This window comes from Astyanax mexicanus, chromosome 11, assembly GCF_023375975.1.
Source record: "Astyanax mexicanus isolate ESR-SI-001 chromosome 11, AstMex3_surface, whole genome shotgun sequence".
In the NCBI taxonomy this organism is placed as follows: Eukaryota; Metazoa; Chordata; class Actinopteri; order Characiformes; family Acestrorhamphidae; genus Astyanax; species Astyanax mexicanus.
This window is the reverse complement of record NC_064418.1, coordinates 46,348,041-46,420,129: the sequence shown is the minus strand read 5'-3', so window position 1 is coordinate 46,420,129 and position 72,089 is coordinate 46,348,041. Positions and strand designations below refer to the sequence as shown.

The 72,089-nt window shown below is 39.1% G+C and overlaps 2 protein-coding genes across 3 annotated transcripts; both read left to right on the top strand.

Moving 5' to 3' along the window:
• The first annotated feature begins 22,074 nt into the window (after positions 1 to 22,074).
• Positions 22,075 to 29,816, top strand: nup35 (nucleoporin 35). Its single transcript, XM_022680053.2, has 9 exons — positions 22,075 to 22,131; positions 23,658 to 23,825; positions 24,430 to 24,557; positions 24,643 to 24,697; positions 24,836 to 24,977; positions 25,390 to 25,459; positions 25,705 to 25,833; positions 26,489 to 26,647; positions 28,080 to 29,816. Exons 1-9 carry the CDS (start codon positions 22,110 to 22,112, stop codon positions 28,155 to 28,157), a joined length of 951 nt encoding a protein of 316 aa, XP_022535774.1. The 5' UTR covers positions 22,075 to 22,109; the 3' UTR covers positions 28,158 to 29,816.
• A 1,394-nt stretch (positions 29,817 to 31,210) lies between these two features.
• Positions 31,211 to 41,327, top strand: LOC111194868 (E3 ubiquitin/ISG15 ligase TRIM25-like). 2 transcript variants are annotated; one of them, XM_049484798.1, is made up of 8 exons: positions 31,211 to 31,988; positions 34,054 to 34,149; positions 34,440 to 34,673; positions 37,676 to 37,829; positions 38,133 to 38,293; positions 38,816 to 38,851; positions 39,076 to 39,150; positions 41,005 to 41,327. In XM_049484798.1, the coding sequence occupies exons 1-8, from the start codon at positions 31,404 to 31,406 to the stop codon at positions 41,056 to 41,058; spliced, it is 1,395 nt and encodes a 464-aa protein (XP_049340755.1). In that variant the 5' UTR covers positions 31,211 to 31,403; the 3' UTR covers positions 41,059 to 41,327. The 2 variants fall into 2 exon arrangements, with proteins under 2 accessions (XP_049340755.1, XP_049340754.1); XM_049484797.1 differs by having other exon boundaries at positions 31,213 to 31,988; positions 41,002 to 41,327.
• Positions 41,328 to 72,089: the final 30,762 nt, after the last annotated feature.

The following is a 72,089-nucleotide window of genomic DNA, read 5'->3' as shown; positions in this document are numbered from 1 at the left end:
ACTATAGAACTGTGGACCTATAGGACTACACAAAATTGGGACTGTAGGACTGTAGACCTGTATTACTGTGAGACTACAAAACTGTAGACCTATAGTACCACATAACTGTAGAACTGTAGGACTGTAGACCTGTATGACTGTGAGACTACAAAACTGTAGACCTATAGTACCACATAACTGTAGAACTGTAGGACTGTAGACCTGTAGGACTGGGAGACTGTAGAACTGTAGACCTATGAGACTATATAACTGTAGACCTATAGGACTATATAACTGTAGAACTGTAGGAGTGTGGACCTGTAGGACTGGGAGACTATAGAACTGTAGACCTATAGGACTATATAACTGTAGAACTGTAGGATTGTAGACCTGTATGACTGTGAGACTACAGAACTGTAGACCTATAGGACCACATAACTGTAGAACTGTAGACCTGTAGGACTGGCAGACTATAGAACTGTAGACCTATAAGACTATATAACTGTAGAACTGTAGGATCGTAGACCTGTAGGACTGGGAGACCATAGAACTGTAGACATATAGGACTACATAACTGTAGATCTATAGGACTACACAAATGTAGGACTGTAAGAGTATAGAACTGTAGACCTATAGGACCTATAGACCTATAGGACCTGAATGACTGTGAGACTATAAAACTCTAGACATATATGACTACACAACTGTAGGCCTGTAAGACTGTAGACCTGCAGGATTGTAGACTATAGAACTGTAGACCTATAGGAATACACAACTGTAGGCCTGTAGGACCATAGGACTGTGAGACCAAAGAACTGTAGACCTAATGGACTACACATATGTAGGACTGTGGTATTGTAGAAATGTAAGACTGGAGAAATATAGGACTGTGTGATTATAGAACTGTAGGACTGTGTAGGATGTTTAGCACCGATTCTGCATTTTGTCCATAATATACATTTATATGAAAAAAAAGTTAAATCAGGCAAAAGAGGAACACACTCTGGTTGGATCATCATTCATATGGTTCGCATGAAAGAGTTAACTGCATTTTCCTAAAAACACCCCGACCGCCTTCATTAATAACCAGCTCTTATCAGTACGTGAGTACCAGAAGTGCCCCAGGGAACAAATATCTGACGGCTGGGGCCAGACAACAGTCCCTCCCTCCCCCAATATACCCCCATAATTAACCCCACCCACACTCTCAAACCTCATTATCGTATCACTTTCTATGAATCTCAAATTTATCATGGTTTACTGTTAGAAAACATCATAGAAATCTGAATACCTTTATAAGTTACTGATATAAATGGTATAACTGATTTATAACTGATTTATAAGTGCTTTTATAAGTGCTTTACAACATAAAACAATATTAATAAAAAAATAAAAATGACAATACAGAGAAAAATGACAAGACAAAGAAAAAAAGTATATAAACAAATGTCACATTTATTTAAAAAAGCTAAATAAAAAAAACAATAACAGTAGTAATAAAAACAAAAACAATTATTAATACATTATGAATTAGAAGAAATGCAAAAATAAGTGGTTGTGTTCCAGTTCCTCTCTGGTTCTGTATGAAGTTGGTTCTCCAGCGTTGGCACAGAAACACCCTCTATCACACACTCTGATGTCTGGCACACACTCAGCAGATTATCTGCATGTCTTTCCACACTGCTGAATATAAATCTCTCACACACACACACACACATGCACACACACATGCAAAGTGCCTGCTTTGGTTCTGAGCAGAATGGGCAGCGATCCCTAAGATAAACAGTCCTACAGAAGTGGATCTACAATAAAACACAAACACAGTCATACCCTCAATTTCTGAATAGTGCTGCTCCTCAATAGGAGAAAAGAACTGCAGAAAGCAAACACAGCAAAAAAGCCACCAATAGGATACTTCGCCATCAGGAAACTGCCAGTGGTGAAATAGCACGGCTATAAATACACCAAAAGTAGAAAAACAGATGTGGCCCGCAAGCATGAAACATATGGTCCATGAGGTTGTTTGAACTGTAATGAACAATAATGAAAAAATTAAATTAAAATGCTTCTCTGGTGAGCTTTTGTTTACATGCCTCCCCTGTCTCTTTGTTGTGCTCTGCGTTACTTTAGTTTCTGCCCGTTCTCATTTTCCCACCTGTTCTTGGGCTCCTTATCTCCTTATAAGGCCATTTTTTACAGCCATGTCTCAATTCACTATCTGGTGCAGCGATAATGTATTGGACCACGACACTGATGACACTGGTACGATCCTGCAGGAGGAGTGGTGAGTTTATTTATATTATTTTTTAATCCTTTCTTCTTGGGTTTACCTGCTTTGATATCAACTGTTCTGCAATTGGTTTCAACAACCCTCTGAGCTGGAGAGCTACTAGTCTGTAGCACTCCATCCCATTACACTTCATTTTCCAAAACAAATTTTTTTTTGTGGCCCGCCACATAATAATGGCTTGGAAAATATCTGTCCCGCAGCCAAACTTAACTACTAACCTCCACTTACCTAACAGTAGGTAAATTTTACAGCCAAAATTCAGTCCAGAACAGTAACTCCAAAACAGAGGGAGGGGTTTAAGTTATTATTACAGGTCAGCTCAAGTTGCTGGCGGTTGGCAAACCCGTGGTTCAGGGTGTTAAAGCCAACCACGTCCCTGAAGCTCTTCACAGCGCTCCCTCTGAAACCTGAACTCTGCTTAAGTGCTTCACATGGAGCTGTGAGAGTGCGGTGGAGTTTCTGCAGCCGAGGTGACGACGCCGCGCTTTAATCGAGGGTCTGGAGCTCTCTGAGCGAGAGCGCAGTGAAGGAGAAGTGATGACCTTCTGAAATCAGATTTGGAGGGAAAGTGGAGCTTCGGCTCTTCAAGGCCTCATCTCCAGGATTATTAAACCTGAGAGGGAGGTGGAGGTGGAGAACAGGAGCTGCAGTGTGTTACACTGTTTCACACAGAACCCAAACAAACTGATGCTCTTTTAAACACAATATTATGGTGGAACATTGCAAAATATTGACGCATATATTGTTATCCAATTTAGTGATTTCCTCACCTCACACACCTGGTACACCATGCAAGCTAACCTCCTAGCAACACATCTCCTAGCAACCAACTCCTTATCACAGAAACCACCCAGCAACACCTAAGCTGCTACTTAGCAACACCTTAACACCATAACAACCACTTAACATTACCATAGCAAACACCTAGCAACAAGGAGTACAGTTTTTTTCGAGTACTATAAGGCACACCGGATTATAAGGCACACTATCAATAAACGTCTATTTTCTGTTCTATTTTTTTAATACATAAGGCGCACCAGATTAAGGTGCATTATGTGACACTAGTATGGAACAGGGGTGTGGCCATGTTTTCCTTCTAATTCAGCTAAGCTAAGTAAACAAAACTGTAGATGCTAATCTACACAGATTTCATTTCTGAAAACGTTTTATTTGGGTGAGTAAAGCGCTTCTGTTTATTTACAGTAACATTAGATTTCCAAATTTCCACAAAGGCTGGGTGCAGCAGCATTAGCATTAGCAGGTTACCACTAGAGCTAGCCGCAGTTAGCAGCTAATGCCCTAAGACATCGCTACACTGAGGAATTCTGAGTGTTCTAGTAAGCCAGGGTGATATTAGCTAGCGGTTCGTGACTTATAGCTAATTTTAACACATTAACACATGCAGGCTACAGTTTGATATACTCACCTCTGAATGGCGAAAGAGCTAGCACTTAGCATGGTTAGCGGGTAATGCTAATGCTGCTCCAGCAGTGCTAGCTGGGGTTAGCAACAGGCTACAGTCTTATATACTCACATCTAAACGGTGAAAGACGTAGTGCTTAGCGTGGTTAGCGGCTAATGCTAATGATGCTGGAGAACTAAACTGAAGCTCTTGTATAACGCTGTACTTTAGTGTCTTTAATGCTCCTTAATACCTGACTGGTAGAATTCATATTTCATGCGCACAAGATTATAAGGCGCACTTTTGATTTTTGGGAAAATTAAAGAATTTTAAGTGCACCTTATAGTGCGAGAAATACAGTTCTGAATGATTGTAGAAAGTACTGACTGATTTTAAAGTGTATTGAGCTATGTAAGGGGTACTGGGCTACTGAGTTATTTCAGAGGTATTGAATGCTGAATGATTTTAAGGGGTACTAATCTATTTTAGGAGTAATAAGAAATAAGCTGTTTAGTGATTCTCTCATTCAGAGGACGTCTGAGATCTTCTGAAAGTTGTCTAGTTTTTTATGAAGGTGACGGAGAAACACAGCCTTTATTTTTCTAAGAAATTATGGCTCTGTTTTTTTGTGAAAGTGAAGGGAATTATATCTTGGCCAGACGCGTTGCTTTAAATCAGTCTGGGATCCAAACCCACAGAGCGAAGCGGGTCCAATCCCACTCGGCCCTGCGTATCTCCTGCATCTCCTCGCGGATCCATTTATCTCTTATTCCGCTCCACAGCCCGGCGCTGACCGCCCCCAGCCCAGAGCACGCGGCTCTAAAAGCCTCCTGACCGCCGAGAGCAGCTCGAACAGCCTGTCCCCAGAAACACGCGCCGCATTTACAGCCTTACGTAACACACTTTTAACACTGCACTCAGAGAGCAATGCATTTTTAATGGCTGCAGAAAAAACACAGAGAATTAGGAGTTTAATCTGAAGCTCTTCATCCTCGGCGAATCACAGAGCGGAATAAAGCACTGTGAAAAGCGTCTCCTCGCGCTGGAGAAAGAGGATTAAGATGTTCAGAGAGAATAGGAGTGTTTGTAAAAGCTTATTATACAGTTTATATCATAGAAGATTGAATTTCCTTGCTTGTTAGTAAGTGCATGTGCTATAATTTACTGAGATGTAATGTGCTAAAAAGCTAAATTGCTATGTAATGTTGTTGTTTTTTTTTTACATCAACATTTATCTGCCGTGGAAATATTCAAAAAATTGTAACATACTCTTAAGGCACTTTTGTTGAGATCTATAGGTGATCCGTCAGTCATGTACTGCACAGCTAGATTTAGGGTATGTCAGTGTCTTCGCTATCGTAACGACAGGAAAAGTACACCTTGCACAGCTGGAAACATGCAAAAGGCATACACTAATTCTCTTAATTAATCATGAGTATGTTTTGAGTGTAATGTGCACTAAACCAATCAGCATGTCACTCATAATCCCCCTTAAGAGCCAGGTGTGCTCTGACTTTTGCGGATTGCTATTTTAGGGGTGCAGCTACCTAGAAATGTACAATGCTTTGCATAGCTGCCAACAGGAATGCACTATGGGTTTGTGCACTGCTCCGTGTTTATGTGTGTGTAACAAGCATGGGTGGACGTGTGTTGGGGATGTGGCAGATGACAATTCACTGCCAAGATAGCAATAAACGTCTGACTGTTTACATCTGTCGAGGTTGTATTCAGTCAGTGGTGCACCTGTGTTTTCCTTTGCCAAGATTACATTACATTACATTACATTACCACACATTTGGCAGACGCTTTTGTCCAAAGCGACTTACAATAGAGAAAAAGATACAATACACCATACATTTAACTGAACACACAAACTCATTTCGGGACTACCATGCACATAAGCGTAGATATATTCACATGTGCCTTTGCTATTTATACGGAGTAGACGTAATGTGTGAAAATAGACTGTTGATGGGGTGTAAGCTAGCAATAAGCATCGTGACATACCTTGTGCAGAGTGGAAGATCAGGGAAGCAGGTACAGGTGTGTTTATCACTGCAGGACTGGACTGAAAGGAGGTGGAGAGTTAGGGATCAAGCATATTCACTGTGATCTGCTTTAATGACTCTAATCATCACACTGTTATATCAGAGTATTGATGAGCTGTAACTACAGAGCAGGACGAGGTCATCAATCAATACAATTAAACAGCCGTTATGTTGTTTTATAACATCAGCATCATCAATCAAATCAGCCTTCAGCCTGTTACTAACAGTTACTTACTTATAAAACCATATTTCTTTACAATAAACCCAAAAAAACATAACGTAGTTGATCAGTGAGAGTATCTACCTGTAATTAACTCTATATAACTGTAGAATAAACCCAAATAAACATGGTCAGTCAGTGTCTACCCACCATAATCTTTATATGACAAAAGAATAAACCAAAAGAATTATAAAGTCAGTGGTCAGTGAGAGTGTCTACCTGTAATTAACTCTATGTAACATTAGAATACTAAACCCAAATAAACATTAATAAAGTCAGTGTCTACCCATAATACACACTACATAACATTAGCATAAATCCAAATAGGCATAAAGTCAGTGATCAGTGAGAGTCTACCTGTAATTAACTTTATATAACATTAGAATAAACCCAAATAAACAAAGTCAGTGATCAGTGAGAGTGTCTACCTGTAAAACTCTGTAAAACTGGAATAAACAAAACATATTTAAGGATAATAAACACTAAATAAACGTGTTTAAGCCTCTTTAATGGTCAGACAGGATTTCAGTATCTACTCTGCTGTTAATTATGATCTGTAAATTGATCTGGACGTCCAATCAGCTCTCAGTGTCCACGGCTGAGCCGCCGGTGTGAGTGTGGAGCTGGAGCTGACCTTGTGAGGATGTGGAGTAATGTGTTGGTGTTCTGCTCGAGTGGAGGCTGAAATGACGCTTATAAAAATGCGGATTGTGTACGGATTGCTCGTAACCTTGGCAACATTCCGGCTGGAAGAGCTCTGAGATATAAAGTGTAAATTGGCCGGTAAGTGTTTTTGGCTCCTTACGGCCGTGTCCACTCCAGCCTTCAGCCCAGACATGCCGAGACCACCAGCACTGCTACTGCATTAACACTGACGGAGTTAAAGCCATAGTTTAACAAACTCCCACAATCTTACACAAACATACTTAATAAGCCTTAATTAATATCAATGTTTATTTATAGATAAACAACCACACAGTAAGCCACACACCATCAGAATAGTTCATTATTTTTGAGTGCATACAAAATAATTAATCATAGATGCTTAATAATGAACAGTAGATACTAAAATCTCATAGGAAACAATTAACAATTCATAGGAGATACATAGAAGAGAGCGACATCTACCCACCCAGAGAAAGTATGGTCAATTTTGTGCTCTCTCAGACTGTAGATGCTGATGGCAAGGTGCATGACCGGGATTCAAACTAATGACCTCCTGATTAAGGGCAGTGCCTTAGTCCACTGGACCACTTGGAGCCCCAATACTGACTCATTTATAGTAGACACTGAATAATTCATAGTGGATACTGTTTAATGACTGGTAGATACTGAATAAATCATATACTGTATTATTCATATATTGTAAAATTCATAGTAGATACTAAAACTCTGTATGATGATTATTGAATTTGGGTAAATCTGCAGTGTTTAGTTTCTCTGTATGATGATTGTTGAGTCTGGGTGAATCTGCAGTGTTTAGTTTGCTCTGTATGATGATTGTTGAGTCTGGGTGAACCTGCAGTGTTCAGTGTCTCTGTGTGATGATTGTTAAGTCTTGGTGAATCTGCAGTGTTTAATTTCTCTGTATGGTGATTGTTGAGTCTGGGTGAATATGCAGCGTTTAGTTTGCTCTGTATGATGACTGTTGAGTCTGGGTGAATCTGCAGTGTTTAGTTTCTCTGTATGATGATTGTTGAGTTTGGGTGAATATGCAGTGTTTGGTTTCTCTGTATGATGACTGTTGAGTCTGGGTGAATCTGCAGCATTTGGTTTCTCTGTATGATGATTGTTTAGTCTGGGTGAATATGCAGTGTTTGGTTACTCTGTATGAGGATTGTTGAGTCTGGGTGAATGTGCAGTGTTCAGTGTCTCTGTGTGAGGATTGTTGAGTCTGGGTGAATCTGCAGTGTTTGGTTTCTCTGTATGATGATTGTTGAGTGTGGGTGAATCTGCAGTGTTTGGTTACTCTGTATGATGATTGTTGAGTCTGGGTGAATCTGCAGTGTTTGGTTTCTCTGTATGATGATTGTTGAGTCTGGGTGAATCTGCAGTGTTTGGTTACTCTGTATGATGATTGTTGAGTCTGGGTGAATCTGCAGTGTTTGGTTTCTCTGTATGATGATTGTTGAGTCTGGGTGAATCTGCAGTGTTTAGTTTCTCTGTATGATGATTGTTGAGTCTGGGTGAATATGCAGGGTTTAGTTGCACTGTATGATGATTGTTGAGTCTGGGTGAATCTGCAGTGTTTAGTTTGCCCTGTATGATGATTGTTGAGTCTGGGAGAATCTGCAGTGTTTGGTTATTCTGTATGATGATTGTTGAGTCTGGGAGAATCTGCAGTGTTTGGTTATTCTGTATGATGATTGTTGAGTCTGGGTGAATCTGCAGTGTTTGGGCTCTTTCTCCACGGGGCTGCTGCAGTGCTGCAGAGAGAAAGCTCTGGATGGTAATAAGCTGAAGCTCTGGACACTAACAAGATGTGTTCTACGTGTTCTGCTGAACTCCTGCTGGACTCCTGCTGGGTCAGACCCATTCCAGAGTTCTGCAGACTGAAACACTGAAGCAGAATTGTTAAAACGTCCTCTAAACATCATCAGCTTCATCACTTTATGCATTGTGTTATGACTAGGCCTTCAATTACCCTTAAATTAAATGCAATTAACACATTGCAATGTTATAAACTTTACCTGTATAACAGCTTTTTCAATAAAATGGAAGTTAAGTTAATTAGCCTTATTATCTGCTAGCCGTGTATTTCCAGTGCTAACTGGTGTTAGCCCTAGCTTCCACTACCTGTTATCCATATTACATTACCATTTAGCTACAGTAGCCTCAGATACAGATACAGTACTATTTGGTGTGCATGATTACTTGCTACCTACATTATTATTTAATTTTAATTACTAATTAATGGCTATACTCTTCAATTCCTCATTCCATTACTCATATTTTCAGTGCTAATTGGTGTACATACGCCTACACTATTTGTTGTCATATTTGTTACATTAGCCTTGTTAGCTTCAGTGCTACTTAGTGGAATATAAGCTTCCATTAGCATTTAGCTACAATAGCCTCAAAGATACAATGCTAATTGGTGAGCATACTTTCCCATCACTTGTACAATACATTATCTAACTGTTGTGCATAGGCCTCCACTATTTGTTATCGTATTTGTTACATTAACCTTGTTAGCTTCAGTGCTACTTAGTGGAATATAAGCCATTCCATTACCATTTAGCTGCAATAGCCTCGAAGATGCAGTGCTAATTGGTGAGCATACTTTCTCATCATTTATACGTTACATTATCTAATTGGTGTTCAAAAGCTTCCACTGGCTGTTAGCAATAGTATCATCATAACTGCAGCGCCAACTAATGTGCATAAGTGTATATATAACTTGTAATCTACATTTTTCCTCATACCTCAAGTGCTAGTGGACAGCACTTATTGGCTTGTATTAGCTTCCATAAGCTTATTTGCTAGTTACATTAGTCTCATATTGTCAATGCTAACTGGTGTGTATAAGCTTCCATTACTCATTAGCAACATTAGCCTTGTAACTGCACTGCTAGTGTTTGAACATAAGCATCTATGACTTGTTAGCTTCGTTTTCCAGGGTATATAAAATATAACATCTCCATTCCTATTTAATGTACATAAACTTGCACTTCTTGTTAGCATTTTTTGCCTCACAGCTCCAGTACTCTAATTGGTGTGCATTAGCCTCAACCTCGCTATAGATACATTAGCCTCAAAGCTCTATTTCTAGATGCTGTGGTATAAGCTTATATTGCTTTCAGTCAAATTAGGCTCACAGCTCCAATGCTAATTAGCGTCTATAAGCTTCCACTACTTGTAACAACCCTATAGCTTCAAAGCTCTAAATGCTAATTTGCTAAATGGTGGGGTATAAACGTCCAGTACTGTTTTAGCTTCAGTGTAAAACTAAAGTTTTAAACTTTGAGCACGAAGCACACTTTGACTGATCGACTACATTAGGGCACAGGAAGTGGGGGGGATTGATTTTCTCCTGAAGAATCGCTTTAATCTGCCCCTGTCTTGGGCCGGTCCTGTGTTCGGGTCTAGAGGAGGACTCTGGAGGACTGGGCTTTGAGGAGACTACACAGAGCCATCCGTCAGCCCTGCGGCGTGTTGAAGGTGATCTCAGATTGTGGAATGGATCATAAGAGCAGGGTTCTGAGCAGCTGTCAGAACCGGACTGCATTGATCGGTCCGGCGCAGAGATTTCTCCCTCTGTTTAGCTGTGAGCTTCTCCTGCTCGCCGGTACCGAGCCAGTTGTTCTGTTGAAGGTCAGAGAGTGAAATCCCCTGGAGGCCTTCTTCAGCTTTCTTCAGTAGTGTCAGGTAGTGTTCTCAAAATTGCCTTTAAAGCAAAGCAAAGGACATTAAAATAAAATTAATATTAATTAGATATTAAATAAATACTGCTTTTTTATCATTTGAGACATGTCTGGGTTTCACCTCAGCACACGTTTTTTGTGAATAAAAGATCATGCACCAGTACCAATCCTTGGGTCATTTGGGGTAGGAGTTCAATAAATTACTTTTTTCTAGCCAGAAAAGTTATTATACTCATAAAAAGGGAAGTAATGCAATAAGCAAATGCCTCACATTACAAAACGAACCAATCACATGACCCCACACACAGCACTGGGAGAGGATACCTTCCACACCTGGAACGGTCCTTACAAAAGTCTATTTGAAGGAAACCCAAAGCCACGGAAGGACCCAGGATCGGTACTCTGGACTGCTACCAGGATCAAAAGCAGCTTTTAAACTCATAGAGAATGCACACTCAGGTCCAGGAACAAACATACAAGGTGTGGCTTGTGACTAGGGCTGGATATTGTTTTAACAACATATTTTTTTTTTTCGCTACTTTTTTTGGTTTTCTGATACCTTTTTCTAAATTGTAACCAAAAAATACAAAAAGTGATAATTTTTTTACACAACGTATTTATAAACAGCCGACATAAGTAATCTCATTCTTATACTGCATTATTAGAAACCCCATCTTTTTGGATCTTGTTGGAACAAACGGTAGGAAAAATTTAATTCAATTATATTAAAGGCGTCAGTCACCTAAAAATGAATTATATTTATTATTCCTTTTTTAATGCTGCTAGTTTCCTGTATTTTTGATGGGGGCAGTAAAAATAGTGTAGTGTGGTTTGAGTCAGGCAGACTATAGCTTTTTACTGTATTATAATATCTCAGAAAAGAGAGAGAGAGAGAGAGAGAAAGCACAAGTGAGAGGGAGACACAAAGCGAGTTAGCAAGAGACAGCATGAGAGTGAGCGAGTGAGCACCTGAGCAGTGGTGTGTCGACAATTTGAATAATCACCGTGAACATGCTCACTGTGTTTTTACCTCTATGTATGCCCTCTCCGCGTTTGGCGAGTTGATGTGATTTTTATGCAAAGTACCCAGAACAGACAGTAGGTTTTTTTTTGACCTTCCGGTACTCGGTAGTACTGAGACATTTTGTTTGGTGCCTTTTTGGTATTGAATTTTGATACCCAGCCCTATTTTAAGCAGCTTGACTTGAGAGCCCTGCATCACTTTGTACCACCAGTTTGTAGAGTCAGTGTGAGTGCTTGCTTTACTGCTCTGCTTTATGGAGGTTCTGCTTCACTGCTGAAAGCAACCAGAATGGGGAATTATCTCGGGTGTTTACCCTTAAAAACGCATCAGTTCTGATTGGTCAGCCCCGGCGGCGTTCGGCTCATTTCCTCGAGCTTAATGTGACTCCTGATAAAACAGCGCACTTCTGTAGAACTGCGTTCAGACCATTTTAATTACGACAGGCCTGAAACGCCGGCTTTCTGAGGGGAGATTAAAGCGTAGACCCGCCGCTCTCGGTTTGATGCTCGGAGCTGTCAGCCAGCGTTAACTGAACGAGGAATTGTGCAGGTTCAGGTGTTTACGTTGGTTCTAACTGGATGGAGATACGGTGTAATGCCTTTTATACTGGCCTGTAATTGAGGTCAGGCACTGCTGTTGTTGGATACACTCGCTGTATGTCAGGCAGAGAGAGCGACGGCATGAGAGAGCTGAAACTGCGCATAGTAATAAGCCAATTATCCCAGCGCAGCCTTTTCCAGTAGATAGTGAACTGTGCGGGAGAAGAGGCTGGTGATAAAGCTCATTGCTCACAGTGCTGAGACTGAGGATTTTTAACTGTACCGGATTGTATATATTACTGCCTGTCCTGCAATGGAGTTTCAGAGTTTTCTGCTGTACTACTCCTGACTGTCCCACTGAGGGGCTGAACTCAGGGCTAATCACAGAGCAGGGATGGAGGGAGGACAAACTGAGGGGCTTCAGACCAACAGATTACTAATAATCCATGTACATTAGCAAGTCAAACAAGTCAAACACTTCTATATCTATATACAGTACAGGCCAACAGTTTGGACACACCTTCTCTTTTTCAATGCGTTTTCTTTATTTTCATGACTATTTACATTGTAGATTCTCACTGAAGCATCAAAACAATGAATGAACACTATGAATGGAGTTTTATGTACTTAACAAAAAAGGTGAAATATCTGAAAACGTGTTTTATATCCTAGTTTCTTTAAAATAGCCCCCCTTTGCTCTGATTACTGCTTTGCACACTCTTGGCATAATTCTCTCAATGAGCTTCAAGAGGTGGCCATCTGAAATGAAAAGTTTTCCAACAGTCTTGAAGAAAGGAGTTCCCAGAGGTGTTTATTAGCACATGTTGCCCTTTTGTCTTCTTCACTCTGTGCTCCAGCTCACCCCAAACCATCTGGATTGGGTTCAGGTCCGGTGACTGTGGAGGTTCAGCTCATTTTTTGTTAAGTACATAAAACTCCACGTGTTCATTCATAGTTTTGATGCCTTTAGTGAGAATCTACAATGTAAATAATCATGAGAATGAGAAATTTTGGCCTGTACTGTATATCTATATCTACAGACTAGTGCTGTATCTATTTCTCTGTATGCTTTATTATTATCCTCCTTTCACCCTGTTGTTTTTCAATACTCAGAACCCTAAATTATAGAAAACCAACACATAGCAGCTATTATTATTATTTGGGCATTGGTTCATTTTTTCTCAGCACTGCAGTGATTAGCACTGATTAGCATGGTGGTGGTATATGAGGTGTTAGTAGTGTGTACTTGTAGATAAGGTAAAGTCAGAAACAGAAGCTCTGAATCTGTTGCTGCACAGTTTATTCTCAGTGTGTTATCAGGACTAGACTAGACTAGAGGTGTTTAAAACCTAAAGCAGCACTGCTGTGCCTTATCAACTCGTACCATTAGCACAACACACACTAACACCTCATACACCACCACACCAGTGTCGAAACAGCGAGGTGGTCATAGTATTCTGACTGATTCTAAATGTTATGTTTAAAGTAGTATGACTTTTAGTCAAGTTCTGAGTGAGTTATTGTTGAACGTCTGATATGTTTTCTATGTTCTACTGTGAGTAAAATATCCATGTATATTTAGTTTAATGCAGAATAAACTGTAATAAACTTACTGAAGTCACCAGTAAATCCTCCCAGCAGTTCTAGAGTCTAGGAGTCTTTACTCAGTTATAATACAGTGCTAATAACTGACCCGCCCTCTAAAGGCCAGCGGTTCAGTAACAGCGCTCTAGCTCGGGTCAATATGGATGTGATAAGACAGGCCTTAGGGTTCAGCCAAATGACATTTTATTGATCACACCAAACAGAAAGATCCCTCAATCAGCAGCACACAGCACAAACCATCACACAGATGGAGCTGCCAGAGCTGCTAAGCTAAGAATAGACAGAGAGGAAGTGTGTGTTTGTGTGTGTGTTGTTGAGGCAGTGTGTTTTAATGTGTGTATGTGGTTGATTGTGTTTGAATCATTTATAATTTATAAGTGAACTCTCAGCTAGGACAGTTTGGTGTATCTTCTCTTTACTAAGGGAATAAACATGCTGTAGTATCTGCAGCTGCAGTGCTTTATAAAGGCTCTGTACTTTGGGTTAAAAAGAAAAACAAGAAATTGGGACATTTCTACAACCCAGAGCTGGGTTACAGTACAACAGAACACATACTGTGATATGAATAACCAAACAGCCTCAACATTACTGATGTTACATCATGATTTAGAGGATTGTTGGGTTGGCAAATGAAGTGAAACTACATGACAGTTTGAGGATGGTTGGCCTGGCTTCCAGAGTGACTCCATACCATGACTCAGATGCTGTCTGGGCCTGTTGGTCAGGGGTCACTATATCCAGGTTTGCTTGCTTTAAGCAACGAAATTCACAAATGTTGCACAAAGCCAAACGAGTCTTCATTCAAGTTTACGAGCTGGCGCAATTTCTGCAGTTTAAATTTCCCATCGCCTAGGCTTTTAACCAACTATGAGCATTGTCTCTTTTTGCGTAGTTCCATGTGTTCCATGTATGCAATATGGTGAACAAAGTCCTTTGGCGACACCTCTGGCAGTACAGTTTCTCAATTTCTGCACTTTGTAACGCCAGACAGAGCGGGGCGACGCTTACCGAGAAAAAAAAACAGACTGTTTTATTTACAGGCTGATAATCAGATATTACAGATAAAGTAGCCAAGCAAACAATAATCTCACCAAATACAGAAGCCGTAGTGGTGTAAACAGTCCGTGTTCGAAACCAAAAGACAGTCCAACCAAACATCAAATCCAAAAGGGGCAAAACAAGAGACATAAACCGATAAACCAGAAAGTAGGGTCATAAGGAAAAGGCACTAGAAGAGTACATGGGAAACGCTTAATATGCAACCAAAGTCGACAATACCTCGCGAAGATAGTTTACATAATGCAGCCTTAAATACAAAATACATGATGAGAATAACCCGGAACTTCCTCAGAACACAGGTGAATCTGAGCGTCGGAGCGTAACGTGATTGGCGAAAGAGAGCGACTGACGGTGACGTCATAAACCACAGGATTCTGGGAAATAGAGTCCGGAGGTGTGGGAAGAGAGCCAGGCGGCGTGACACACTTTCAGCACTTTGTTTGCCAAAACCAAGCAAACGTTGTCTCCACATGATGTATACTCAGATTCTAAGGACTCTATCCAAACCCAGTAACCCTCTGATGATGACTAAAGTCAATTTCATCTCCAAAAAAGTTAGGATGCTATATAAATTATTATTTAAATTAAAGGCATCCCTTTACTTGGATGGTTCAATATCGATGCCTCATAGATGCTTAACTAATAAGCATATTTAACTAACTTTCAGCTGCATGTCTATTAAATTCAATTGAACTATAAGGTGAAAGTAAATGATTCTCTATTGAATGTACCTCTACACCTGTAAGAACTGACCAAGGTAGTTTGGATGCAAAAACTGCAGGCAGGTTTTATTAATCTAAAACTTTACTAAGGCAAAAATCGTAATCAAGAACAAAGAACAGACAAGGATAAAATAATGTGGCAATATCTCACAACTAAACTACGCAAATATCCCAGTATATATAGTCCATGTAATCAGCTGATGTCCCACAGGTGTGTGGGAGGGACGGAGTCAGCTTATTAGTACTCTGGAGAGGCTGATCTTAAAGGTCCAGGTGTGAAAACACCTCACTCCCACTTCAATCTTAACATTTTAAGACTAAGTTAGATTTAAGTTTTAGGTTAGGGTTAGATGTAGGTACTACAGGGAGTTATTTACATTCAACTTAAGGTTAAGTTGAATTTAAAAGACATTCAATTGAATGTTAATTAAATTTTACTTGAGCATCTATGAGGTATCTACTGTATAATGGACCGTCCAAATAAAGTGATACCAAAGAGAATATGCCAAGAACTAATTTAGAACTTCATGACAGCAAGTTGTGATAGGGTGATGGTTAGTATTGGATGTTGGTGATCTTCGGGACCTCAGGTGGCACTGCATTAAAAACAGGAATACCTTCACAGATCACTGTGTTTAATCCACAAATGCATGTAAAGCTGTAGCATGAAAGAAAAAGCCATATTTTAATACAATACACAAATACACTGTTATCTTCCCTGTGTCCTAAATAAGTGAATGATATGTATAGATATGTATGATATGTGTGGTGATTGTGAGTGTGATGATTGTCCATGTCCTCGGCTTCTTACAGAGCTGAGCTATAAAGTAAGATTTCTACAGTAAGGAGAAATGAGATGTGTGTGTGTGTGTGTGTGATAGAGAGTGAGGGATAGATAGAGAGAGAGAGATGGTGCTAGAAGCAGAGTGTGCATTATTCAGCAGTGTGTGTGTGCTGGTGTCCCTGAGCTCAGCAGAGTTAACCTAAAACAAAAAGTCCTCCAAAAATATGCTCTGTAATAAACACACATCATCACCTCATCACCATCATAACTCACACCTCAATTACCACTATCCAGATGTACATATTCATTATTAATACACCATAATAATCATTTGGGTTTGTGCTTCTCTGATCATGTATCATCTGATCCTCTTCTCTGGGTTTGAGTTGACGGTAATGTGTTGGTTCAGCTCCTAGGGTGCTTCACTGTAGATTACTCCTCATACTTTGGAGCTGCAGTGTTTTATTTATTATACCAAAAGAGAAGACCCAGACTGAGCAGAATAGAGTATAACACACGTGATAATATTAAAAAGACTGTTCTGTATCTGTTTTTCTGTATACGTTTATTATTCTCTTCCTTCCACCCTATTGTTCAATACTCAGAACCCAGAGGATATAAAAACACCACAGAGCAGCTATTAGTATTATTATTTGGGTGGTGGATCATTATTTTCAGCATCATCACCGTCACTTTCTCACTGCACTAATGCTGCAGGCTGATAATCAGACACTGGTTAAACTGGAGTGGGAGGGGCTAGCTGGTTGGATTGTGTTTATTATATTATAGGTGAGGTGCTAGTGTCACGTCTGGTGCTGTAGCTCCTCTGTCCCTTCCACACCCAGCTCTAACGGAGGCTCTCAGTCTAACAACTACACTACCCAGAACGCACCACCCGCTGACATCACACACACACCTGATCACATGACACCTCACCTGCTTCCTCCAGGAAGTCCGGAATACTAATCACTGGCACTATATAAGATCACACCACACACACACACACACACACACGCCGCGTATTGTTGGTTCTACCTCTTTACAAAGCGTTTCTGAATTACCTGTCTCTGCTATTTTTGTGTATGACCTTGCCTTTTGTTTTCTCGTCGCCGATTTTTGCCTTTGCCTCTGATATTGGATTTTCTGTGTTTGACTTGGACTGTGTTTTCACTACTGCCTCTTGGATTATCTCTGCTTCTGGATATCTTGTGTATGAACTCTGGACTGTTTCATGGTTATGGTATGGTTTTGTCTACGTTGCTCCTGTTATTGGTGATTACCTGTTTTTCTGTACCGACCAACAATTTACCTCTGGTTATTTTTAATAAACGTTTTTAACAGTATCCGTACTTGTCTGCGTTCTGTGCTCACCATGAGAGCTAGACTAGTACTGTCTGTGTTGGGTACATAAGAGCTTGTCATAAATGTCTCTGATTTGAATGTAAATGATTCTATGTCTTCTGATATGATCTACTCACTGCCTCTGGGAACTCTTTTCAAATTACATTTTTTTATTAGGGATCGGAACTATTTTTTTATTGAATTCCCACTGTTCTATTTAGTTTTTTAGCATGTGCTGCATTAACTAACGTACTTTGGAAAACCCTAATATTGCTAATTATCAATGGCCCTGGCTGTCCCCTCTGTCTCTTTGGGTTGGTAGGGTGGTTCTTCCTTTTCCACATCACTCAGTGTGAGCGATACCAGCCAGCATCTTTTATCTGGCTACATAGCAGAACTGACACTTAGCATTCTTCTCCAAGCGTGTTGAGCCTTCATTCATATATCCTGTTATCAAATGAGTTCTAGATACAGTAGTGACCTGGACTGTTAATAACTAAACCGTTGAGAAAACTACAAAACAAATGCCCCAAAAAGATGCACCTGGCAGCCCTTGAACTTTTTTTAGCACTGCAACTCCTCACAAGCTCCTAGTTACCTCTCTGTGAATCAGTGCAGTAATTGAGCTGATCAGTGCTGGAATGAAGCTGCTGATGGATGAGTCTGAGCTACTTTAGCTTTATCTCAGTGGATCAATCTGCCCACAGCTTCTCACAGCCTCACAAACTGACTGAGCAGATACCAGCTGCAGGTGGGGAAAAGCCGCCATTAAATTAAACTGGGGTTTATTCCTGTTTTTCAGGCAGGAGGACCCCTCCATTTCTCCATTTTCACCCTGAGGGTCTCCAGTCCTGTCAGAGCACTCATTACTGCCACTCTGCCCCAGCTGCCTATCACTGGAGGAGTTACTCTCCCACAGCGTCTCTTCTGAAACCGAGGGTGATTCACAGCATCCAGCCAGGTCACCCAGAACAACAACCAGGCGTGAAAGTGCTTCCCCTGCTGCCCTTGGAAAAGGCCTTCAGAGGATCATTTTGGGTAGTGTACCTCTTGGTGAGAGATCATTCACTGCTATATATTTCCTTTATGGTGCACTCAAAGACATTTTACCCAGTTGCCAGGCTTTGAGATGGAGCACCTCCATGGAAGGACAGTGTTACTAACGCTGTTTCTTTTTTCAGTAATGAGTAATCTATCTAATTACTCTGACTGTCACTATAACGCCGTTACCATTTCGACACCCCGCTACTGCACGTTACTTTAGCCGCTCAATTAACTTTTTTTTTTATTTATTTTTTACTTCGCGCATACAGACAAAGGCGCAAGTGTGTGTGTGTGCCTTGTGTGCGCCTAAGCAATGATTGTTGTCTTTGCTGTCGTGCACTCTATTCACCTGGCTTATGAAAAATGCTCTGAGAAGGTGGGGATTACGGGGGCAAGTAACACAAAAGTAACGCAATAGTTACTTTTTACTGGTAACTAGTTACTTTTATAGTGGAGTAACTCAGTTAGTAACTCAGTTACTTTTTTGGGAAAGTAACTAGTAACTATAACTAATTACTTTTCAAAGTGACGTGCCCAACCCTATCTAAAAGATAAAATGCTGACCTGGCATAGGCCTGTGTGGATTGGCTGCATTTTGGATGATGCCTTCTACTGTATTTATCAGACATTCACACAGAGCTAAGGGCCCATGGTGCTCCTCATCACCCTGTGGGCCATGTCCATCTTTGTACCATTCTGAGCTATATAGGCTTACAGCCTGGGGTCTACTCTTTGTAAAAGCCTTGCTTAAATTAGTTCTGGTAGTCTTTGTATTTTACACTAACCTTCACACATGTAGGAGTAGGTGCCATTTATTTTTGATCTTCTTTTCTCCTGTTTATTTCTGTAGGGTCGTAGGATATTTTCTGTGCCTTTTTTTATTTTATTTCGTTGTGCTTCCAGGTAAGGTAGCTGGGGCTGGGTTAAGATTTGTTTTGTTTGTTATTTTGGCATTAAGCTCACCCTGAAGTCATTGTGAAGTTTTCTTTTTGTGTATTTAAGTGATTGGTCTTGATCTTAATATATATTTACTGAAAATCTATTTCAGTATTTCAGACCTTTTGATTAGTTGGGAGTTTTTTTCCTGTAAAATAAAACACTCTTCATAACACTCTTCATTGTTTTCATGTCTTAAATATTAATCTAAAATGCAAAAAATGAATTACACTAAAGAAATAAATTTAAACATTGAACTTTTGACTGGTACTGTATACTGTATGTATATGTATATGTACTTGTGTGTGCACATTATGTTTTATTCTGAGGATTAAGTTTTGTGTTTTGACTCTTTTTGCTTCAGAAACCCACACAAAGGTTCATTGAAGCTCTGGAGGGGAAAATGAACCACAGTAAAAGTAGGATACTTGCTTTTTAAAGGGTTGGGCCTCTGAGGCGTATTCTGGGATGGGAGGATGGGAGGATGGGGTGGAGGAGAGAAGTGAGGAGAGCAGCTTCAGGCTGGAGCAAATCAAATACACTCCAGCACCACAAAGCTACAGAGACAGCAAAAGAGAACAGTGATTCATTCTGGAAAACAGAGAACACCATCTCACCCTGCATACATACACACATCCACAGCAGCCTCACACTCTCTCACACAGCTCTCACATCCACTAACATTCACCACTGCAGCACTCACTACTCTGAGCCAATGGAAATAACGAGTGTGTGTATTTATCATACGCACACACAACAATTTATTTACCTAATGGCTCCAGCAGCAGACTGTAGTTCTGTGTGTTTATTCAGCTGCAGACGACTAATATCATATTTTCTCACTCGCTAATGGAGACGTGAATCCATCAACTGCCTGATAAACACCCCCATTTCATATCCCACTGATTCAGATATATTTATCAATATTTGAGCAGCTGTAAATGCACACAGTTATTATAGTTTCACAGCTTTCATCCAAATATCACACTGCTCCAACCTCTGGTGTGATGATCTGGGGAGCCATCGCATACCACAATCAGTCGCTCCTAGTAGTGATAGTAGGGGCACTAACAGCTCAGCAATATATGTGCAGGACATCCTTGCTTCTAATGACAGGACTTTTAACTGGCCTTTTTCAGCAGGATAATGCTCACCCACAATGCACAGCAGAGGTTTCCTGAAAATGTCCAAGAATATCAAATTGCAACTCTGCAACTTCTCTGGCCTGCTCTGGTCTTTATAGTCATTGTTAATTGAGCATTTTGTAATAAGGATGGAGTGCTACACACTAGTAGCTCTCCAGCCCAGAGGGTTGTTGAACCCAAGTGCAGAACAGTCAATCTTAATGCAGGTAAACCTAAGAAGAAACTAGTCTCCTCGGCCAGGCACCAGCTTTTACACATTTATTGGACAGTTTATCTATTAAAGTCAGTGGTGGAACCAGAAGAGGCCTCTTTCTGGGTTGTAAACTGCACATGGGGCTTAGATGGGACCCGTGTGAGATTAAGGTGACTGTAATGATGGACCCCATTCTGGCAAGCCCCAGTAACAGTCCCAGAAACACCACGTCCATACCGACCTCTAACCCAAATAAACTTAAAAAACCCATTCAACCATAGGCTAACTATGATAATAAACACTGGATTTTTTTTGGCTGTGCTTTTCTAATGTAATAATCTGTGATTGGTGGATTTGTACAACTGATATTCTCATGTTGGTGGACTTTTAGATGTGCTTTTCTTTTATTGGTGGAGAATGCACTGTTCTCTGAATGGTCCTAATTAGTGGCTGTTTTATTCTCCTAATCATTATTTTTGTTATTTTATTATTGTAAAAAAGCCACTAATTATGACCAATCAGAGAACAACCCATTTAAAATCCCAGAAATAGAGACGACTGAACACGGTGAATGTCTGTTTCTGAGAGCACACTGCTCTCTAGTGGAGGAGGGGTGGAGTTGCGTGGTTCATTACCTGTGAATTCTCAGTGGAGGTGTATTCATTAAACTATTGTCTTTCAGATGGTTCAGTTTACTCCAGAATATCCCCATATTAGATGAGTCGTTTTCCATCAGAAGTGCACAGTATATGTCTACAAACTGCCTACTTTGGCTTTAAGACCGATATATTTGTATAATCCTGATGGCTGTTTTGTATTGTATTTTATGCTGCATTTAAGTGGTGCTGGTTAGATCTGAAAAAAAAAAAAAAATCCCAGCAGAAAGCGAAATATTTGAAAATAACATACTCTACAGACCTAAATTGAATTCGGTATGTTTTATGCCCTTCACCAGACCATTTTTTTTCTACAAGCTATACATATTACATAGTGGTTTAATCTTATTGAGTTTATTTTTAGTCTGCATTTTAGTTAGCAAATTAGCCATAGTCCACTAAACTATCTGTCTATCTAGCTATTTATTTATTTATTTATTTATTTATTTATCAATGAGTGAAACCGTTTATGTATTTATTTATTCCGTTTATTTATTTATCTATTAATTAAATTATTAATTTAACAATTTATTTAAATCGTTTATGTATTTATTTATTCACTTTGTTTATTTATTTATTTAATAGTTTATTTATCAATGTATTTATTCCTTCATGCATACATGTATTTATCAATTATTAAATCATTAATTTTATTAATATTTAAATTTATTTATTAATTGTTGGCTTATTTCGCGCGCGCGTGAGGACTTCAATCCTGGGGCTCGCGCGTCATTTCCGGCTGAGTTTGAATCCGCGGCATGGACGCGCAGGGAGTGCTGGGTGAGTCGGTGTTTCAGTATTTAAGGGTTATAAGTGTTAATTCAGGCTGTGCGGGATCTGCGGGCTGTGCGGGGCGGTTATTCTGCTGTTTATGATGTTTGCAGATGTACTGTTTATTTATTAAAACAGTAAATATCAGCGGTGTTCGGCTCTTGCCGGCTTGTGTTTCGAATTGTCCGTTCCACCTTAAATATTGAGTCAGGCGGCAGATTATAACCCGTCTAACTTCAGCACCGTTTAAGGTGGAACGGATAATTCCAACAAGCTAAGCTAACTTTAGCCTCGTGACCGCGTTTAATAGTTTTAATCATTAAAATAACATAATATAGCGTCACTACACACATATTAGATCATTTAATACAACCTTAAAGCACAAAATAATCCCTATAATTTAAATAATAGTTTTACATTGTACCGTTAGCATGTAACCTAGCTTAGCTAACAAGCTAACTTAAAAAAATAATATATATTACTACTGTTAGTTATAGTAACTTTCTACTCACACACTCACACACTGCTCACTACTGTAGGTTAACTTTTTATATTAGTATATAAACAGTCAAAAGTTTGGACACACCTCTTCTCATTCAGTGTTTTTTTCTTTCTTCTTCTTATTTTTTTTTTACCTTGTACATTTATTATTGAATACTATATTATACCCATGCGGGAACACATGCATACTTATTTATTAAACCGAAAGTGTTAAGTACATCAGAATATGTTTTATGTTTTAGATTTTTCTTTGAGGACCGATTTGCACACACGTATTTTAATCTTAGTGTCTTAATGTTAGAGAGTTTAGGAATAGTTTTCTCAGCATCTTGAAGGAAGGAGTTCCTGGAGGTGCTGAACAATAGTTGATGCTTTTCCTTCATGCTCAAATAACCAAATCTTTTTTTAACAGTTTACTACAAAATTCTATAGTTTTCATGTCTTTACAAATTGAATAAATAAATTAAAAAAAGAAAACACTAAATGAGGAGTCCAAACTTCTGACTGGTAGTGTATAAACTATATTATTCTAATGTGTTAATAGAAAACAGCAAAGCCTATTTTATAACAATATAACAGTAAAACAAATATTAAAATTAATAGTATAACTTGAGTATAATTATTTAATAATAATCATTATAAAATCACACACAGTTTTCAAAGCTTTCTCTGTGAATTGCACGGAGATATCGGAATTACAAGGGTGATAATTTTGTTCACCATTGAGATACTGAAATGGGCGTTAAGTACTTTAATTTCTTTAGGTCAAGATTAAATTACATTCCCATCTGTTATTAGGAAAGTAAAAGTCAGTGAAGTTTAGTAAATGTCTGTGGATGTTGTAATGGTCCAGTCTCTGCCCAGAGGAACATTTTGCAAAGAGGGATTTTCCAGTACATTGGTAAATTTAGGTTAGAAGTGAACAGTAGTCTGATAAGAAGCTCATTATACTGATGGAGATTCATGAATGTTGTATTCAGAGATAAAACAGTAAAGAAACCGCACCAACCTCCCTTTTTTAAATCTTTAATTAGGATTTGAACCGATGGCTCTGGGCTCCCCCACCTCCCCGAAGCCCGGCCCTGGGGCTCAGTTCTTGCCCGGGTTTCTGATGGGGGACCTGCCAGCTCCCACCACCCCCCTGCCCAGAACGATCAGCCTGAGTGGAGGAGGTGCAGAGATGAGGTCTCCTCTCCTAGCAGGTAAACACAAGAAGATAAAAAGCTTTAAAGTGTCTGTATTACTTTGTCTCTAAACTGAAAGCAAGCATTTCTTAGTGGAGAAGAATATGGACAAAATACTGTGTTTAATGGTACCAGTGTGCTGGAAAGACCATCCCTGCCAAGCCTAATATATTTATTCTAAAAACTGGGGTGTCGGGTCGCTTTTTGCGAGAGTAGTTCTTCTGGCCAGGTCACACGTCTTTATGTACTTACGTTACACAAACAGCCTCTGAAAGAGGATCCGGATCAGTTTTACTAAAGTCGAGTGGTTGGTGGAGCAATGGGGACTTCAGAAGAGGAAACTCAGATCTCAGTAGCTAATTCACTCATAGTAAAACCAAAGAAATGAAGGAGTGAAGTTTCTGACTGAGCTCTCTCTCTCTGTCTCTCTCTCTCTGAACATAACCTGGAATCGGACCAAGCAAACCAGTTGTTTTTCTATGAGTCAATTGTAGACCGAAGTCATGTTTAGCAAAGTTCTGCTATTTCCTTATCTATATTATTCCTCCCTGCTGTACAGTCAGTTGTGTGTAAGGAGTTCAGTATGTTATGTGTCCTAACTGATGAGTGCCTGTTCCATCAGGTGGTTCTCCTCCTCAGCCTGTGGTTCCCACGCCCAAAGACAAGAGCGGTGCTCCTCCAGTCAGAAGCATCTATGATGACCTGACCAGTCCGGGCATCGCCATGTCCCCCCTGGCATCATGCAAACAGGTGAGTTCTGGCACTGCACCTGAAACCTAACCGTCCATTTTATTGCAATGTAAAATCCTAATATGTGTAAAATTTTGTGTTTCAGCCTTACTCTGTGCTGCACACTCCACTAGCAGGTGTGATGGGAACCCCTGGTACAGGTGAGGGTTTATCTGTAACTTCAGTTTTAGCTTATGAGTTGCTTTAAATATAGATTCCAAGCAGGTGTATTGTAACATTTTAAATAAAATGAAGCATGATCATATGTAAACACACAGTGTGTGTCTCTCCTGCTGCAGGTGCAAGTATGTTCAGTCCTGCGGGTTTGAGTCAGCAGAGGAAGAGCACCCTCTCACCTGCACAGGTGGATCCTTTCTTCACTCAGGGAGACGCGCTGTCCTCAGAAGATCAGCTCGACGAGACCTGGGTCACAGTGTTCGGGTACTTGAGTATAGTAAAATATAGTAAAAATAATACTCCAGTAGATACAGATACAGTATTTTAGTAGTTAAGTACAGTAATGAAGTAAAAATAATACTCCAGTAGATACAGTATTTTAGTAGTTAAGTACAGTAGTGAAGTAAGAATAATACTTCAGTAGATACAGATACAGTATTTTAGTAGTTAAGTACAGTAATGAAGTAAAAATAATACTCCAGTAGATGCAGTATTTCAGTTCTTAAGTACAGTAGTGTAGTAAAAATACTCCAGTAGATACAGATACATTTTAGTACTTAAGTACAGTATTAAAGTAGTTCTATTTCTTTACAATAACATCTCAGTTTGTGTTGATATCTAGAATTTGTATGTCATTGTGTGGAGAACTATAGTTGTGGTGTTTTGGTTTCTGCAGGTTCCCTCCAGCTTCAGCCTCCTACATCCTGCTGCAGTTTGCTCAGTATGGGAACATACTTAAACATGTAGTAAGTATTTAATTAAGAATATATATTCCTTAGACACATACAACATACTGTTTGATTTTTTTTTTTTTTGCAATGCATATACATTCAGATTAGTATATAAATATTGTATTGTACGTTTCTTCTTTTCAGAAAACAATCTCATCTCAATTTTGCTCATAAGCATATTTAAATACGAGATTTTTTGCTATATAGCCCAGCCCTAGCTCCAGTGTACTCTGTAACTGTGTGTGTTTTTTAATGAACAGATGTCTAATGCCGGTAATTGGATGCATATCCAGTACCAGTCTAAACTGCAGGCGAGGAAAGCCCTCAGTAAAGATGGGAAAATCTTTGGAGAGGCCATTATGATTGGTGTCAAACCTTGCATTGATAAGGTAAGAGGCATTTATTGTTATGTTTATCTTTAATTAAGATTATGAAGATTATGAAGATAAGTGGTAATTTACAAGAAATAAAGGCTTACAAAGGGACTTCAATGTGGCAGCTATGTGCATCATTCCATGTTTTTTAGATCAGAAGTCATGGGGCCCAATAAAATCTGTTTCATTTTTTGGAAAATTCCATTCCAGAAGTATAAAGCAGCCTCTATTAGAGGTGGGCAGATCGATCCAAATATCGGTACCAATGCTGCTATTGATATTGAACAATACCCATGGAAAAAGATCAATACTCAAGCTTTTTCTCTCTCACATACACTGACTGCTGCTCACGTGGATTCAAGTCTTATTCTTTGTCTGTAAGAGTAGACCTATTCTAGGTCTTTTGGATCCTTTGAATCTATGAAGCTTAAATATTAAAAAAATATTGGTATCTGTATCGATATTGGCAATACTGGCCGTGCATTTACTTGGTATCTGATCGATACTAAAATTCCTGATATCGCCCACCTCTAGCCTCTATTGGTCAGATGTGGTCCTGACACTATCTGTGAGTGTGTGTTAACGGCTACATGTGAAAGTGGTTTTTATGAGCTGAATTTCTGAGCTGTACTTGTGTGTTAATTGTGTTTTTGTGTGTTCTGTTGATCAGAGTGTGATGGAGGGATCGGAGAAGTGTATCAGCAGCAGCAGCGGGATGTTCACTCCCCCAGTCAGAGCCAACGGCACCCCCAGTCACCCTGTGTCCACGCCGCGGTCGGCCATGAGACCACTCAGCGCTGCCTACAAAGCCTCCAGCAGTGAATACCAGGTACCTTTATTAAAATCAGGATTAAAATGCTTAAATACTGGTCTATAGCTGTCTATTTAGGACAGAAGTGAAAATAATCGTGTAGTGTGGTGTGATGCCTTGCAAACAGACTAGATCATTTTTTACTTATTATAATATTTCAGGGTATGAAATAAAATTTTGCTTTGCAAATAAAATGTCCTATAGCTTCAGTTCCTCAGAGTGGGATTAAAGGAGAAATCTGATGTGTAATGGACTTGGGTTGTAATGAAACTTGATAACAAGTAGTTAATCCCCAAGGTTCTGAAATACAGAGCTTTTAGCCAATGCTCCTAAGAAGTTTACAATGGTAGTGATGGGGGCATAGAGTTGCCCATGCTAAAAAATCTGTTTCTCCACAGCTCCACATTTCATTGGTAAAATTCTGAGGTATCTGACATTTAAAATGAGGCACTGAGAACTTTTTAAAGTTTATTAAAAACACTGTTTATACACACACTACCTTCTGGTAGTTCTCTGACTCTGCTATCTTGACATTTAGTCACGACAAGTCGACTTATGAACACAAACATAAAGGTAAAAAAGTAACACATTGCAGACTTTAATCTGTGGAAATGCACCAAATCCAGCTATTGCTGAAAATATCTTATATAATATTCATTCATGCATTTTCCACAGAATTAATTTTGCAATCTGTAGAACTACCTGAATGTACTGTGTGTGTGTGTATAAACAGTGTTTTTAATACACTATCTGTGCACTTTTAAAGCTCTCAGTGCCTCGTTTTAAATGTCAGGGCTCCCAGAATTCTACCAATGAAGTGTTGAGCTACTTTGAGCTTGTTAATGGTGTAAAAATTGTGAAAAAAGTGATTTCTCTGCATGGGTAACTCAATGCTCCCATTACTAGCATTGTAAGCCTGTAGGGAGCATTATCTAAAAGTCCTGTATTTTAGAATTGAAGAGAATTGAGACTTTTAGATGAAATTTCGCTCCAAATTCTGCACCAGATTTTCCATTTCACACCAGATTTCTCATTTTCAGCCTAGTCAGACTGTATTTTCATTTGAATGGAAAAAAAGCTGTGTAATCCAAGACTATGCTTAATCATTGTTAGGGAAACTTGTGTTTAAATGTTTAACAGCAAATTATTATTCCAGGTAGTTAGAAGAGGAAATGTGCCAGATTATTGCCCTAAAGAAGCAGCTGTGTGTGTGTGAGGGAGAGAAAATGAGAAGAATGGGAAGTGTAAGACAGAAAGAGTTAGTTATGAGATTTAATCCATATTTCAACATAGACAAATTAAAATTTACTTTCCGAATCTTGAAGCAAAGTAGCAACGGCACATTTACATCTCTTAATTAAACTATTAGCACATCACCAGGCTCTATAGAAAGAGTGAAGACAGGAAGTTGAGGCGGAACCTCTTCAGAAAGCTGTTTTCTGTATTGTAGGTGGTGTCAGACAGAGAGACGCCGAGGAAGGACGACAGTTTAGTGTCTAAAGCGATGGAGTACATGTTCGGCTGGTGAAGCCCTGCTGCTGCTGTGAAACGTGAATTCACCAGGTTTTTCCCGAGCACTTTAAAGATGGAGCCCGCCGGAGGAGCGGACCGGGCACTACACTTTACAATAGACTCTTTCACACGGACTGATCACATGACCTGCCCTCAGAACAGCCACAGTACCAAAACCCTGCAGGACGATAATGCCAAAACCTGGAAGCTTGAGTGGGAGTGGGGCTGATTGTGTGTTTGTTTGATTATTTGGTCCTTTCTGATCAGGTAAATTGCGTCTGATTGGTCCAAACTTACTGGTGACCAATCCGTGAATGGAAATCTCTGCCTTCCCAACGTCGCAGTCTGAGAGGAATACTGCAGCTTTTAATCTAACCTCAGTAGAGTACAGTCAGTTTACACACACACACACACACACACACACACACACACACACCATCATTTCTACACATTTCTCTAAATGTATTAGAAAATTCACTATTCTATGACTGGAAACTAATAATGACGAATAATAGAAGACAATGGGTGATGCCAAGTTCCTGAATACAGGTGAATACAAAATGAAAGTCGTACCAAATGCGTTTTTTCCAACTTTACAGTTTTGCTGAAGAATATTAGAGATGGTTTGTCCTGAAAAGCTTAAAATAGAACATAATGAAAAGTTTGGTCAAACTCGATTGCATTTTTTTTTCTTTTTCTATTAGTAATTTTGCCACTTTTCTCACCACTGCATAAATTAAATAGCCTAAAATGTATTTTTGTCTTGCTTTTCGAACAGAAAGCAATTACAAAACTACAATTTAAAAAATATATATATTTATTAAACACTGAACATTGGACTTTTAACATCCCTCCTGGCTGTAAATTGATAAGTCAATAAAATGCCATTATTTGGTACAATTTTTTTCAGTCTTTTGTCATTTGGCTGAATGGTGAAAGTTTTTTTTTTTTTGTGGAACAAATAATTTTGGTTGCCTAATATTTAGAACATACCTAGAAAATATAGAAAAAAAAAACCCTTTTTTTTTTTTAAACTTTGCCCACACCACAAGGCAGCTGACGAATCACTACTAACTCTTCCTTCTGACGATATAGTTTCATAAAAAAAAAAAAACCTTACACATTTACAGCTTAATTTACAAGAAAAAAAACAATGTGAATGTGATTATGTATGTTACCACTTCGTATCAATTCTTTATCAGCCCATTGACTTCTATTATAAGTTTCATTACCACTAGATTTCCATTCATGTCTAATTCTGAGAAATGTTCTGATTTTATATTAAGTGATATCTGACTGTACGCTACAGATCCAGCAGATAAAAGTTAGGTTTAAAATCTGGAGTATTCCTTTAAACTCAGACGGCTGTCGGTGCTCAAAGTCTAATCTGTCTCTCTATCAGAAATATATTGGATCATTCTGGGATGAACTCGGCTGTTTGATACCGATGGTTTTAATACGATAAAAAGCCAACTTTTTTAAAACGTGTGTCTGCTTAAAGATGCGTTTGCTTTCTGAAACACTTTATTTTAAAGTAATGATTGTTTGGTGAAATTGGTCGAGCTCCACTGACCTCCTTTGTTTGTTTGTATCTACTCTACTCCTTTTGTATCTGCTGTCCAATCGTCTGTATTTCTTCTTATCAAGTTGTGTAAATAAATATTTCTTTCTCTAACAGTTTGGCACATTTTTGTATTCATCACTACTATGGTGCTGAATTCAGCACCCCTTCACTAGAGAGGCTGCAGGTGACTTGAGTATTTTTCATTATTTCTTAGGAGAGTTAGCATAGCTTAGAACAGCATTATGGGTGTTTTCATTATCTAAGACGTATGTGCATGCTCCTGAGAGGTGGTGCATTTCCTGGCGGGGGTGCTGAATTCGGCACAACAGAGGCGCTTTGGGTGATGTTGGTAGAGGGGCCTGATGCTTTTAGTGTGGGACTATAGGACTGGCTGCAAAGGAGAGGGAGAGCTTAGTTCCAATACAAACAAGTTAATTCCTTTTCTCTGAAAAGCCCAGCTGAGGGAAGGGTGACAAAGCTAAGGAGGAGCTAGAATTCAACTGTGTAAAAATCATCCTTTAATAGCTCTGTAGATCACTGTTCTACACATTAGTTTTAGCTTTTGGTCATTCAAAATAATGTGTTGAATATCTTGTGGTATTGGGTTCTCTCTGTTTTATTTGCTCTAGTTGATTATAAATGTTCAGTAAAATAGTAAACTTAATATTGGTGGTGTTCCTTTCTGGCATTATTCCACATATACAGTTGTACAAATTGACTGTAATTATAATATTAAAACATACAGTTATGGAAAAGAAATAAGAGACCACTTTAAAAATGATGAGTTTCTTTGATTTTACCAAATTGTAAACCTCTGGAATATAATCATATAATCATAATAAGAGAAAGATGGATGATCACAAGCCATCAAACCAAACTGAACTGCTTGAATTTTTGCACCAGGAGTAAAGGAGCATAAAGCTATCCAAAAGCAGTGTGTAAGACTGGTGGAGGAGAACATGATGCCAAGATGCATGAAAAAAAAACTGTGAATGATAACCAGGGTTATTCTACAAAATATTGATTTCTGAACTCTTAAAACTTTACGAATATGAACTTGTTTTCTCTGCATTATTTGAGGTCTGAAAGTTCTGCGTCTTTTTTGTTATTTCAGCCATTTCTCATTTTCTTCACATAAATGCTCTAAATGACGATATTAAAACGTTTTTATTTGGAATTTGGGAGAAATGTTGTCTGTAGTTTATAGAATAAAACAACAAATGTTCATTTTACTTAAACATAAACCTATAAATAGCAAAATAAAAAAAATAAAAAACTGATTCAGAAACTGAAGTGGTCACTTAATCTTTTTTTTTTTACAGAGCTGTATATATTATTTAACAAGGACATCCTTCTATGTTAATAACGTTTCATACAGACTCTTATTTATTCTCTCCCTCCTTTGCTCCTCCTTTGACTCCTCCCACTCTCAGTTCAGCAGAATTTGTATCTGTTTATTCTGCAGCTGGACTCAGTGTAAGTGTGTGTGTGTGTGTTTGAAGAGCTGTTGTTAATCTTATTTATGCTGGATTGTGTGTGTGTGTTATTTTGTGCGGTATCTATACAGTCCAGGCTCTTTAAGACACACCCTTACTGTGTACGTTCTCTCTCAGATAGAGGCAGGAAGTTCCCTGCTGTTGTTCAGCTGCTGTTGGGGACGCTGGTGTATTCACTGCTGGAGAGTTGCTGAGGTGTAGAATGGCTGAGGGCGGTCTCTCAGTGGACCAGTTCAGCTGTCCAGTATGTCTGGACCTCCTGAAGGAACCAGTGGCCATTCCATGTGGACACAGCTACTGTAAGGTGTGTATTAATGACTGCTGGGATCAGGAAGATCTGAAGGGTGTGTACAGCTGCCCTCAGTGCAGACGCTCCTTCAGACCGAGGCCTGTGGTGGGTAAGAACACCATGCTGGCTGAAGTGGTGGAGAAGCTGAGGAAAACTGAGCTCCAGGATGTTGGTCCTGCTTGTGGTCCTGCTGGACCTGGAGATGTGGAGTGTGATTTCTGCACTGGGAGGAAACTCAAGGCTGTGAAGTCCTGCCTGGTGTGTCTGGTCTCTTTCTGTGGGACTCACCTCCAGCCTCATTATTCAGTTCCTGCCCTGAAGAATCACAAGCTGATCAAAGCCTCCAGATACCTGCAGGAGCAGATCTGCTCTCAACACGAGAAGCTGCTGGAGGTTTACTGTCGCACTGATCAGCAGTGTATCTGCATGCTGTGCACCATGGATCAACATAAAGGACATGATGCAGTATGCGCTACAGCTGAAAGAGCTGAGCAGCAGGTGAGAACACTCTACACGTATTTTATATATATATTCAAGTATTTTATATATATATATAAAGTACTGTGCAAAGGTTTTAGGCACCATAGCAAATTACACTAATTTATTTATCTCAGCAATAAGAGTGTTTGTACCTAAAAAACACTTTAAACACATGCAAATAAACATACATATGCACCAAGGAATTCTCATTTTTAACTAAGTATTATATGTGTTATACCCTGTGAGCCAAGCTGAAGAACAAAGTGTAGAGATTCCAGATTTCTCCTGGACGATTTCTCTCAGCCAGCATGTGTATATTATGTTCAGTTCTGTCAGCAGCTCACCTGCTTTACCACATTCACCAATTCATCAATTTATCAATTGTTGTAGAAATGAAAATGAAAGGTGGGCTACCCCCACCTCTCGTCCGGGGTACAACTCCCCTCCGTGTTCGTTTGATAGAGAGAGTCAGACAGGTGGAGTGAAGTTGAAAGCAAACCAAGTATTTATTACAAAGTACTGGATCCAGGAGAACATACAAAACCAATTATTAGCTGTCTCAGTATAAGTTCTGACCCCCCTCTGATCTCACTCCATGTTTATACCCCAAATGACGTGAAGCCTGCTGATGAGGCGTTGCTAAAATCATCTCATATGTTAGTGTTCAAGTTTCACAGGTCTGACCGGACCACTAATGTTTGGCCTTGATTGTGTCCAGCCGGACAGTGTGGTATTGTTTCAGGAATTGACTGGGTCCAGTCAGACAGTGTGATATTGTTCCAGTAATTAGACAGTGCCGCCCTCCCTATGTGCGCGCGTCCTCCCGCTTTGGTAGGTGAAGGACTTTGCACGCACAGAGAGAAAGGCCACACTGTTCGTCCTGAAGCCTCCTTTGTATCAATTTAGTTCATCCAGAGTGCACTAGCTGATGATTGATGGCCGTTAGTCAAAGACATGCAGTAAACAAAATGCTTCAAGCATGAGCTACACAAGTCTCACAATAGATTTCATATGTTATATGTTAATGTGTTAGTGGCGCGTGGTTAGACCGCCATACAATAGACCCTATGTGTTAGTAAACGCCTTATGTATCATGTGGGTTAATTTGTCACAATAGAGTCTGTGTTAGTCACATGCCTGATCAAACAATGTTTTACTATATATGTAAAGAATATATTGTGATCATTGGTTAATCTTCTATATAGATGTGTGTAAAATACACTGTGAGTAATAAAAATGATCAAATACAATGTGAGTATTGGTTATGCATATAGAATACAAGGTTTCACACAATGATTATGTAATTATAGATACTAAGATAAGTAATCATAACTGAAAGATATTTGTCAATACACCCAAAGTATAATAAACAGTTACTCTTCACAATTTACCAAACCAGGTGTTGATTAATATGATGAGAACTAAAAAAATCTCGTGAGATATTTTTAGACAGACAAAGCTCTGCTTTTTGTAAAATTGCTGTTTGTATTTATTGTAATGCTGTAATGTGTTTTACTGAGCTAATAAACACTTACTGCACAGAAAAGAAGCTTTTTCTTTACTGAAATTCCCACAGATGCCTAGAACTTTTGCACAGTACTTTATTTTAATAAATACCACCACATATATTAGATCATGAAGGAGTTAAGGTCATCTTCAGCGACGAGTTCTGTGAAAACCTTGTTCCAAATTTCTTAATTTGCTTCACAGTGAAAATGGTAATAAAATACATTACACTTTTACTGCTAGGACATTACATTTACTGAACAAACTGGGAATCCAGTCTGCGTCTGGTCCCTGTAGACACATAACTATTAGTATTAGACATTATCTTGACGTAAAATGTTTGTCGTCTGATGTCATGACCAACATTCAACCTGAAATTAACGTCTACTGACGTTGGTGACGTTTGGCTGCTCTGTGAACTCAATGAAGGCAGTCTGAGACGCTTGGGTGAAGAGAAATTGAAGGACCTACCAAATGGGTGCACTGGTTGAGCAGACTAGATGTTCAACTGGTGATTAATACTGCTTAGTTGTTTTTAAAAATTAGTATTATCCCAAGAACTGTCATTGTTTTGCAGAAGCTGTTGCTGAACGCAAAGAAGGAATACCAACAAAAAATCCAGGAGCGAGAGAAGGAGCTCAACAAGCTGAGGAATGTAGTGGATTCTCACAAGGTAAGTCTGGAGCAGAGCAGAAAAACAACAGCTGATAACTGATAACACACCACCCCCCTGTCAGGGTCACTGTGTGCTGAAAGTGACCCATCACCCAAATGATAGCAGTAGCTGCTCTGGTGGTTTTGTCTCCTGTGGGGTTCTGAGTATTATAATAATAGAGGTATACAGAGAAACAGATACAGAACTACAGTCTACAGATTGTCCTATATGCTGCACTATGTAAACTAGATTATGTTGTTTCTGACTCACTGAAGTACAGAGTCCTCTCACTCTCTGTGCACTAACAGCGCTCTGCTCAGGCAGCAGTGAGGGACACTGAGAAGATCTTTACAGAGCTGATCCGCTGTTTTGAGATGAAACGCTCTGAGGACTTAGAGCTGATCAGAGATCAGGAGAAAGCTGCAGTGAGTCGAGCTGAAAGAGTCCAGAAGCAGCTGGAGGAGGAGATCGCTGAACTGAGGAGGAGAAACTCTGAGCTGGAGGAGCTTTTAAACACGGAGGACCACGTCCATTTCCTTCAGGTAACAGAACAGCTAGTTTCAGTACTGCTTTCATTTGAGCTCTCTTGGGCTAAGTTTACACTGCATGAAAAAGTGTACAAATCTGATGTTTCTTTTTAGTCTGTTCACACTTTCTTTTTAGTGTCATCTATATTCGAGATTCTGAAAAGTTTACTCTCCTAAACTGATGCTCATGTGCTTCACATGAAGTTTCGGTTTCATCTTCTCCAGCATCACTGGAGCTATCAAGCAGTTCCAGTGACTGCAGTCTGGCTAATCCAGAGACTGTAAAAAAGATGGACGCTGTGTCTCCGTTCCCATTCATTCAATGAAAATGGAGCCAAAATCTTCCGCCATGTTGGCGATCCTGATACCCGAGTCTGTAGAGCGCAATAGAGACCAGAGGAGGGAGAAAGACTGTGGAGAGACAGCCTACTCATTTAAATAACCCCGCCCCTGAGGGCTGCCTCCACAGAGCTATACACAGTCTATGGTCCCACCCATGCAGTCATTGGTCCCACCCCGGCTAGGTGTAACCCAGCCCTTTTACACACCAATAACCACACCTTTTAAAATAGAGCTGAATAACAAATTCTGTGGGGATATAAACATACCTGTCAAGTTTTAGATTTAAAAATAAGGGAGTCCGCTTAAAGTCGTCCCACCAGCCCAACGAAGGTTCAGTATCACTTACATTTTAAGACAGGTTTACAAAAAATCTAAAATAACCACATGTGAATCATTTACACACTACAATTAGATTATCAGGATCTGAAATGCTGTGTACATTCCTACATATGCCATTCTTTAATACAGCCAAATTAAAAAACCTTTTCTAGATATTTAAAAAAAAGTTAAGATTTCATGTATTTTTTGGCATAAATGCACTCTTTTATATAATATATCTTTTATTTATATAATAGATTTAAAATTGAACAAGGGGTGCACAAATTCTGCAAAATGACTGTAGGTGACCTAAAATAGTATCATGAGCTTTTACTAAAATTAGTCCTAAGGGGCCTACACAATTAATAATTTTTAATTAATACTTCTTTCTTTTGATCACTCCACCCCTGATCAGTTCAGTTAATTTCGGTCCTCTCCACATGTGTAGGTAAACTGAGTCACAAGCTGTAATTTTTTTATTTTAAAAGGTTTAATCTGTGTGTTTTATTTCGGAAACGAGTATTTTTAAGCAGCTATCAGAAAAATCTCATCACAGTTTACATGATTAGCCAACCCTTACCTTTCTTTAAGAAAAATCGCTGTATATCCAGCTCCGACTAGCTGCCTGAACTCACAGCGACGGGGGGGGCTTCCCCACGCTGTCCCTCCTTTGCAAGCTGATTGGCTGTTTCTCCTGAAAGGCGGGACTTTCTCCTTGAATCGGCTCCACGATTGGTTAAGAGACACAGAGCGGTCAGTGCCCTGTCTCCTCAATAATATATATTTTTTTATTTTAATATAATACGGGAAATTTACGGGAAAATACTAATACGGGAGGACGGCGGGAAAGAGGAGTAAAATACGGTAGTTTCCCGGCCAAAACGGGAGACTTGACAGGTATGGATATAAACATTTAACAATATAAGCAGAGGTTACACTAGCTGTTACATTTAAATAATAGAGGTAGAATTACAGTATATTAGAAAAAAACGTGATTGAAAGTTGTCTGTTTTGCCATTGAAACCTATGGGGATGGGTGGGGTTACACAGCTTTCTGAAGCCGAACAGCAGGGGGCGCCCGACCTGTGGCGGCTTCACTTTTGAGACACGATGCTCTGTCCAGCTACACACAGTAGGGGTGTCACGATTCTCTAAATCCTTGATTTTATTTTATTTCCAATTTTAGGGTCACGATTCGATTCGATTCTCAATTTTCTTTTTTTTTTACTTTTACGATTTTCTTTAGTTATTTTATTATTGTTTTTTATATATATATATATATATATATATATATATATATATATATATATATATATATTTACAAATATATTACATGAACTTTTTACTGGAAACATGCTCACATATTGTGCTTCTTTTGTAGCGTAGCTTAGCGGGAGGGGTCGTCGATCCTCTTTTTGACTTCGAGGCTCGAGACCATGCCATAATTTTGATCGATTTTGATAAAATATCGAAATCGTGACACCCCTAGTACACAGTCTATGGGCTAATCACTGAGAATCTGTTTAAGATCACTGTTAAAAGGACCCATTATTTGGACATATGCCCTCTTTGGTTTACATTCTTCTTTTCTTTACATTTTGTAAGCTTTTTCAAGCTTCAAAACTATTCATACCCTTTTAACTTATTTTTTATACCCTTTAAACATCTTGTCATCTTACTACTACAAACCTAAATAAATTTTAATGAGATTTTAATAATAGATGTATTATTAATGTGTTTAATAACAACACAAAATAGCACATCATTGTGAAGTGGAGCAAAAATGATACTTGGTTTTCAAAATTTTAATCAAACAAAAATCTGCAGTGCAAAATTTTTCAGCCCCTCCTTTATCAATACTTAGTAGAGCCACATTTTGCTGTAAATACATCTGCAAGTCTTTTGAGGTTTGTCTCTACCAGCTTTGCGCATCTACTGACTGAGATTTTTGCTTATTCTTCTTTACAAAACAGCTGGAAGGTGAATCTCATTCCCAGTCTCAAGTCTTTTGCTGCCTCCAACAGGTTTTTTCTCCAGGATTACCCTGGAATATATTTATCTCCATCCATCTCGCCATCAACTCTGACCAGCTTCCTTAATTTGTCTCTGCTGAAGAAAAGCATCCCCACAGCATGATGCTGCCACCACCATGTTTCACAGTGGGGATGGTGTGTTCAAGGCGATGAGCAATGTTACTTTTCCGCCACACAAAGCACTTTATATTTAGTTTAATTTGGTTTTGAATGGTTTACTTCTTGCCACACATCCATAAAGTTTTAACTGCTGTGTGAATATAATTTTTTGTGAGAATGGATTCTGGTAATTTCTTCTTCTATCTTTGTTCCCTCTCCGTGTAGAGTTTCCAGTCTCTCTCAGATCCTCTGGCTTCTACAGTCTTTCCCTCGGTCCCTCCTGTCCACAGTTTTGAGGAGGTAGTGAAGTCTGTGACTGCGCTGAGAAGTAAAGTGGAAGAACTGTGTAATGTGGAGATCAAAAGCACAGCAGTTATAGGTAGAGTACTGGGATTTATTGTGATGTGTTGTGATTGCTGGTGCAAATATTGAAAATATAAAACTTATATTTTATATTTAAAAAAAATATAAAAATTGACAATTGGCCCTAAAATAATATCACAATATTTCAGGGTATTCAGGATAATATTCTTGGCGATATAAAAAAAATACTGAAAAATAGTTGATAAATTTAAAATATATAATTTAAATCGTTTTTAAACATTCAGAAAAAAATCTAAAAACTTTTTTCTATTAGTGTTAACAACAGTAATTTATTAAGTTTGTGTTTTCTCTCTGTCAGATTCCTGTGAGCTCACCCCTGATTCAGCCACAGTGAATAAACCTCCCCAACAAAAGAGAAAGGGGAAACAAGTGGCGACCCACACTAAAAGAGGCCAGCGGCGCTCTCCACGGACTCCCAGATCTGAGGATTGTGTTCAAGGAATGCTTGGAGAGTACTATGTGAGTGGGGTTGAATGGTTATGATGGGCTTTGTGTTGTTTTAAATGATCTACAACAGGGGTGTCCAAACTTTTTTTATTGGGGGCCAGAAGGAGAAATATATTTGAAGTCACGGGCCACAGACTCTGTAATAAAACAAATAATGAAATATACCACTTTAAATAATACTTTTTCCTGATTACTTTCAGTGCACTCTCTCCGCTTGTCTTTGGCCCATTTTTCTGCGCTACAAATGCACACTCTCTCCACTTTTAGACTCTTTGGCCCGTTTTTCTGCGCTATAACTGCTCACTCTCTCCACTTTTAGACTCTTTGGCCCGTTTTTCTGCGCTATAACTGCTCACTCTCTCCACTTTTAGACTCTTTGGCCCGTTTTTCAATTGTTCAATTTAGTTTAATTTTGGTAATATTTACCAAAATATTCTTTGGTAATAACTCTACTCAAATAAAGTAAGTCCTCAGTTAGATGTTTTACAGTGTGTATGCTATGCTGCTAAGATAAAACATGTTATCTGTTTACAGGGTAATTTCCCAGAAGGAGCGTTATTTGGTCCTCGGGTAAGTTCAGGCTTGTCGGGGTCGTCTTAGATCTTGTTCCACAGAGCTCCTTTCATTCAGATGGGGACAATTTACTCATTCAGTATTCTTGGTATCTCTGATTAAATGGCGTATCAAATAAGTTTGTTATCAGAACCATAATATCAGCAGGACGTTATAGTTTAATCGTTTCATTAATATTCTTTACATGCTGTCTATCATATTATCTGCTTCTTTCTTCTTAGGATCCCGGCTGGTACCCATGCCCCCCTAATGCAATGGAGCAATGGGTGCAAGGGTGGGAGACAGTCCAAAACAAGGTAACACACTCACTCATTCACTCATTCACTCATTCACTCACTCACTCACTCACTCACTCACTCAATCCCTCACTCATTTACTCACTCACTCACTCACTTATTCACTCAATTATTTACTCACTCATTCACTCACTCACTCACTTATTCATTCACTTATTTACTCACTCATTCACTCACTCACTCACTCATTCACTCATTCACTCACTCACTCACTCACTCACTCAATCCCTCACTCATTTACTCACTCATTCACTCACTCACTCACTTATTCACTCACTTATTTACTCACTCATTCACTCACTCATTTACTCACTCACTCACTCAATCACTTACTCACTCAATCCCTCACTCACTCATTCACTCACTCACTCACTTATTCACACACTCACTGACTCACTCACTCACTCACTTACTCACTGACTCACTCACTCACTCACACATTCACTCACTCACTCACTTATTCACACACTCACTCACTTATTCACACACTTACTCACACACTCACTCACTCACTCACTTATTCACACACTCACTCACTCACTTATTCACACACTTACTCACTCACTCACTCACTCACTCACTCACTCACTCACACACACACTCACTCACTCACTCACTCACTTATTCACACACTCACTCACTCACTCACTTATTCACACACTCACTCACTCATTCACACACTTACTCACACACTCACTCACTCACTCAATCACTCATTTACTCATTCATTTATTCACTCACTCATTTACTTATTCACTCATTTACTCATTCATTTATTCACTCACTCATTTACTTATTCACTTATTTACTCATTCATTTATTCACTCACTCACTCATTCACACACTCACTCACTCATTCATTGACTCACTCATTCACTCACTCACTCACTCAATCACTTATTCACACACTCACTCACTCACTCACTCACATATTCACTCACTCACTCACTCACTCACTTATTCACACACTCACTCATTCACACACTCACTCACTTACTCACTTATTCACTCACTCACTTATTCACACACTCACTTTTTCACTAATTCACTCGCTCAATTAATCACTAATTCACTCACCCACTTATTCACTCACTCACTCATTCACTCACCCACTCATTCACTTACTTACTTATTCACTCGCTCAATTATTCACTAATTCACTCACTCACTCATTCACCCACTCACTCATTCACTTACTCACTCACTTATTCACTCACTCATTTATTCACTCACTCACTCATTTAATTATTAATTTATTTACTTACTCACTTATTCACTCATTCATTTATTCACTCACTCACTCATTTAATTATTCATTTATTTACTCACTCACTTATTCACTCACTCATTTATTCACTCACTCACTCATTTAATTATTAATTTATTTACTCACTCACTTATTCACTCACTCACTTATTCACGCATTTACTCACTTACTTATTCACTCACTCACTCACTCACTTACTTATTCACTCACTCACTCACTTACTTATTCACTCACTCAATTATTCACTCACTCACTCACTCACTCACTCACTCACTCATTCACTCACTCACTCAATTATTCACTAATTCACTCACTCATTCACTCACTCACTCACTTATTCACTCATTCATTTATTCATTCACTCACTTATTCACACATTTACTCACTCACTCACTCAATCACTCACTCACTCACTGACATTCACTCATTCACTCACTCAAACTCACTCACTCACTTATTCACTTATTCACTCACTCATTCATTCACTTACCTACTTATTCACTTATTCACTCACTCATTCAGTCATTCACTCACACCTGGAGACAATGTAGCACCAGTTATTCACTTCACTGTTTTTTCTTCAGAAGCGAGGGAGGAAGAGAGGTGGTCAGAGCAATAATCCATACTATTATTTCTACTGACCAGAGCAACGACTGAACAACTGCAGAGCCCTGGAGCCGTGTGACACACATGATAATAACTGTGATGAGTGACAGTTTTATACCAATATTATGATCATAATTCTAAGGATGCACAGAATATTCAGCAACTGATATTATTTTGACATCATATCATAAAATAAAAAAAACATTTTACAATTAGTGTTGTTAAAATAAATATTTGATAATTCATGTATTCCATTTATACAGTTTTTAATAAAATCACATGACACATGTGAATATACAGCACATACTACTCTTTTTAATGTGATTTTTTCAGATAATGTTACAGCTTTTCTCCATTTACAAGGCACATCTCTCAAAACTATCCCTCCATGTCTCTGAACTGTAAACACAAAACTCATTTTTTTTAAACTAAATTCACAAAACCTTTGACTCTTCTTGCAAAAACAAACTGTTGCCTCCAAACTGTTTAAACAGTGCTCAAAAGCAAACAATATTGTGTCAGATCAGACCCTGAGTCCACCAAAATGAAAAACACCACTGAACAGTCATTACACACAACATAGAAAACACAATGATCATAGAATAAAGTCTTTAGAAATAAACTTTACAAACTTTACAAAAATGCATTTTCAAAAAACTCATATTAAGCACTTATAGAACATATTCTACTTAAGCAATAGAACACGAGAGGGAGTGTGATATCGCGAATAACGTGATGTTATTCGTGATAACACACGACCTCGAGTGTTCTATTGCTTTTATACAACTTTTTTTTTTTTCAAAATATATACAGAAAACAAATCAAAGAACTTTAAGAAATTCAGTTTGAATATGGACTGTGCCTTCCGCCAAAAAGTAGTTCCACAACAACTGTAACAGAACTGAAACTTGACTACAAAACGGTGTATGGTTCATACAGACTAACACCACGAAAGTTAGCTTGAAATGAAAAGTGGGAATAGTGAAGATGTGAAGAACGTTAGGAGCGTGAAATAACGCTAATACTCTCCTCTCCTGCTCCGTGGAGTCGTCTTCAGGTGAAAGCTGCGCATTTTTTGAGTATTTCTGCTTGTTTTCCTGGGTGGTGTTGGTTTTAGCTAGCCGGCTGGACTGTGGTTAGTTTAGCGTAGCTTGCTTTAGCTCAGCATTAGCTTAGCCTAGCCTGGCTGGTTAAGTTAGCGTTCTGGCTGTCATACGGCAGGAACCGAGCGATTTTCTTTCCCTTTTTCCGCAAAAGACGAGCCAGAGCTGCGGGCGAGCGTGCCGCGGCTGAGCGCTAGTCTGTGCTAAGCTAATGCTGCTACGGGTGTCCTGTGTGTATACGCCGTTACTCGGCAACGCGTCGGCGGAGTGATACAAGTTTAGTGTGAGAAGGCCGTGATGTTATCACGAATATCAGCACGGCTAGAACACTTCTCAACCAATCAGATTGTGAGGTCGAAACAAACTGTTGTATAAAAAAAAAAATACATGCACTACTAGTCCTACAGGTATATTAAAAAATGAATGTAATGAACACCTTTGTATTGAGTCGTAATGCAAACGTGCAATTACCTGTTCTCCTCTCTGAATACAGTTTTTCCACATTGTATTCACACAAAATATGAAACTGTGCACACAAATCCAAAAACAGGAAGCTCATGTGTCGACATTGTGACTACAAACTGCTAAACTCTAAACACAACTCCACGTGTTCTCACTCAAATATCATTCTAAATCACAGCTTTACAAATCACTAAACAAAAATTGCATCATTTAGTACAGCTTGATCACCTGAGAATCACTGACCTTATACATAAATACATAAATAATAAATATATTTTTGTTTCCTTTTTGTATGTGAACTGATCTTCCTTGTCATGTTTCTCATTGTACTTACAAAAGTGAACACAGACTTACAGAGTTTTGCAACCTTACTACATACAGTAAAAATGGCTTACATTTGTGTCACATTTACCTGTAGTACTGTAATGCTATATCGGGGGGGTTCTACACCGTAACAAATAAATATAAAGAACAGAAAGCCAACATATTTCCATGGACTTGTATGCATTTGAATTTGTACAGTGGCCTCGTGAAGTCAAAATCATAACCAAATACTTCTGATAACAGTGATTTGAATTTATCATGTCAGTGTTTATTTGATGCTCTGCAAGAGATAATCATATAAATATCTGTGTTTTGTTTTGGTGGAAGGAATCAGTTTTTCTAGAGATTTGTGAAATTTCAACAAAGCATTTCATAATTTTCAGTTTGTGTTTAGAGTTTTAAGAAACTGTGCCAAATTTAAACATTTGAGAAAAAACTGTATTTGGACTATGCTGGACACAGTGAATTGGCTTAGGCTGGGCTGAACTCAAAATCCTGCTTCCTTCATGGTCAAACTGTTGACAAGAACATGGTCTGTGAAAGTTGCTCGTATTTCATCTGAAATTTTTGTTTTTTTTGTCTCATACCTCTTTTTCCTCCACTTACTCCTCTTCTTCCTCTTCCACCTCTTCCTCTGCCTTGCTGATTGCCTCTTCATAGTGAAACCTCAATAACCAGGGCTCCTTTTACTAGATATATTGGTTTCTTCACATCATTAAGACACGAGTGTGATCAATTTTGAGTTGCTGTGTTTAAGTGTTTAAGTTGAGACTTTGCTTTCACTGAGTTTCACTTTTGCTATCTACCTTTACCATAATGCAAATGAAGTGCATCACAGTGCAAAATGTGTTTTATTGGGTGAAAATATGTTTGTAAGTTTATCCAGTGTCTAACCAGGTGAAAAGTGCTTAAGGTTCTGCCAAAAAAGTGAACATTTCAATAAATGGGTTCAGGGCACTGAGCCTTTGGTTCAGACAACAGGGTTCAGTGTTTTAGCAATTGAGAAAAATACTGTAATAATGTATATAAGTATAATAAACATATAATTATATTGGTGAAAGCGTGCAAATAATTTTTTAATAATTGTTTCTATCTGCATTCAGATCAAAAAAGTAAAATTGAAATGTTTATTTCATGTTTATTGTATTAAAGATTGTTTGATGTTTAAACAGGTTTGGAACACAGTCAGCAGGGGGCGATCTGACCACCTTAAATCTATGACCCCATGTTTGTTCTGTGTGTGTGTTGGTTTAAAGCCCATGGGGGAAAAACACACAGCAGAGTGGGCACTGAAGGTGACTCAGGTCTGACAGGATGAAGGTGTGTGTGAGAGAGGGTCAGGCAGGTGTGTGTGTGTGTGTGTGTGTGTGTGTGTGTGTGTGTGAGAGAGGGTCAGGCAGTGCTTTCTGGGCCTGCAGGTGATGTAATCCATCCTGATCAGCTGCTGTTTTCTCACCTGAGGCATCGGAACGCTCACCTTGACCCAGGTGCGTCTGCACAAACACACACACACACACACACACACACATATATACACACACACACACACTGAGCTAATCAGGCCTGCTTTACGTCTGTCTGCGCTGAAGGCCTCATGAAGAACCATGGCAGCATGTGGCACTGACCATTAGCATTAACACATCCCTGCTGCAGGTCAGCTGACCTTCCTCTGAGGCTCAGATTAGATTTAGTGTTCTGAGTTTTAAAAAAAAAGTCTAATTCCACCAGTTCTTCTCTGTGCCTCAGTCCATTTAAAATGAACCAAACTAAATTAGGGGAAAACTCTTAAACTCCAACTCATTTCAGACGAGAGTAAACAAGCTATAGCTCTGAAAACACAGTTAGACTGAGTGAAGCTCAGACTTCTCACAGTTATGGTTCCATTTGTGAAAGATTAATAGGAATTTTCTGGGTTCTGAGTGGGGCATTACTCCAGCTGGCCACTAGATAGCAGTGTGTTCATTAGTTTGATCCACAGAGTCTTGGTTTAAGTCAGTTTCTCAGGATCTCACCATGATACAAAAAGGACAGTCACTGAAGCTTCTTCTCTAAACCACTGATCAAAACAACATTATAGAAAATAAATACAAATCAGCTGATACATACTGCAGTGTGTGTTAGGTAGTGTGTATTCCAGTGTGTTAGTGTGAGTTGCAGTGTGTGTGTTGCAGTGTATTAGTGTGTATTAGTGTGTGTTGCTGATTGTTAGTATGTGTTGCAATGTATTAGTGTATGTTGCTGTGTCAGTGTTTGTTGCAGTGTGTGTTGCTTTGTGTCAGTGTATGTGTTAGTGTATGTTGCTGTGTCAGTGTATGTGTCGCAGTGTGTGTTAGTATGTGTTGCAGTGTGTGTTAGTCAGTGTTGGGAGCAACGGCGTTAAAACTAATGGTGTTACTAACGCCTTTACTTTTTCTCAGTAACGAGTAATCTAACTAATTACTCTGACTGTAACTATAACGCCGTTACCATTTCCAACACCCCGTTACTGCACCTTACTTTAGCCGCTCTATGAACTTTTTTTAGCTTCGCTTTGCCCTGGTTAACCCCTCCTCTTTCCGGTGAACTTGAGCTTCTGGTCGCTGTGCCTGTGGTTTGGCGTGGTGAAGTGAGGCACAATTGTGACGATTTGCGTGCTCTAATCAATTCAGTGATTGCCGTGGACAGGCCAAGTTCCGAATTAAGGACGTTAAGCTCTTTTTAGCTGCTCCGGTTTTTGTGGTGCTGCTGCTTTCTCTTTTAGAGCTTAGATTCTCTGCCCGAATCCCACCTGACCTGAGGACCGACCCGAAATCAGGCTCCTATTTTTATTTTATATAAAGCTCTGGTGTGATAATCACAATGTTGCTAAGTAACCAATTATTATTGTTCACTAAAGCGAACGAAATAGCGAAAACTGAAAGTGAAAAAACATTTGTGTTAACTGAATCTAATAAAAACGGTAATTAAAAGGAAAAACATAACTATCTCGAACTGTATTTTGTGTTTATAAAACTAACTAAAACGAACTGAAATTACTGATAGAATACCCTCATTTTTGTGTTTAATTTATTTATAAGCGCTGTTGTACAGCGGAGTTGTACAGCGGGCGGTGTTGTGCCGAGCGCGCGGCACCTCGTGGTCCGTTAGTTCTTGTGTAAAGCGCTCGCGCTAGCCGCAAAATACGACAAAAAAAACGCTCAGAAACTGCAGAACTATGAATGGGATTACAATATGAGCGCGAAAGAGAAACAGGAGATACAGTGTGTGAGAACATTTACCTGTGAGTAGCTCTTACCAGAACACGCAAATCTCTCTCTCTCTCTTACGTTTCTTAGATTGATCTCTCTGATGAGATGTGTAAAAACTAGCAAGCCCACCCTAAAAACTTACTGAACAGAAAAAATAAAAACAAAATCAAATTAAACTATAATAAAAATGAAAAATGTAATCACGTAGCTCTGGGGGCACGTGAACGCCTCCGCGTTTGACTTGCAGCATTGTGTGTAGCTGTTCTTAAAAATCATTTTAATTAAATAATAGTTCTATGCTTTTATGTTACCGTGTTAATTAACATAATTCTGATTATATTTCGCTCATTCAATCAGCCCGAAAACAGACAGTTTATGGGGCGGATCGGGTCGGGCTCATAATGACAGTTTATGGTTGGGGTTGAGTCGGGCTTGGGCAGAATGTGCACGGGCTCCGGCTGGGTCGGATCGGATTTTTTGGGTCTGATCTAACCTCTATTCTCTTTTGGTGACGCTGTTATATTAATACCATTTTAACGGTCATTAGATTGTTGTTTTTGTCCATTATTTTTTTTTTATATATATACATATTTCCTTTGAGTGTGGCTTGGTTTGTTTAATTTCATCCCCAGACGCGTTTTTCCTTTTTTTCCGTTTTTTCCAGTATTACAAGTTTTAGTAATTTTCTTTGGTTGTGTGGAGAATTTTGTTTTATTTTTTTGAAATTCGTTAGATTATATTTTTGTCAACATTTTGGGTTTATTTTCGTTTGTTATTTTTCTAATAATAATAGTAAATGCATAATTGATTTCCTTTTTTTTTTATGGGCGAATAATAAAAAGTAACGCGATACTTTTACTGGTAACTAATTACTTTTATAGTGGAGTAACTCCGTTAGTAACTCAGTTACTTTTTTGGAGAAGTAACGAGTAACTATAACTAATTACTTTTTCAAAGTAACGTGCCCAACACTGGTGTTAGTGTGTGTTGCAGTGTGTTATGTGTTGCAGTGTATTGGTGTGTGTTAGTGTGTGTTGCAGTGTGTTAGTGTGTGTTGCAGTGTGTTAGTGTGTGTTGCAGTGTGTTGCTGTGTGTCAGTGTGTGTGTTAGTATGTGTTGCAGTGTGTGTTGCAGTGTGTTGGTGTGTGTCAGTGTGTGTGTTAGTGTGTGTTGCTGTGTATTAGTGTGTGTTGCAGTGTGTCAGTGTGTGTGTTAGTATGTGTTGCAGTGTGTTAGTGTGTGTGTTAGTGTGTGTTGCAGTGTGTTAGTGTGTGTTGCAGTGTGTTAGTGTGTGTTGCAGTGTGTTAGTGTGTGTTGCAGTGTGTTAGTGTGTGTGTTAGTGTGTGTTGCAGTGTGTCAGTGTGTGCGTTAGTGTGTGTTGCAGTGTGTTAGTGTGTGTGTTAGTGTGTGTTGCAGTGTGTGTGTTAGTATGTGTTGCAGTGTGTTAGTGTGTGTGTTAGTGTGTGTTGCAGTGTGTTAGTGTGTGTGTTAGTGTGTGTTGCAGTGTGTTAGTGTGTGTGTTAGTATGTGTTGCAGTGTGTCAGTGTGTGTGTTAGTGTGTGTTGCAGTGTGTTAGTGTGTGTGTTAGTGTGTGTTGCAGTGTGTTAGTGTGTGTGTTAGTGTGTTGCAGTGTGTTAGTGTGTGTGTTAGTGTGTGTTGCAGTGTGTTAGTGTGTGTGTTAGTGTGTGTTGCAGTGTGTTAGTGTGTGTGTTAGTGTGTGTTGCAGTGTGTTAGTGTGTGTGTTAGTATGTGTTGCAGTGTGTTAGTGTGTGTGTTAGTGTGTGTTGCAGTGTGTCAGTGTGTGTTAGTGTGTGTTGCAGTGTGTTAGTATATGTTAGTATGTGTTGCAGTGTGTTAGTGTGTGTTGAAGTGTGTTAGTGTGTGTTGCAGTGTGTTAGTGTGTGTTGAAGTGTGTTAGTGTGTGTTGCAGTGTGTTAGTGTGTGTGTTAGTGTGTTGCAGTGTGTTAGTGTGTGTGTTAGTGTGTGTTGCAGTGTGTTAGTGTATGTGTTAGTGTGTGTTGCAGTGTGTTAGTGTGTGTGTTAGTATGTGTTGCAGTGTGTCAGTGTGTGTGTTAGTGTGTGTTGCAGTGTGTGTGTTAGTGTGTGTGTTAGTGTGTGTTGCAGTGTGTCAGTGTGTGTGTTAGTGTGTGTTGCAGTGTGTTAGTGTGTGTGTTAGTGTGTGTTGCAGTGTGTCAGTGTGTGTGTTAGTGTGTGTTGCAGTGTGTTAGTGTGTGTTGCAGTGTGTCAGTGTGTGTTGAAGTGTGTTAGTGTGTGTGTTAGTGTGTGTTGCAGTGTGTTAGTGTGTGTTGCAGTGTGTCAGTGTGTGTTGAAGTGTGTTAGTGTGTGTGTTAGTGTGTGTTGCAGTGTGTTAGTGTGTGTTGCAGTGTGTTAGTGTGTGTGTTAGTGTGTGTTGCAGTGTGTTAGTGTGTGTTGCAGTGTGTCAGTGTGTGTTGAAGTGTGTTAGTGTGTGTGTTAGTGTGTGTTGCAGTGTGTTAGTGTGTGTGTTAGTGTGTGTTGCAGTGTGTTATGTGTTGCAGTGTGTCAGTGTGTGTGTTAGTGTGTGTTGCAGTGTGTTAGTGTGTGTGTTAGTGTGTGTTGCAGTGTGTTAGTGTGTGTGTTAGTGTGTGTTGCTGTGTGTGTTGCAGTGTGTTAGTATATGTTAGTGTGTGCAGTGTGTTAGTGTGTGTTGCAGTGTGTTAGTGTGTTGGTGTGTGTTAGTGTGTGCAGTGTGTTAGTGTGTGTTAGTGTGTGTTGCAGTGTGTTAGTGTGTATTAGTGTGTGTTAGTGTGTGTTGCAGTGTATTAGTGTGTGTTGGTTTGTGTTAATGTGTGTTGCAGTGTGTTATTGTGTTGCTGTGTGTGTTAGTATGTGTTGCAGTGTGTTAGTGTGTGTTAGTGTGTGTTGCAGTGTGTTAGTGTGTGTTGGTGTGTGTTGCAGTGTGTTAGTGTGTGTTAGTGTGTGTTGCAGTGTGTTAGTGTGTATTAGTGTGTGTTGCAGTGTGTTAGTGTGTGTTAGTGTGTGTTGGTGTGTGTTGCAGTGTGTTAGTGTGTGTTAGTGTGTGTTGCAGTGTGTTAGTGTGTGTTGCAGTGTATTAGTGTGTGTTAGTGTGTGTTGCAGTGTGTTAGTGTGTGTTGCAGTGTGTTAGTGTGTGTTGCAGTGTGTTAGTGTGTGTTGCTGCGTGTTAGTCTGTGTATTAATGTGTGTTAGTGTGTATTAGTGTGTGTTGCAGTGTGTTAGTGTGTATTAGTGTGTGTGTTTTGGTTAGTAATCTGTGGTGTGATTCAGGCGGTGCAGGATGCAGGCCCTGTTACAGACTGTGTAATTGTATATTACAGAGATCAGAATGGAATTAAAGGGGACTTTAACTGCAGCTGGATTTCTGCAGGCCTCCATTAAGCTCATTAATTTATAGATTTAATTAAATCCGGAGACGCAGCACTGCGGAAAAGTAGCCGCTATAGGCTAATCGGCGGCCGGGTGGCGCGGCGTAACGAGGACTGGGAGGGGGATTAAGTCAGAGAAAGAGAGCCACCGTGGATGAAATGATGCTTTATTTGGCTCAGGGTGGAATAGGGCCTGGATAAAAATCAATAATAATATCTCCCGATTTACAGTCATCAAGGTTTACTTCTCTTTCGAAATGGTTCTCATCAAAGTCCCTCCAGAGCTGCAGCCTGTGTGAAGAATCGATACGACAACGCTGCTATGGTTTTGCTTAATGCATTCAGCCCTCGGCATTGTGCATGTGTGTGTGTGTGTAGGCTTTAGGACCATATCTGAGAGAAGCTTTGTTTCATTAGGAGCTGGAGTCGGGAGCAGGAGGGGATGGAGGAGATGGAGGATCCTCCATCACTCTCAGACTCTCTCATTCCTGAAGACGTGAGCTGATTGTTCTTCCAGACTCTTCTGTTCTGCTGTGGAACGAAAGGTAATGAGGAATCCCTCTTCATTTAGCCCCCCGTTACTGAGAGAGAGAGAGAGAGAGAGAGAGAGAGAGAAAGAGGGATGAATATATAGTGTTTGTGGAGCAGCTGAAGAAGGGCAACACCTTAACCCTTTAACTTCTTCTTCTTTTTATCATTACATCTTTATAAAGGTGTTGAACCCTGATTGTGACATCTCTACCAATCAGCAGAGGCATGTCACGCTAATAAAATCCACTAGACGTCACTGTGTCTTTCAGTAGTGTAATATTTCATTGCTTTTTTGGTCTTCACAGTGTACACAGAGAATACAGAATTTAATATTTAAACATGCCATAACAATGTGAAATTTCTACATGTACAATATAGGCTCTTCCTGTAAATTCAATTAAAATTATTCTTTGAAGATTGATATTTTTATTATTTATACTGTAAAAAATAGCAAATCTTACATTTCCATTTTTTATTTACAATAGAGCATAACACAAATATCAAAAGTTGATTTGTAGGAGTTTATTCAATTCAGTTCAATTTTATTTTATTTCTATAGTGCTTTTTACAACAAAAGTTGTCCTGGTTCCTCTACAGTATGAAACACTATTTTAAGTGGTCAGCCCAATCAGCTCTCCTTTCTGCCCCACCCCTAAACCCATACATCACCCAGTGCATCCCCCAAATTACTACTACCATTTTTTTGTTTTGCATTTTTCAAATTTGAGCTGAGGGTGGAGTCAGTTAAAACTAGCACACTAATACTGTTGGAACACCATAGCAACCACCTAGCAATACTAATATGACTATGAGTGAATAAATATAGCCATGTGTCTTATTTGCAGCTGGAGTGTTTGTGTTATTTGTGTTGTTTTGCTCTGAGGAAGATGAAGAGGAGGAAGATGAGGAGGAGGGTAATATGGAGCATACTGCTGATAAAGGCTGTGGGGACTGAGGGCAGTAGCCGGAGGGTGTGAGGGGCACCGGGGGGCAGTAGCCGGGGGGTGTGGGGTAGCGGGGGTCTGCTCGGCGGTCTCTGGTTGGGTGTTTGAGGGGTCGGCTGTGTAGCTGCGTCTGTGTACAGCTGTGCTCTCAGTCTCACCAGCTGCTGTGTCCCGTCCCTCTGCTCTGGATGCAGAAGGTCACTGTGCTGGGCTTGACCCAGCTCCCACTGCCCCACAGCAACACAGCTGACTCCCAGTGTGAGTGCCCAGACCAGCGGGGGTCACAGTCTGAAAATTATCCATGGAATTATTTAGACAAATATATGTGTTTATGTGTTAGACAAACAGAAATATGTTTTATATTTTTTATATATTCTTACTTAGATGACAGCTTAACACATCTTGGCTTTATTTATTTTCCCAGTCAGCTTTATGAGGTAGAGTCACCTGGAATTCAGGCTTTTAGTTAACAGCTGTGCTGAACTCATCAAGAGTTAATTACTTAAATTTTGTGTCTTTAAATAATGTGTTTGAGAGCATCAGTTGTAAAACAGTAAAAAAAAAAAGAGTTGGTATACAGTTAACCTGTTAACATGTTGTGTTCAGTAAAACCATGCAAACATATTATTATTTGTGTGGTTTTAGTTTAAGCAGACTGTGTTTGTCTATTGTTGTGACTTAGATGAAGATCAGAACACATTTAATAACCAATTTATGCAGAAATCCAAGTATAATCCCAAAAAAATTTACATACTTTTTTCTTGCAACTGTAGTTTGGAAACATCTTAAATTCTGCATTTTAGACTAAAACTGAAGTTATGAAGTCAAACTATGATGAAAAACATCATAATGGAATTATATATTGAACAAAAAGTCTTAAACAAACCAGAATATGTGTTAAATTGTTGATATAAAATGTGTGTTTGAGAGCATCAGTTGTAAAGTAGTGAAGAGGTAGAGTTACAGGTATACAGTGAATAGTGAATATTTGAGTAATTTTCTAATCCAGATTATAAGAAGCAAAAACTGCTCAACTAAATAAAGAAAAAAATACTTTAATAAATGAAGGTCAATCAATCCGAAACATTTCAAGAACTTTGAAAGTATCTTCAAGTGCATCTGCAACGACTATCAAACATAATGATGGAACTGGCACTCATCAGGTCCGCCCCAGAAAAGGAAGAGCAAGAGTTACCTCTGTTGTACAGGATAAGTTCATCAGAGTTACCAGCCTCAGAAACTGTAAGTTAACAACTCCCCAGGTAAGAGCAGCTAAATTATTCACATTTTGGTATTTTGGTTGTTTGACACTTTAAAGTTACTACATGTAATACAAAAGGAAAGTAATTAAAACATTGTACTAAGTGAAGGTTTTAATTCCTCTATACTTGTAATTATGTGTTCATTCAGAGTAAATATTGTATGAGCATGATGTAAATGTCTGTATATTGGGCTGTTATGAACAGTACATGACTAATAGAGTTTTATACAGCAGTGCATGAGTTTACTCCCACTGTACACAGTGCAGATTGCAGCTCCATTGTTGCATGCCATCGCCATGGCAACAAAACAAAGTACCCTCGGAATGCTTTTGTTTTCTTTTCCTTTTGTTTCATATTTTATTAATAATGCTATTTTCAACAACACGGCCGTGCAGGGACTGATTTGGGACAGGTTAAAAGTTTAGAGTCTGCAGTTCTACAATAAACTACAGTAATAATTTAGATAAATGATAATCTGGATCAGGTGTTCAACATGTGTGTAAACAGCAGGTGTGAAATGTGCCATATTACAGAAATGTGGTCCTAATTTAGTTTGTTTGCTGTGTAAAAATGTTTTTTTTTTTTTGATGCTTTAGACTTTCAGACCAATTACAGGTTTGCTAGTATTTCCTGTGACCTTGAACTGGAATAGTTTATATTATATTATATTAATAGTTAATAGTTATACTCATAACTCCACATTTGTAGGCAAGTTATCGTCACCTATTAAACAATATAATAAGAAAAGAAGCGGTGCTGTGCTGAAACCAGTCTCGCAGTAGTATCGGTATGACAGTAGTATGGGTACTGGAGATTCTGTATCTACTGTAGCTGTAGATTATCCTTTATAAACAGAAATTAAATGAATCTGAGGGAAATCTGTTACACTCATTCTGCTGTAGGATTAGCCTGAAATAATGAAATAAAATGATCTACAGATCTACGGTTAGTTTACCTAATGTAGCCTGAGGTTGACTACACACTGACGGTGAGTATCAGACAATGAGGGACACACCAATTATGCAAATAGATAATGCTCGAAGCCAGTAGAAAATAAGATATTAATGGCAACGGACTAAAATTAATTTAACTTATTTCTTAAGGTTATTTCAACTCAAAGAGCTCTGTTTAAATGTAGAATCAGCTACAGAATTAACCTAATTTAATATTTTTTAATATCTCATTTGAAATAAAACAGACATATTAGAGTTCACAGGCATTGTAGGTTTACAGAATATAATTGTGTTGCCTGGATTACTGAAAATAATCTGATTACTGGGTGTGTTATTTTACTAAAGGAAAGGTTTTAATTTCTTTATATTTATAATAATGCGTTCATTCAGAGTAAATCTTGTATTTCTTTTTATAAATAAATATATATTTATTTATTTATTTATTTTTAAATTATAATAATTGAATTATTGACAAAAAAATTACAAAATTATTTTGTGCAATCATCAGATTCTTGATCTTGTAAAACCTTTGATTGGATCACTAACAACATTGTGTTTACTGCAATAATCTGCATGTAAACACATTAATTAAAGTTCTGACAATATTACATTTTTATTAGGTGCAATCAAATTATTAATGATTTAGATTCTCTGCAGTTATAAACTTATTGTAGTGCTGGGAAACATATTGAATGCATTACTGACAATCTGATTTAATGCAGTTATCAGATTATTATTATGAGCATTTAAATGCATTGATTGGATTACTGATACAGTTATTAGATTATTATGGTCATGTACGGATGGTGCGTAACTCTGTTGTATAAGCCTGTGTTGGGCTGTTTTATCAGGAACAGGTAAATAAATGTATAAATGAATAGAAAGTCAGCACCTGAGCCGGGCAGAGTGCGCAGAGGGTGATATTGGGGGGTGAGTGGGGGGCAGGGGGTGATTTATGGACCGGGTGCAGATATGACATTATCTCCTCCTGTTTGATCTCCTGAATGACAAGTGGCAGAAGCTCTGGGGAACTTGTTATCGTACAGAGCGCTGAGAGTGTGTACGGCTGCCAGAACCTTATCCTCAACCAATCAGTCAGCTGTTCATCCAGCCTTACTCAGCGCACTGCATACCGGACACACACACATATAGATTCATACACACACACCACACTAACACATATAAACTCGCGCACACACACACACACACACACACTCATATACTGTACACTTGCGCATGCTCACATAGATTCATACGTACTCTCACACACACACACAGACACAAAAACACACTTACACAGACATACACACATATTCACACACATACACACACACACACACTCACACACAAATATTTATAATCATAAAAATAACGAACACAAATGAAAAAACTGAGATTATAAAGAAAGTATAATAATAACAGTAGAATAAAATGATAATAAAATAAAGAAAAATGTAAAAGAGAAACTCAACTAAAACACAAGTAGTTCGTATTCAAGTGGTTAGAAAAGAACAATTTTAAACGTGAAAAATGTGGAATATGGAGCTAAACTAGAATTCATTTGCATTTATGTGCTCACTCAATCTACTAAAGTATTTAAATTTATATAATATTATAATAAAATAAAACAGGACCTAGTCTACCAAATGCACTGCACTCTACAATTATTACTTTCCTTTCCTTTAAAATATTTAATATTTAAAAAAAATAATAATTAATTATGATAATTATGATTTGTGGTTAAAGTGATTCCCATCATTGATATATCATTTGATTTGTCCAATTTTTTTTTAATCGATTTATATCACTACAGGGGTTGGACAATGAAACTGAAACACCTGGTTTTAGACTATAATAATTGATTGTGGTGACGGACAGTTCTGGTGGAAACAGGAGAGTTGAGGTGCACATTGAATTCTGCGTGATTTGATCAGCCGTGGTTTTATGTTTTTTGGATACAATCCGGGTTATCACCCGAACATCCCTTTCAGACAGCTTCCTCTTACAGCGTCCACAGTTAATCCTGTTGGATGTGGTTGGTCCTTCTTGGTGGTATGCTGACGTTACCCTGGATACCGTGGCTCTTGATGCATCACAAAGACTTGCTGTCTTGGTCACAGATGCTCCAGCAAGACGTGCACCAACAATTTGTCCTCTTTTGAATGTTGTGTGCATTGCAATATTTAGAGCAGAACTGTGCTCTTACCCTGATAATTGTACCTTCACACTCTGCTCTTACTGGTGCAATGTGCAATTAATGAAGATTAAACACCAGGCTGCTCCAATTTAGACATGAAACCATTGTCCAACCCCTGTATCTGTATCTGTATGTGTAGATGTTGTTATAGAGGTGAGGAGCAGGGTTATGTACAGTATGGAGTATACGATGTAGTGTATATGAGGAGAAATGCAGACTGAGAGCTGGACTGGGAGTTATGGCGTCCTCTGCGGCTGCTCTCCACTCCCCCCTCGTTTCAGCAGTATTTACTGATGCTCCTCAGCCATCCGTCTTCTGTGTGTTTCTCGGCTCTCGGTGTGAGATGGCCTTCAGCCAGTGCCGAGCTCGAGCCGCTGTAAATCTAACGCTATTGTTCGCTGTGATCCCCGGCCCCGAGCAGCCTGTCAGCATCCGGCTGGAGGAGAACCCCCCGCCCCCCCGCCGTCCGGCGTGGGCAGAAACTCGCCGTATTTACAGAACAGCAGAACCCAGAGAAGATTAAGCTCTGCTGCAGCTGGATTAGCCCCACCAGAGGGGGCGTGTGTAATGTAATTTGTTGGGATTTGATTGGCTGATTGGTTCAGGATAAAGGATCTCTAATTTCCCCAAATTCCCACAGATAGCCTGGATTTAAAAGGTCATAGTCTGGGTGTTCAGTAGCATCAGCAGCATAATGAGGCTCTTATAGGCTCCAGTGCATAATAATAACCCCACAAAACACCCCCTCCAGCCCTCACCCGTATTTATCAGAATTACTCTAAATTAATTACAAATCAACAATATAATTTAGGATATACCACTGTAGATCAATATTGGGTAAAAAAAAAAAAAATCAGACAAACAAACAATAAGGTCATACTATATATTTATATAAAATATACATAATATAAAAACTATATTTTGACAATAAATATATACATTCTACAGATTCATACTGGATGAAACACTACATAATTCATAATTATAAAAAATACACATTCAACAGATTCATACTGGATCAAATAACACTCCATAATTTAAAATTATTAATGACAGACGATAAAAAAACTAACCATTCTACAGATTCATACTGGAAAAATCAATCCATGAATCATAATTATATATAAAAAATATATATATATATATATATTTTTTTACAGATTTATACTAGATAAAATCAATCCATAAATCATAATATTATATATATATATATATATATATATATATATATATATATATATATATATATATATATATATATATATATATATATAAACATTCTACAGATTTATACTGGATAAAATCAATCCATAAATCATAATTATAAAAAAAACTACACATTCTACAGATTCATACTGGATAAAATCCATAATTCATAATTATTAAAAAAAAATCTTCACATTCTACAAATTCATACTGGATCAAACAACTTATCACTAATTATGAACATATTTCATAATTATTGATGACTGATGATAAAAAACTACACATTCTAGGGATTCATAATGGATCAAAAGACATTCTAGAATTTTTGCTGATAGACAGTAAAAAGTTTTGGGGCAGATCACTGATCACGATTGTCTTTCAACCTGTTCTCGCTCTCATTTCACATTATATATATATATATATATATATATATATATATATATATATATATATATATATATATACTAGCGACAGTGTTTAGTATCATTTATTTTACTTTAATCCTGGATATATGGAGATATTTGGAGGAGTGCATTATTATTAGTATCATGATATTCTGGATCATTGACTTCTGCTACAAATCTGATAAAATTATAATATTTTCCTGTAATTTTTTAATATCTCAGTTAGGGGTGTGCCGTATCATAGTGTATGCAATAATACAATTTTATTTTCAATTTGGTGTAGTGGTGTATTTTTAAAATATTTGTTTTAATTCAGTGTTTTTTTATATCGCCGAGAGTATTGTTATCACAAAAATATTTTTGAGTCATATCGGCCACCCCTATAATATGAACAAAAAAAATGTCCTCCAAATAATAGCAAAACCAGCATGTGTGTGTGTAAGAGAATTGTTCCTGCTGGTGCTGAAGGTCAGCAGTAATCGCTGCTTTTGGAGCCGTAGCTCTGAAGATAGTCGAGGTCAGGTGGTTTGGGCTACTGGAGAGCGCCCCCTGGGGTCCACCCATGCACTGCAGGAAGGGTCATGCGGAGGACCAATCGATGCTCAGCTGCAGATCTCCCTCTCTATCATAATTCAAGCAGAGGAGCATCTTCGCTTGACCTCCGCTCTCACTCCGGAGTTCGCTCTCATCCCTCGGCCTCGGAGGAGCTTGTTAGCTTTGTGATCTTCATTCTTCTCCTCCTGTTTTCTCTCCTGCGTCTCGGCGTGACGGCAGCGGCTGCGCGGGCTTATCGGTTTTGGTCTGTTTCCCCCGAGCTTCACCTCCAAACAGCCCCAGGAGGGACAGGGCTTCAGCCTGAGCGCGCTGAAGATTTCCACCAGCGCCACATAATGACAGGTTAGAGAAAATGACTGCTGGTGGGGGAGAAAATGAGCAAATGATCTGTGATTGGCTGTGATTGGCTGTATGGGGCGCTGAGGAGGCTCTCTGCACCGCGTCCAGATGGGGAAGCCCTGCAGGAAGCCTGTCTGAGGGATTAGATGACATTTATTTTGTCTCACAGACAGAAATACTGTAATATATCACAGCTTTCCTCCATTTGACTCGATATTAACCCTTCGCTCTCCAGATCACTGTGGATAAACCACACATATAAAGCACATATCGGCCCGATCAACAGAGTATCGCCTTTAAAAACTGCTGGAAACTTTGTGGGGGCAAAAAAGTACACTTTAATTGTGCTGGATGTAAGTTTGAAAGCATTAATTTATACAACATCATATCACTACTAATCATATATATATATATATATATATATATATATATATATATATAGCAGGGGTCACCAACGTGGTGCCCGCGGGCACCAGGTAGCCCGCAAGGACCTTATGAGTAGCCCGCAGGCCTGGTCTAAAAATAGCATTTTTGTTGCTATTCTTTTTTTTTTTAAATCACAGTTGCATTGGTGTAATTTTAGATTATATTAGATTAATATTAGCTTAGAGATAGCCTATAGTTTATATATTATTATACAATATAATGTAATATAATATGTAATATTGTCATTAATTATTAATAATAACATATAATTAAAGGTAAATTGAGAACATTTGCAATTTCATGAGTGTGTATCAAACTGGTAGCCCTTCGCATTAATTGGTACCCAAGAAGTAGCTCTCAGGTTCAATAAGGTTGGTGACCCCTGATATATAGTGTAATGAATTAGAGCTACTTTACTACTGAAGTACTTAAGTACTAAAAGTTTGTGTCTGTATCTACTGGAGTATTATTTTTACTTCACTTCTTAATACTTAAGTACTAAAATGCTGTATCTGTATTTACTGGAGTATTATTATTACTTCACTACTGTACTTAAGTACTAAAATATTGTATCTGTATCTACTGGAGTATTATTTTTACTTAAATATTGTATCTGTATCTACTGGAGTATTATTTTTTTATTGATTACTCTACTTAAGTACTAAAATGCTGTTTCTGTATCTACTGGAAAAAACATTGAACAACATTTAAAAGGTGTGTCCAAAGTTTTGCGTGGTACTGTATACTATCATTATTTTTATTATTATTATTATTATTATTATTATTATTAGCCCAGTTTCACTGACCGTAGCGTAGTTAGTATGGTGCGAACAGCATCAGTGACATTTATCCAGTGTAATTAGTTGATTCTGTGTTGTTAATATTCGCCGGGAGTCAGCGTTTATATTCATACTCCGTTGTTGAGCGCCGTTCCTCATTAGCACTCTAGAGAACTCGTACAGAGAGGAAGAAACAACGGCAGTTAAAGTGTGGTGTGATCTGCTGTGTGTGTGTAGAACGAGTCTTGTGTGTTTTTGGTGTGTTTACTCTTTATATATACTGTACATACATATCATTAGCTGCCTCTCGCGCTGTCCCTCGCTTTCAACATTAAACACTTTCTCTTTTGCAGCTCCACACTTTTTTTGGGATGCCAGGGAAAAAACTATTATTTGCTCCCCGGAAATGGTGTATCTGTATCTACTGGAGTATTATTTGTACTTCACTACTTTATACTTAAGTACTAAAATACTGTATCTGTATCTACTGGAGTATTATTTGTACTTCACTACTTTATACTTAAGTACTAAAATACTGTATCTGTATCTACTAAAGTTTTACTTTAATACTGTACTTAAGTACTAAAATGCTGTATTTGTATCTACTGGAGTATTATTATTTCTTCACTACTGTACTTAAGCACTAACATTCTGTATCTGAATATATTGGAGTAGAAAAATATTGCACATTGAAAAGGTGTGTCCAAAGTTAGTAGAACTGCCCAACACTAGTTACCATTATTAATAAAGTACATAATTTATTATTCATCTTATCAAATGCTCCACTTCTAAAGTTAGTTCATCTACATTTCATGTGAAAGTTACAACAATTAATGCCGTTGGTCGGTGTTTAATTAACATTATCTTAGCAATGTTAATGTATTACTTCATGTCTTGTTTATGGTAACTAATTCATGTTAGTTCGTCAACACTTAATGTAAAGTGTTACCAAAATTTCGCTCTCGCCATATACATATCATTAGCTTCCTCTCGCGCTGTCCCTCGCTTTCAACATTAAACACTTTCCTTCTCTTTCGCAGCTTCACACTTTTTTACTTTTTTGGGACGGCGGGGAAAAAACAATTAATTGCGCCCCGGAAATCTTATTCGATTCCACGGACCGCTGCGAGATTCCCGCCATCAGACAAATTGCTATTTGAAATACCTGTGGCCCACAAACACCACAGAGCGATAAAGCCCTGTTTATCCCCGCGCGCCGCGGCCGACGCCCCACCGGGAAAACACTTATCACACGGAGGCAGAAATACCTGTTAGCGAGCGCAGGAGGGGTCCGCGGGGGGATTAGCCCAACTGATCCCATCTGACAGACGCAGGACTATTTGAAAGTCAGGACAATCACATTAGCGGGAGAGTGTGGGCCGAGCGGAGGAAACCTGAAGCTGGAATATCTGCTGCTGTGGGAGGTGCTGCGGCGCGTGAGAACATCCCACAGCTACACAAACTCAGCACCATCACGCCGACACGCGGCCTCACGGCTGTTTAACACAGCTCACACACTCGCGTATACACTCTCGCTATCACTCACACACTCGCACAGTCCGTGCATTCGTTCCTCAGGTCATGTAGGGGTCAGTTACAGTGCAGTGTATCGGGCATCACCAGAAAACTGTGCATCCAAGCCCTTAAAACATGTACTAACAAAAAGAATGACTCAGAATTTTTTTTTCCTTTGGATTATTTATTAAACAGTGCCTTGTCGAAAAGAGGTCACACACTCTAATATTTGTTCAGACCGTCTTTACACTGCAAAAAAAATCCATTTGCAAAAAAAAAAAGGTCAGAGGTCAGAGATAAAGTTGTGGAGAAGCAGGGTTAGGTTATAAAAACATATCCCAAGCTTTGAGCATCCCAAGGAGCACTGTATAAGAAAAAAGTATTCTACACCTGCAAACCTACCAAGTCCTGGCCATTCACCCAAACTGACAGATCGAGCAAGGAGAACACTGGTCAGAGAAGCAGCCAAGAGGCCCATGGTCATTCTGGAGGAGCTGCAGAAATCCACAAGAGAATCTGTATACAGTACAAGTATCATAAGTCATGCACTGGCTATCATGTAAAATATCAATAGAATACATTTAAGTCTGTGGTTGTAAGGCAGACATCCCAAGTTACAAAAGTTTATTTCAGGGAAGTTACCCCCCCAATCGCCCCCATACCCCCCCCAACCCACCCCCTCCTGGCCAGAAAAAAAAGAACAAAAAAAAATTGGAGACACACCAAAGGATAACGAAACTTTACTTTTATTTTTTTTATTTTTCCTTTTTTTTAAATTAAATTTAGAGTATTCAGAGGAGAAGGCCCTGCCTCTGCTTTCCCTGCCTCCGCTATGATCTGCTTTCTCTCACTCACTGAACAAATCCCGTCCGGGAGGGGGGAAAAACACTGCCCGCCCACACTAAAAACTGATTGGCTGTCTCACAGAGACAGTGTGTGCGTTTGGGGCACTCGTTCTGAATTCCGGGAGATTATATGTGACTCGCGGGCATCAGGGAGCCGCTACCCAAATGCGGGAGACTCCCGCAGCTTCAGGGAGACTTGGTTTGTCTGTTCAAGGGTTATGAATACTGTTGCAAGCCACTGTATTTCTTAATTTTGGTTTTGCAGTTTTTCTGAGTAAGTCTGATGTTAGCTTAAAGTGGCCAATGTAGTCTAAATAGTTTTTAGCCAGCCATCTAACATTAGTGTAGTTAGATGAGCTGGATATTTGTTTTTTTATTTATTTATTTAGGTCACTGGTTGTGCAGTAAACTGCAGTAAACAAAATAAACAGATCTGAACTGTAGTTCTGTAATTTGCTGTAATTGGATGGAAATGTAAATGGTTTGGTAATAAAATACATACATGAACTGCACTTTTACGTTAAACTAACTTGCCAATTTGGAAATCCAGATGGTGAAATCTGATCTGCTTCTCTTTTAGGCTGCACTGTAAAGTCAGTAAAGGCAGCCTGAGACACTTTATTCTGGGAGATTTTTAAAAGAGCAGGTCTACCCAATGATCAGGTGAGTCTGCTGCCTCCACCTTTAATCTCTGCTGCACAGATTCTGGTTGCAACATGACAACTTTTTTTTCTTTACTTCAACAGTGGAACAGGGGAATAGAACCACAGTGTTTATGCTTATATACAGTCATTGGGTCTGTGTGAAAGACTGCTGTGGTTTTGTTGGTACTGAGTTGACAGGTTCCCTGAAGTTACAATCTGATAGATAACATGATGTGACTGTGAGCTTATCAGACTCTTCTGTGGCATAACCTTCAACACATCATCTTCCCTGTGATGCCTGGAGTTGATCTGTCTCTCTGAGTCTTCTCGGCTCAAGGTTTCTACTGGTCCATGAAAGAGAGCGTCGTTATATTACTCACTATTGCAATATGCACCTTAAAAGCAATTTAATATATTAGGTAAATCATATTAGTCATTAGCCATAGTCCACACAGTAATTCTGAAACACTGTAATTCACTCTGAGAAGCATAAGAGGAGCTCTATAATGCTCCATAAATGTTAATATGATCCACACACTCATTCTGACACACTGTAATACACTACAGCAAGCATAGAGGGAGCTCTATAATGCTCTACAATGTTCATATGATCCACATACTTATTATGACACACTGTAATACACCACAAGAAGCATAGGGGGCACTCTATAGATCTCTGTAATGCTCTATAATGTTTATATGATCCACACACTCTTTCTGACACTCTTTCTGACAAACTGTAATACACTACAGCAAGCATAGGGGGTGCTTTATAATACTCTATAATGTTCATATGATCCTCACACTCATTCTGACAGACTGTAATTCACTACAAGAAGTATAGGGGGTGCTCTATAATGCTCTATAATGTCCATATGATCCTCACACTCATTCTGACACACTGTTATACACTACAGCAAGCATAGGGTGCGCTCTATAATACTCTATAATGTTCATATGATCCTCACACCCATTCTGACAGACTGTAATACACTACAAGAGGCATAGTGCTCTATAGTACTCTATAATGTTCATATGACCCACACACTCATTCTGACAGACACAAATACACTACAGTAAGCATAAGAGCAGCTCTATAATGCAGTATAATGTTCATATGATCCGCACACTCTTTCTGACAGTCTGTAATACACTACAAGAGGCATAGGGAGTGCTCTATAATGCTCTATAATGTTCATATGATCAATACACTGTAATAGACTGTATTACACTACACCAAGCATATGAGGAGCTCTATAATGCTTTATAATGCTTTAGAATGTTCACATGATCCGCACACTCATTCTTACAGACTGTAGTACACTACAGAAGTCATATGGAGAGCTCTATATAGCTATATAATGTTAATATGATCCACACACTTATTCTGACACACTGTAATACACTACAGTAAGCATATAGGGTGAGCTCTTTAATGCTCTATAATGCTTTATAATGCTCTATAAAGTTCAGAAGATACACACACTCATTCTGACAGATTGTAATACTCTACAGGAAGCATAGGGGGCACTATATAATGCTCTACAATGCTTTAAAATGTTCATATGATCTTCACACTCATTCCGACACACTGTAATCCTCTACAGGAAGCATAGTGGGAGCTCTATAATGCTCTATAATGCTTTATAATGTTCACATGATCCACACACTCACTCCCACCGATTGTGTAATTCACTACAGAAAGTGAAAGTAGTTGATATAAAGGGGCTGTCCTTTTTTAATGTGCTGGAAAACACCTGCACTGTAAATTCTGACATCTTTTATCCCTGGCAGTCATAAATTTTCCCGAGTGGACAGGGATTTAGAGTGTGTACGTGACACCGACTTCACGTGCGAATGAGTTACATGACATCGCGTCGCTGCTGTGACCCAGGGCTCGACCCCGTCTCTTCAGGCGCGAGTGTTTGTCAGATGTCAGTCATAAAGTCAGAGAGCTGCAAAATGAAAAGAATTCCTTGAGTGTAGCGCTGTAATCTGTGTTCAAGAGGCGAATAAAGACTTCTTCTCCTCCGACTAATTCCTCCGGAGCGACTTCTTAGCTTAGATTTGTTGCTGTGGAAACGAGGCTACGAGGAACAGGAAAACTCCAGCCATGCCTTTGAGGTGATGTACGATTCATCCTGTCTTGCATGTTGATTCGCGACGCCCCGGACTCCGCAGTGTGCCAGCGCTCCCGCTTTAATTTCGGTGCTCAGTGAAGTCTGTAGTGAAGTCTGTAGTGTGGAATTAGGAATTAGCTGGCTAGCGCAAGCCCCTGGGACAGCGGAGAAACCTCCCCTCGCTCTCCGTCTGAGCCAAACCCTTCTCTTCTGGCCTGCTGAACACCAAAGCAGTGTTCCTTTCAGCAGACAGGGCTGTAATTAACCTCGCAATCTCGTAATTACTCCAAAGCAAAAGTGGGTTAGATGCTGGAAGAGGCTTCAGAGAGACGGGTAGACCCGCCTCATCTCGCAGCGCTGCCCCAGTTTCGCTGATAGACATCGGTTTGTTTTTGCAGAGTTTGGAATCCTGGGAGTGAAGACCAGCTTTTCACAACTTCACTCTGTACTCTTTCTTTCCCTCTGCTGTTCTTCTGTGGGTTTTACTCCATGTGTATGATGTACACCACAGGATTTCTCAGCTGACCTGACTGGAGTACTAACTCATCACACCGACTTATCCCAAAGATATAAAGGCAAACTTCAAAACTCCAGCCTATTCCAAAGGTCAGTTATTCCAGGTTCAACTCTCAATAATTTTCTGTGAAGCTCTGACTCATCCCAGATGTGTCCAATTAAATTAAGCTCTCGAATGCAGTTCAAACTCATCCCAGAGGTGCTTCATTGATTTTCATCACTCTTAGTGACAAACACGTCAATTTGTTCCAATGGTGTTTTGTAAAGCTGCAACTCAACACCAAAAGGATAAGTCAGAACTTTAAATAACTCCATTAAGAAAAGTTCCAGAGATGTTTAATTGACTGAAATCACTCCAATAGTTCTTATCTCATTCCTTTGGTGTTATGTGAAGCTCTTACTCATCCCAATGGTGACAAGCGAAGGTCAAAATCTTCCCAATGGTGTTTAGTGGTGTTTCCTAACGTCTAAAGTCTTAAAGCATCATTACTAAAAAATGTATCCCTATGCATTCTGTTGAGCTCAATTCATCGTAATTGTTTAATTGGGTTAAATTGTTTTAACTCTTCAACTTAACCCAAAGGTCTTCAGTGGAGCTCCACCACTCCAGCGTATTCCAACAGTGTTCAATTCAGCTCCATTACTCCAACTCATCAGGTCTCATTTTATCTCCATTGCTTCAACCCATCCCAATGGTGTTCCCTGTGGCTTCGACACTGCAATAAAAATTCTACAAAGATGTTTAAGCAAGATTGCTCCAGCACTCATCCCAAAAATGTTCAGTTAAGGTCCAACTATTTCTAGCTAAAGTCCAATTATTTCTAGATAGATATGTAGGTAGGTAGATCACTCAGCACTCTAGCACATCCCAATGGGGATAAGTTACATCTCTGACCCCCTAAATGTTGAGATAAACTTTTTACAGTATATCTAACACATGCCAGAAGTGTTTAATGCAGCTCCATCACTCATCACCCAGCTCATCTAAACCATTTTCAGAAGAGTTGTATATGTGTCTAATAAAGCATTTTTAACCCAACTAATCTCAAAAGCTGTTCATTTGAGCTTCCTCACGCCAACTCATCCCAAAAGTGTTTTTTTTTTTGTGGTGATTAGTGGGAATTTGTTTATGTAACTCAAGCCAGAGATGATCGTTTTATTGCCAACCCTCTAACTTATCCCAAAGATGCTCAGAACTTTGGGTTTGTCCCATGTGCTTTTCTAGCTTAGAGTTGATAGAGAGATGTTGACTCCATGGACAAGGGAGTGATTGGAACATCTTAAATCTTAAACAATGGTAAGATAAACAAATGCAAACATATATATTTTTTAAAACATGAATAAAAACACAGTTTTCTGTGCCATCTGCCCTTTAAAAGTCCCTGTCTGCTCGCATGTGTTTGGGCTGTGGTGGAGAGCAGTGGAGGTTTCTGTATCCCTGCAGTGCTGCAGCAGGACTCAGCTGCTATAAATGGATCAGGTGCGTCACTGAACATCACGGCCCTCCGGCTCTGCAGCCGCATTTTCCCCCTCCAGACACGGACTGTGGAACAGATTTTTCATTGTTGAGCCCCCCTCCAAACCCTCATCCCCCCGCCAGACACACACACACACACTATATTAAGGTAAAACACACATTGTTTACTGGAGCTCAAACTTTACATCTAAAAGAGTCCAGACTCTCGCTCTTGTTTCTGTCTAAAAATAAGCTATTAGTAAAGAGATGCCCCAGTATTACCCTGACATCCAACATTCTGTTGGAAATGCTTTACTCTGGATGTTCGAACATTGTTTCAAATGAGCTCAAAAATGTTCATTGGTAATCCATCACTTACACTCAATTTAAAGCATTAGTACTTACAATTTTACCAAACGTGAACCTAGGAGCTTCTTTATTGAATATATCTTAAAGAAGTTCAATCAAGTTCCAATACTTACTCCAACACCACAGCAGAAATGTTCAGTGGGCTTCATAACTCAAGCCCACTAAACTAAACCCCAATGTTGAATGGAGATCCATCACTCTCAAACTCATTCCAAAGTTTTTCAATGGCACATGAACACCCTAACTCATCCCAAATGTGTTAAGTGTATCCTCATTACTTCAGCTCATCCCAACAGTGTTTATTGTATCTTCACCACTCCAAATCATCCCAACAGCTTTTATGGTAGTTTCACCTCTCCAAATCATCCCCAGTGTTTAGTGCATCCTTCTCACTTCAACCTATCATTCCCAAGTTCTTACAAAATGGGCAAACAAGCATTTTTTTTCTCAAGCCACCACTCCAACTTTTTCCAATGGTGTTTATTCCAGCTTCATCACTCCAACTCATCCCAATGGTGATTATTATATCTTCATCACCCCAAAACATCCTAACAGTGTTCATCACTCAACCTCATCCCAACAGAGTTTAGTGTGGCTCAATCACTCCAACTCATTCCAATAGTATTGGGACTCCATCACTTAAACTCATCCCAGTAGTGTTTAGTCTAGCTTCATCACACCAACTCATCTTAACAGTAGTGATTTGGGACACCATCACTTAAACTCATCCCAACAGAGTTTAGTGTAGCTTTATCCTTTCAACTCATCCGAACAGTAGTTCATTGGGACTCCATCACTCAAACGCATCCCAACAGTGTTTAGCGTAGCTTTATCACTCCAACTTGTTCCAACCATGGTTCATTGTGACTCCATTACTCAAACTCATCCCAACAGTGTTTAGTGTAGCTTTATCACCCTAAAACATCCCAACAGTGTTCATCATTCCAACTCATCCCAACAGTGGTTCATTGGGACTCTATCACTCCAAATGATTGCGAAGAAGTTCAGTTGATCCTAATCACTCCAGCTCACCCACAAAGTGTTTAGTGTTTAGTTTCAAAACACCAACTCATACCCCATATGTTTAATAGAGCATTTTTGTTCCAATACATCCTAAAGTAGCTACACAACAGGCAAACAAGCTTTTCTGCTTTAGCCACCGGCTAACTGAGGACCGTGTTCCCACCCTGTGTGGTGCTATAAGCAGGACGGCCTCTGTGTGAATAAGGTGAATTTCTGAGTGAAGGTAATTTCTGAGCAGCTGGCTGTAAGAGCCCGGTCTCGCGCTGTCCTCTCTCTCGCGCTGTCTGTGCTCTAAAAGCTCTCTCTCTCTCCCAGCCTCCACTTAAGGGATGCCACTCACCCCGTCTGACTCAGCAGCTGCTGCACTTTTGGCTACGGCTGCGTCTGTTGATGGCAGGGGTCTTCAAATTCCCCTGACTGAAACGCAGCTGGAGAGCTCAGACCTTTTCTTCAGGTGAAAAAGAGAGCGAGGAAAGAGTCTCTCTCGCCTCGACGGGACTCGCATTCTCCTTTCTGCCTCTCTCTCTCTCTCTCTCTCTCTCTCTCTTTTGCCCAAACACGGCATTGAGGCGCCGGTGAATAGCCTGGCATGGGTGCAGCCGCAGGTGTAATAATGTGCGGCGAGCGGCTCATTGTGGAGCTTTCACAGCTTTCTGTGTTCTCTCTCAATGGCCTCGCTGACGATGATGAGTGAGCTCGCTCGGCTCTACACAAACCCGGCACATTTCCCTATTTAAAACCCACTGAAGCTTTTCCCTTTATTGCAATAGAGAGAGTGATTTATCCCCGTTCACTCGCGCCTGAGAAAAAGACCTCCATCAACAAATTAGGTTTTGAGCAGATGTGCCTCAGCTCGCCGAGGTTAGATGGCCTCCTTCAGATTTATTGTTTCCTGATTGGAGTGAAAAGACCCACTCTGCGCTTTAATAACGGCACTTGGCGGCGGGTCGTACCTGCCGAGTCCCGCGCCGCTCTCGCTGCCGCTTTTCTCCCAGACGCTCCGGCGAGGCGCTCGATTGGTAATTAGATGACGCCGACCTGAAGCAATTAGCCGCTCAATTAGGTGACTGTCAGTCATGAGTTGAGCAGGTACGAGCGTTGAGTTGAGCTCCGTGCATCGTGATAGAAGAAACACTTCACTGTAACCTTTCAGACTTATGAGAAAATTACACTTAAAAATCCAAATTGTGATTTTATAAAAGTCTCCAATCTTTTATAAAAGTTATAATTTTGTATAAATGCTCTATTTAGTTCAGTTTTATTACAATTCCACTATCCCTGACAGCTATTGTTCCAAAGAAAGATCTCCATTTTTCAGACAGGCTTGAGCAACTGTCTGGAAAACATTCAGTCCTGTAAATAAAAGTTATCAGACAAAAGATTTAGACCATTTAATGTTACATTGAACATCAAAAAAACAAAAATCATTCTCAGTTTTCTCCATTTTTTTTCAACAAAAATGAAAAAAAAAAATGAAAAACTAGTAATCAATGCTATGATTTTTCTTCTCAATAGAATCATTGTCTTTACTAAACCCTTGAAGAACCATACTTTTTTGTAATGTTATCTAAAGTTTATTAAATGTTGAAATTAGGTGGAAATGTTAAAAAAAGAAGGTTTTGCCCAGCTAAGAAGAGTGTAACAGATTCTGTTTGTAAATAAGGGTTAATCTACAGTTACAGTAGATACAGAATCACCAGCACCGTAATCTGTTGTACCCATACTGCTCTGTAATTAATCTACAGTTACAGTAGATACAGGATCACCAGCACTGTAATCTGTTGTACCCATACTGCTCTGTAATTAATCTACAGTTACAGTAGATACAGGATCTCCAGCACTGTAATCTGTTGTACCCGTACTGCTCTGTAATTAATCTACAGTTACAGTAGATACAGAATCACCAGCACTGTAATCTGTTGTACCCGTACTGCTCTGTAATTAATCTACAGTTACAATAGATACAGAATCACCAGCACCATAATCTGTTGTACCCATACTGCTCTGTAATTAATCTACAGTTACAGTAGATACAGAATCACCAGCACTGTAATCTGTTGTACCCGTACTGCTCTGTAATTAATCTACAGTTACAGTAGATACAGGATCACCAGCACTGTAATCTGTTGTACCTGTAGTGCTCTGTAATTAATCTACAGTTACAGTAGATACAGAATCACCAGCACTGTAATCTGTTGTACCCGTACTGCTCTGTGTGTAATTAATCTACAGTTACAGTAGATACAGAATCACCAGCACCGTAATCTGTTGTACCCACACTGCTCTGTAATTAATCTACAGTTACAGTAGATGCAGAATAACCAGTACTGTAATCTGTTGTACACAGACTGCTCTGTAATTAATCTACAGTTACAGTAGGTACAAAATCACCAGCATCGTAATCTGTTGTACCCATACTGCTCTGTAATTAATCTACAGTTACAGTAGACACAGAATCACCAGCATTGTAATCTGTTGTACCCATACTGCTCTGTAATTAATCTACAGTTACAGTAGATACAGAATCACCAGCACTGTAATCTGTTGTACCCATACTGCTCTGTAATTAATCTACAGTTACAGTAGATACAGAATCACCAGCACTGTAATCTATTGTACCCATATTGCTCTGTAATAAATCTACAGTTACAGTAGATACAGAATCACCAGCACCGTAATCTGTTGTACCAATACTGCTCTGTATGTAATTAATCTACAGTTACAGTAGATACAGAATCACCAGCGCCTTAATCTGTTGTACCTGTAGTGCTCTGTAATTAATCTACAGTTACAGTAGATACAGAATCTCCAGCACTGTAATCTGTTAACCCCTTACTGCTCTGTGTGTAATTAATCTACAGTTACAGTAGATACAGAATCACCAGCACTGTAATCTGTTGTACCCGTACTGCTCTGTAATTAATCTACAGTTACAGTAGATACAGAATCACCAGCACTGTAATCTGTTGTACCCGTACTGCTCTGTAATTAATCTACAGTTACAGTAGATACAGGATCACCAGCACTGTAATCTGTTGTACCTGTAGTGCTCTGTAATTAATCTACAGTTACAGTAGATACAGAATCACCAGCACTGTAATCTGTTGTACCCGTACTGCTCTGTGTGTAATTAATCTACAGTTACAGTAGATACAGAATCACCAGCACCGTAATCTGTTGTACCCACACTGCTCTGTAATTAATCTACAGTTACAGTAGATGCAGAATAACCAGTACTGTAATCTGTTGTACACAGACTGCTCTGTAATTAATCTACAGTTACAGTAGGTACAAAATCACCAGCATCGTAATCTGTTGTACCCATACTGCTCTGTAATTAATCTACAGTTACAGTAGGTACAAAATCACCAGCATCGTAATCTGTTGTACCCATACTGCTCTGTAATTAATCTACAGTTACAGTAGATACAGAATCACCAGCACTGTAATCTGTTGTACCCATACTGCTCTGTAATTAATCTACAGTTACAGTAGATACAGAATCACCAGCACTGTAATCTATTGTACCCATATTGCTCTGTAATAAATCTACAGTTACAGTAGATACAGAATCACCAGCACCGTAATCTGTTGTACCCGTACTGCTCTGTAATTAATCTACAGTTACAATAGATACAGAATCACCAGCACCGTAATCTGTTGTACTCGTACTGCTCTGTAATTAATCTACAGTTACAGTAGATACAGAATCACCAGCACCGTAATCTGTTGTACCCGTACTGCTCTGTAATTAATCTACAGTTACAGTAGATACAGAATCACCAGCACTGTAATATGTAACCCGTACTACTGCATGACACTTCTCAAGGGGAGTTGAATGTCAGCAAAACACTGTTACTTTTTCTTCTTCTATTGTTTACCGGGTGACAATAGCCTGTCTCAACTTAACCTGTAATTGGTTTAAAAAGGTGCATTTATGCTGGAAATGAAATTAAATGAACTATTGTTCACCCAGACCTTTATTATATTATTTGATCTGAGCAAATGTTGGTCCTTTGGACCAGAAACCTTGACCAAGCAATGTAACACCCTAAAACTCTTCAGAACTCTTCAGAACAGTGGTGTGATGATTCATCTGCCTGTAGGGGGCGTAAGTGTGGTAAACAGCAGCACAGCTGGGGGCTGGTTCTGTATATTACAGCACAGTAAGGATGATATTGGTGGGTTTTATTAAAGAAAAGGATGGGTATTGGTTGTCATCTCGAGTCAGATTAAGCTCTTCACAGTTTGTCAGAGTGTCTGTCGATGTCTGACAGTTCCATCCTGGATGAAGTCTCTGTTCTGCTGAACTATTAGCTCAGCTTCTCACTCCTCTCCTTACCTTCTGCAGGAGCGTTACAGCTCACAATTCTCACCTAAACCCCGCGAGTGTTCGGACTTTCCAGCTCGCGCACTTCAATTTCAGCGATTCAGCCGTTAGCCTGCAAAGTGCAAATCCCTGCTTGGTGCTTTAAACCAACAG

Excerpts from the sequence above, each read along its gene's own strand:
- nup35 (XM_022680053.2), top strand. The coding sequence starts at position 22,110 with ATGGACGCGCAGGGAGTGCTGG. Across the intron at positions 23,826-24,429 it reads GAGGTCTCCTCTCCTAGCAG|GTGGTTCTCCTCCTCAGCCT; the intron begins GTAAACACAAGA and ends CTGTTCCATCAG. Across the intron at positions 25,834-26,488 it reads TCAAACCTTGCATTGATAAG|AGTGTGATGGAGGGATCGGA; the intron begins GTAAGAGGCATT and ends TCTGTTGATCAG.
- LOC111194868 (XM_049484797.1), top strand. The coding sequence starts at position 31,404 with ATGGCTGAGGGCGGTCTCTCAGTGGACCAGTTCAGCTGTCCAGTATGT. Across the intron at positions 34,674-37,675 it reads ACCACGTCCATTTCCTTCAG|AGTTTCCAGTCTCTCTCAGA; the intron begins GTAACAGAACAG and ends CTCTCCGTGTAG. Across the intron at positions 38,294-38,815 it reads GAATGCTTGGAGAGTACTAT|GGTAATTTCCCAGAAGGAGC; the intron begins GTGAGTGGGGTT and ends ATCTGTTTACAG.